Source organism: Arvicola amphibius, chromosome 3 (genome assembly GCF_903992535.2).
Source record: "Arvicola amphibius chromosome 3, mArvAmp1.2, whole genome shotgun sequence".
NCBI lineage: Eukaryota > Metazoa > Chordata > Mammalia > Rodentia > Cricetidae > Arvicola > Arvicola amphibius.
Genome location: NC_052049.1, coordinates 108,106,982 through 108,179,070, shown reverse-complemented (window position 1 = coordinate 108,179,070; position 72,089 = coordinate 108,106,982). Strand labels below are relative to the sequence as shown.

Sequence of the window (72,089 nt, the reverse complement as noted above, 5' to 3'; positions counted from 1 at the left end):
GAGTGGAGCCACAGAACAGGTAAATATTTTGATAATTACATCAAGGTTGATTATTTGGAGCAAGAATAATGTCTCATGAAAATCCATGGCAGCAATAATGCTTGAGATGGAGAGACTAGATCAAGTGTAAAGGCTTAGAGCATAGGCATCACTGAAGAAGAGGGGAAGGACCATTCCTATTTTTAAGAATAGGAATCAGGGGTATGTACTGTGACGTCTAGGGTAACCACTAGAACAGTGTTTTGAAACTATAATTGACAAGCTAATAAAGGGAAAATGATGAAGCAGTGAAACTTTTAACACAGGCGTGAGCAGCGTAAGGCTTGGCCTCCATGGCTGTCTCCCTGGTACATGTCGTCTTCTTTCTGCAGGACTAGGGACTCTGATCCTGGTTCCAAGGCACTCTCAGTTTTAGGAATCTTCTCATTCTTTAAGGGTGGCTACATGTTAGGTGGCATCTGAAAACACCAAGTGTGCCAGGCAGGCAGTGGTTTGGGTTCCTTCATTTCTTTGTTACCTTTTGAAACTTTTTATCCATTTTCTCCCTTTTTACTGTATTTCTAGCACTGTTTAACTTATTTGTATTATTATTCTTATCTTTATCTAGCTTTACTTAGATGATTTTCTTTATTGTATAATCACATTTTAATCTCTTGTTTCTTTTCTCTCTCACGTTTTCCTTTCTTTGTATTTTTATTTAATTCCTTCCCTCTTTCCCTGAAGCATTCCTCTATTTACTTCACATATTATTACTACTCTCATGATAGGGAGTTTTAAATGTCAGAGCTTATGATACACTCTTCTGCATTTTCTTCTGTGGATGCTGAATTGACTTTGACTGATCTTAATTATATGTCTATATCTGTCTTGGGTTATTATTATAGTTTGTTTGGGTGACGAAGTTCAGAGGACAACTCATAGAAGTCAGTTCTCTGCTTTCATCATGTGGGCCTTGGGAATTGAACTCAGGTCATCAGGTTGGTGGTAGGTGCCTTTAACCACTGAACCATCTTAATGCTCCACCTTCATTACCCTTTATTTTGGCTTTTCCATATTCCAAAAAATATAGGTAAATAGAAGGAGCTAGAAACAATCATTCTGATTGAGAAAACTTAGACAAAAAGACAATGTATTTTCTCTCATTTGTTAATGTTAGCTTTGAATCTTCAGAGATGTATATCTCATGTTGAGTATCCATAGAAGTCAGGAAATTAGTAAGGCTGTAAAGAGGTGTGTAGATAGAAGTTTCTGTCCTGCCAAGTCCTGCAGTCATTCAGTCCCAAATAAATACACAAAGGCTTATATTAATTATACACTATTTGGCCTGTTTGCTCAGGCTTATTACTAACTAGCTCTTATGACTTAAATTCACCCATAATTCTTGTTTATGTTTAGCAATATGGCTTGATACCTTTTCTCAGTAAGGCATTCTCTTCTTGCTTCCTCTGTGTCTGGCTGGTGACTGACTCACTGTTTTCCTCTTTTCCCAGAATTCTTAGTCTAGTTTCCCTGCCTATACTTCCTGCCTAACTATTAGCAATCAGTGTTTTATTAAACCAATACAAGTGAGAAATCTTTACAATGTACAAGAACATTAATGCCACAGCATTTCCCCCCTTTTTCTTTTTAAAACAAGAATTCTGAACCTAATCTCCTTTGCTTAGCTTTTTTTTCCTGACCATTATCCATAACAACTTGCAACTAACACTCTAAACAAAAACAAACATCCATACTCCATTTTTTGGGACTATGGGTGTACTTTTCTAGGCTACTTCCTGTTGATTGGGGGCACTGATAATCTTATAGGGACACAAAGAAAATTTATTATATTTTCAAGACCTATCTGGAGTATTCTGTGAGGCTGATCATCTCAACCAGCAGTCTTGAGGCTGTTCTCGATGTAGAACTCAGAGGAAACTGTAACAGAAGTTCTCTGACACATTGGACTACCTGGGCCATCCATTCTCACTGGAGATTTTTCAGGGGTCTTCCTGGATCAAACCTTATTTTTCTTAACCCGGAATGAATCCACAGCCTCTCATTTCCTGTAGAAACAAAAGCAAAGCCTCTTCTCCAAAGTAACATATATTTTGATTTAAATTTGGAAGTCAAGGCATTTTCAAAATATATAGGTTGTATTAATCCAGCAGCATTTATAGTCAAATATCTTTTCAGCAGTTGTTGCTCCTTTTTCGGCAAACAATTCAAAGACAACACAATACCATGATATCCAGATTCTCTGTGTATTTTCCATCTTTACACGACTTTCTTTTTACTCTATTTCTTTTATTTTTATTATTATTTTTTTGAGACATGGTTTCTCTGTATATTTTTAACAGTCCTGGATCTCACTCTGTAGACCAGGTTGGCCTTGAACTCACAGAGATCTGCCTGCTTTTGCCTCCCAAGTGCTGGGATTAAAGGCGTGCACCACCATGTCTGGCTACTCTATTTTTTAAAAAGTATTTTATCTTTTTTCTTTTCTCCCCCAAGCCTTCACATATTTTACACACTATAAACTGTTTAGAGTTTTTTCTATCTGAATCTATTTTTTGTATATATCTACCCTTTTTTCTTTTTTTCTCATTTTTTTTAATTAAAGATTTCCATCTCCTCCCCTCCTCCTCCCCCTTCCCTCCCCTCCCTTCCACCCATACCCCCACTCCACCCCTCTCCAAAGACAAAGAGCCATCAGGGTTCCCTTCACTATGTTAAGTCCAAGGTCCTCCCAGCTCCCCCTAAGTCCAGGAAGGTGAGCAACCAAACTGACAAGGCTCACAGTGAGCCCGTCCATGCTGTAGAGTTCATGTTCATTGCCGTTGTCCTTGGTTTCTCAGTCCTCCTCCACTGTCAGCCACATTCAGAGAGTCCGGTTTGGTCCCCTGTTCCATCAGTCCCATTCCAACTGGACTTTGTGGTCTCCCGTTAGATCTGTCCCACCGTCTCAATGGGTAAATGCGCTCCTCACGGTCCTGGCTTCCTTGCTCATGATCTCCCTCCTTTTGCTCCTCATCAGGACCTTGAGAGCTCAGTCCGGTGCTCCTGTGTGGGGCTCTGTCATTTTCTCCATCCAATGCCAGGTGAAGGTTCTATGGTGATATGCAAGATATTCATAAGTATGACAATAGGATCTGGACATTTCTGGCACCCTCTCCTCAGCTGCCCAAGGAACTAGCTGGGGGCGTCTTCCTGGACACCTGGGAACCCCTCTAGAGTCAAGTCTCTGCCAACGCTAGAATGGCTCCCTTAACTAAGATATATAATTCCTTGTTCCCATATCCACCCTTCCTATATCCCAACCATCCTATTCCCCCAAGCTCTTCCTATCCTCCACTTCACACTTTTCTCTCCCCATGCCCCCATCCCCCATCCCACCCCACCCCCATGATCCCATTTTTTGTCCGGCAATCTTGTCTACTTCCAATATCCAGGAGGATAACTATATGTTTTTCTTTGGGTTCACCTTCTTATATAGCTTCTCTAGGATTTTTTACGAATTATAGGCTCGATGTCCTTTATTTATGGCTAGAAACCGATTATGAGTGAGTATATCCCATGTTCATCTTTTTGGGCCTGGGTTACCTCACTCAGGATGGTGTTTTCTATTTCCATCCATTTGCATGCAAAATTCAAGATGTCATTGTTTTTTACCACCGAGTAGTACTCTAATATGTATATATTCCACACTTTCTTCATCCATTCTTCCACTGAAGGGCATCTAGGTTGTTTCCAGGATCTGGTTATTACAAATAATGCTGCTATAAACATAGTTGAACAAATGCTTTTGTAATTTGATTGGGCATCTCTTGGGTAAATTCCCAAGAGTGGAATTACTGGGTCCTGGGGTAGGTTGATCCCGAATTTCCTGAGAAACCTCCACACTGCTTTCCAAAGCGGTTGCACAAGTTTGCATTCCCACCAGCAATGGATGAGTGTACCCCTTACTCCACATCCTCTCCAGCAAAGGCTATCATTGGTGTTTTTGATTTTAGCCATTCTGACAGGCGTAAGATGGTATCTCAGCGTTGTTTTGATTTGCATTTCCCTGATTGCTAAGGAGGTTGAGCATGCCCTTAAGTGTCTTTTGGCCATTCTAACTTCTTCTGTTGAGAATTCTCTGTTCAGTTCAGTGCCCCATTTTTTAATTGGGTTAATTAGCATTTTAAAGTCTAGTCTCTTGAGTTCCTTATATATTTTGGAGATCAGGCCTTTGTCTGTTGCGGGGTTGGTGAAGATCTTTTCCCAGTCAGTAGGCTGCCTTTTTGTCTTAGTGACAGTGTCCTTTGCTTTACAGAAGCTGCTCAGCTTCAGGAGGTCCCATTTATTCAATGTTGCCCTTAATGTCTGTGCTGCTTGGGCTATACGTAGGAAGCAGTCTCCTGTGCCCAAATGTTGTAGAGTACTTCCCACTTTCTCCTCTAACAGGTTCAGTGTATTCAGATTGATATTGAGGTCTTTAATCCATTTGGACTTGAGTTTTGTGCATGGTGATAGACACAGATCTACTTTCATTCTTCTACAGGTTGACATCCAGTTATGCCAGCACCATTTGTTGAAGATGCTTTCTTTCTTCCATTGTGTGCTTTTAGCTCCTTTATCAAAAATCAGGTGTTCATAGATTTGTGGGTTAAGATCTGGGTCTTCTATTCGATTCCATTGGTTGACTTCTCTATTTTTATGCCAATACCAAGCTGTTTTCAATACTGTAGCTTTGTAATAGAGTTTGAAGTCAGGGATGGTAATGCCTCCAGAAGTTCCTTTGTTGTATAAGATTGTTTTGGCTATCCTGGGTTTCTTGTTCTTCCATATAAAGTTGATTATTGTCCTCTCAAGATCTGTAAAGAATTTTGATGGGATCTTTAAGGGGATTGCATTAAATCTATAGATTGCCTTTGGTAGTATTGCCATTTTTACAATGTTGATCCTCCCAATCCAAGAGCAAGGGAGATCCTTCCATTTTCTGGTGTCCTCTTCAATTTCTTTCTTTAAAGACTTAAAGTTCTTGTCAAATAGGTCTTTCACTTCCTTGGTTAGAGTTACCCCAAGATATTTTATGCTATTTGTGGCTATCGTGAATGGTGACGCTTCTCTGATTTTTTTCTCTGCTTCCTTATCCTTTGTGTATAGGAGGGCAACTGATTTTTTGGAGTTGATCTTGTATCCTGCCACTCTACTAAAGGAGTTTATCAGCTGTAGGAGTTCTTTGGTGGAGTTTTTCGGGTCGCTTATGTACACTATCATATCATCAGCAAATAATGAAAGTTTAACTTCTTCCTTTCCAATTCGAATCCCCTTGATCCCCTTGTTTTGTCTTATTGCTATTGCTAGAACTTCAAGTACTATATTGAAGAGATAAGGAGAGAGTGGACAGCCTTGTCGCATTCCTGAATTTAGTGGGATGGCCTTGAGTTTCTCTCCATTTAATTTGATGTTAGCTGTCAGCTTGCTGTAAATAGCCTTTATACTTAGGAATGACCCCTGTATCTCTAATCTCTCCAAGAACTTTATCATAAAGGGGTGCTGAATTTTGTCAAATGCTTTTTCTGCATCTAATGAGATGATCATATAGTTTTTATCCTTCAGTTTATTTATATGATGGATTACATTGATAGATTTTTGTATGTTGAACCAGCCCTGCATCTCTGGGATGAAGCCTACTTGATCATAGTGGATAATTTTTCTAATGTGTTCTTGGATTCTGTTTGCCAGTATTTTATTGAGAATTTTTGCATCGATGTTCATAAGTGAGATTGGCCCGTAATTCTCTTTCTTGGTTGGGTCTTTGTGTGGTTTAGGTATCAGGGTAATTGTAGCTTCATAAAAGGAATTTGGCAATGACTGTTCTGTTTCTATATTATGAAATACCTTAAGGAGTATAGGTATTAGGTCTTCTTGGAAGTTCTGGTAGAATTCTGCATTGAACCCATCAGGTCCTGGGCTCTTTTTGGTAGGGAGGTTTCTGATAACAGTTTCTAATTCTTCGCGACTAACAGGACTATTTAGAGCATTTTTCTGGTCCTGGTTTAACTTTGGTATATGGTACTTATCTAAAAAAGTGTCCATTTCTTTTACATTTTCTAATTTGTGGCATACAGGCTTTTGTAGTAAGATCTAATGATTCTCTGAATTTCCTCTGTGTCTGTGGTTATGTCCCCTTTTTCATTTCTGATCTTATTAATTTGTGTGGTCTCTCTCTGCCGTTTGATTAGTTTGGCTAAGGGTTTGTCAATCTTGTTGATTTTCTCCAAGAACCAGCTTTTTGTTTCATTGATTCTTTGGATTGTTTTCTGTGTTTCTATTTTGTTGATTTCTGCCCTCAGTTTGATTATTTCCATTCTTCTACTCCTCCTACGTGAGTCTGCTTCTTTCTTTTCTAGAGCTTTCAGGTGTGCTGTTAAATCTCCAATGTGTGCTTTCTCCGTTTTTTTAAAGTGGGCACTTAGTGCTATGAATTTTCCTCTTAGCATTGCTTTCATAGTGTCCCATAAGTTTGAGTATGTTGTGTCTTTATTTTCATTAAATTCAAGAAAGACTTTAATTTCTTTCTTTATTTCTTCCTTGACCAAGGTGTGGTTCAGTAGTTGACTGTTCAGTTTCTATGAGTTTGTAGGGTTTCTGGGGGTAGTATTGTTGTTGAATTCTAATTTTAATCCATGGTGATCCGATAAGATGCAGGTGGTTACTAATATGTTTTTGTAACTGTGGAAGTTTGCTTTGTTACCGAGTATGTGGTCAATTTTCGAAAAGGTTCCATGAGCCGCAGAGAAGAAGGTATATTCTTTCCTGTTTGGGTGGAATGTTCTATAGATGTCTGTTAAATCCATTTGGTTCATTACCTCTATTAAGTCTCTTAATTCTCTGTTAGGTTTCTGTCGAATTGCCCTGTCCATTGGTGAAAGAGGAGTGTTGAAGTCTCCCACTATCAGTGTGTTTGGTTTGATGGCTGCCTTGAGTTCTAGTAATGTTTCTTTTATATAAGTGGGTGCTTTTGTATTAGGGGCATAGACATTCAGGATTGAGACTTCATTCTGAAGGATTTTTCCTGTTATGAGTATAAAGTGTCCCTTTCCATCTCTTATGATTGATTTTAGTTTGAAGTCAACTTTGTTAGAAATTAGTATGGCCACACCCGCTTGTTTCTTAGGTCCATTTGCTTGATAAACCTTTTCTCAACCCTTTACTCTGAGTAGATGTCTGTCTTTGTGGTTGAGGTGTGTTTCTTGTACACAGCAGAATATTGGATCCTGTTTTCGTATCCAATCTCTTAGCCTGTGCCTTTTTATAGGTGAATTGAGTCCATTGATATTAAGTGATATTAATGACCAGTGGATGTTAACTCCGGTTCTCATTTTTTATTTGGTAGTAGAGATTGTGTGTTTCCTTTCTTGAGATGTGCTGGTGAAGGGTCACTAGATGTCTGATTTATTTTGGGCAATGCTGGACTCCTTTGTTTGTGAATTTCCTTCTATTACTTTCTGTAAGGCTGGATTTGTGGCTATGTATTGTTTAAATTTGTTTTTATCCTGGAATATTTTGTTTTCTCCATTTATAGTGAATGAAAGCTTGGCTGGGTATAGTAATCTGGGCTTGCATCCATGGTCTCTTAGTTTCTGCAAAACATCTATCCAGGACCTTCTGGCTTTCATGGTTTCCATAGAGAAGTCAGGTGTTAATCTGATAGGTTTTCCTTTATATGTTACTTGACCTTTTTCCTTTGCAGCTCTTAATATTCTTTCTTTATTCTGTATGTTTTGTTTTTTGATTATAATATGGCGAGGGGATTTTTTTTTTTGATCCAGTCTATTTGGTGTTCTGTAAGCTTCTTGAACCTTAATAGGAATATCTTTCTTTAGGTTTGGGAAGTCTTCTTCTATAATTTTATTAAATATATTTTCTGGGCCATTGAGCTGTAATTCTTCTCCTTCTTCTATGCCTATTATTCTTAGGTTTGGTCTTTTTATTGTGTCCCAGATTTCCTGAATGTTTTGTGATGAGAATTTGTTGGATTTGCTGTTTTCCTTGATCAGTGCGTTTATTTTCTCTATGGTATCTTCAGAATCTGAGATTCTTTCTTCTATCTCTTGTATTCTGTTGGTTATGCTTGTTTCTGTAGTCTCTGTTTGTTTACATAGATTTTCCATATCCGGCTGGCCCTCGGGTTGTGTTTTCTTCCTTGCCTCTATTTCAGTTTTCAAGTCTTGCACTGTTTCCATTATCTGTTTGTTTTTTCTTGGTTTCCTAGGATATCATTTACGGATTTACTCAATTCTTTAAACTTTTTGTTATTCTTCTCGTCCATTTCCTTAAGGGAGTTTTTCACCTCCTGTTTAAGGGACTCTATTACTTTCATAAACTCAATTTTTTCTACTTCTTCTTGATTAGTGTGTTCAAGTCCTCCTGTTATAAGTTTGCTGGGTTCTGGTGCTTTCATGTTGTTGTTCAAATTGTTGGAGGAATTCTTGCATTGGCGCCTGCCCATTTCTTCTTCTGAATAATCCCCTTTGGGTCTTCTTTAGAAGTTCAATTCCCCCCAATGAATTCAATTCACTCACCCCAGTGAATGATGGATCCTCTGGCAGACTGTCAGGTCTCCTTGCAGGCCAAGCAGCTCCCTGACAAAGGGCCTGCCTTGCTGCAGGCAGACTAATGAAGGAGGGGACCTCCCACCGGCCTGGGTGCACTCAATTCCAGGTCCCCAGCGCCCAAACAGGCTGAGCTGTGGGATTTTGTGGCCCCAAAGACGGGAGGATGAGGCGGGGTAGGGGGTTCTGGGTGCAAGCTGGGAAGGGACAGGAAGAGAGAGGCAGTATCCGGGGAGAATAACCCCTGCAGGAAGAGCAGGAAGTGTGCGGGTGGCGGGTGTGGGGGGGGGAGTTGTGGAATGTCGGTGGTCCTTCTCTGGGCAGCTGCCGTGGTTCAGGCACTCACTCCTCACTCACCCCAATGAATGATGGATTCTCTGGCAGACTGTCAGGTCTCCTTGCAGGCCAAGCACTCGCTGACAAAGGGCCTGCCTTGCTGCAGGCAGGGTAATGAAGGAGGGGACCTCCCACCGGCCTGGGTGCACTCAATTTCAGGTCCCGGGCTCCCAAACAGGCTGAGCTGTGGGATTTTGTGGCCCCAAAGACGGGAGGATGAGGCGGGGTGGGGGGTTCTGGATGCAAGCTGGGAAGGGACAGTATCTACCTTTTTTTCTGAGTACATAAGTCTTTAATCTGCTAAATAGCATGGCAAGGATTAGCGTTGCGTCTTTGGCAACTGTCTCTGCCCCATTTCTTCGCTTTCTGAGAATTTACCTTCAAGGTACAGACCGGAGTCATGTTTATTGCCACAACTCTGTGGAGTTTCTAGATCCATGCCACCACCAAGATGCATGCTACTGGCTATTCATAAACACTGGAAGGTAGAATGCTTGGCAGGAAAGCTTGACCTAGGGAAGGTGGAGGTAGGGAAATGAAGGAAGGAGGTGGACAGGGAATATAGATCAAACACAACAATGTGTGAAAAGATAATGAGGAAATCTGATACTTGATAGGTATACAGAAATATATACAAAAACTCAAGGGAGTTTGAATATGGATAAAGTTGCTTCTAGAAGCCATAGGATATTATTCAGTGTGTATTAGTGTTTTACCTCCATGCATATCTGTATACTACAGGTGTGTCTGGTGCCCACTGAGGCCAGAAAAAGAACACTAGATGCCCTGGAACTGGAGTTACAGATGCTTATTTCCCGTCATGTTGTCATAACCTGGAATTCAAACCTGGGTTCTCTGTAACAGCAGTCAGTGCTCTTAAGGGTTGGGCCAACCCTCAAGATCCAAGCCATAGGTATTACATAAAAATTTATCAGGTGTAAGGTACCTTACTATGTGTTGTTGATCAGGAAGACCCCTATATTCCACAAAGCAATATAGGCAATTACTACTTCTGCTGGTTAAACACTAGGCTGGAAAAGTTCTTCCTTCTGGCCAAACTCATAGTGCCATTAGATGCTATGCAGGCTACTGGGGGAGAATTGCCATTAACAGTCTTACTCATCTGTGGACTACTGTGAGCCATACACATTATACAGTCAAAGTGCAGCTGACAGATCACTAGATAAACTCACGGGAGTAGTGAGGAGCCTGACTTGCAAAACTTTGGAAACACCTGTCTTTAAATAGTCACTGTCAGTTCTGTAGAAATCTTGTTACATCATGACTTTCTCCCTTCCATAATGGGATTCATCCCAACATATCCCAGCAGTGAATAAACCATTCTTTAAAACTGACTTTTCCTGTACTGGCAACTGTATACCTTTTTTCACACTGTGGGGCCCTGGTGTGAAAGCATTTACTCAACCAAACCTTTGTTCTCATAGTCAAATCTACATAATCTCCTCCCACACAATTATCCTTTTTGATAGGACTTATTGATGAGAAAGGAGCCCTAAGCAGAAGGCACTGAACAGAGAGACAGCATGTCTGCTCTTACTAATAAACAGATCTGGGTGGCCATGAATTCTCTAGCAGTTGACTGAGGAGGGTGTAATCTACTTCCCTTTGGTCTATCCTAATAAGCTATTAATATTCTGCACTTACCTTCACCTTTCATTTGACACAAAGTTTTAGTCTAGGAAATTAACTGTTTGTACCTTTACCCCTAAAATATACAGGAAAAAAGCTTGGGTCATTAAACCAGTCCCAGGGAAGGAAATTCCTTCTTACCTGGCTGCCAGTGGATACAGCACCCCATGGTTAGCCCCGGAGCCAAGCTCCATCCTAATCCTCCCAATATCTGCCAGGGAGCTTCAGTCCTGCCACATCTGAGACACAAGGCACCTACTTTGCCAGTCTTTTATCCATCCTGTTAGCCATAAGAAATACATGCTTGGTATCATTGTTATTTACCAGAAAATTGGTACCTATGTCTGTGTGGGTATATAAACTGGAAACCTTGTGACATGGGAAGAACAGTGAGGAACATCAATGAAGGAAACATCCAGAGAACATTGGGGAGAGCATAGGAAGAATAAATGGGACATATAAAAAGACTTGTGTGAGCTAATTTATTTCATTTACCCTCAGAGCTTATTTTCACCTGCTACAGTGATCCTTCTGAATCCTGAGAGGTTTAGTGGGGCTTAAGCTCAACATAAACCTCAATGGTGTACAATAATCACTGGACAGGATGAGCCTACTGGTGCAGTAGTGGCAAATCTGTTATAGGAATAACCGTCCCCTTTCTGATTGGATTCGATGTCTATTCCACAGGAAGGAATTCAAGTCTGGTACTGTAAACACAACAAAAGCTTGTGTCTGATGAGGCCATAGGGCATACTGGGGAAGCTTCTGCTTTCTTTTTCTAAATGTATATGATGTGCCTGTCAAATTGTTTCCTAATGAAATTTTATGTTCATATGTTAATGTTTTTGTCAGTTTTGATCAGAGAAGCTTCTTTTTGGAGTGGCCAGAAGTTATTACAAACTCGTATCTGATCAAGTATGGAGAATTAAATGACCGTTGAATGCCATTTATAAATGTTACCTTACTTCCATGGCTCAGTACATCACAAAGGGGGCATATTAAATAAATTATATACTAAAGACTGGCAGTAATGGTTTGGGAAACTGACCTCCTGGCACAAATACCCATTGCACTCTTAAATGCACAGCATGTTATCACTTTCACAAGCTTGGTTATACAAACTGTCAATACTTTGTTATGCAATGAGGAGGGAATCGTGGGCTCCCACTCTTTCCTACCTATTTACCTATAGTTAATGGTTGATGGGGCAGAGATACTTCCTTCAGTGGTATAGCCACTGGCAAGGCAGTCATGTTCCTATAAACCACACTGATTAAACTCATTGGGTAGCCCCTCTATCACATGAAAATAAGACAGGGCTGAGAAGATACGGGGATTAGCAAGAGTGGGAGGGAACAAGAAAAGGTACCACACATCAATATGATCAAAGTACACCATGTTCATGAATGACAAGGTCATATTAAAGTTGTTTAAAGTGTTTATATGCTAATAAAATATAAAGGACTGGTACGGAAGGCTGCAGGATTATTACCCTGCAAGGCAGACCATCAGATGCTATTTCTGCCTTGCTTTTGTTCAACAAAGCCATCATGGGGCTCCGTTAACTCCCATTTGGATTGTCATTTCCGGAAGCCTGGTTAATGAAAATGCTCTCTAACTGCACCCAATGCATATCCTGCTTTCACATGCAGTGGGGTAATCTAGGGGCTGCTCTCTTCTAGCTGATCATCTGCAGCAGATGGCCTCTGTCAGATTCACAAGAATCATAGGCATATTTTCTGTTTTATTTTAAGATAGTGAAAGTAATATGCATTTTCTTACATCTATCATCTGAGTTGGAGTCTGGAGGCAGCAAGACTTTGTGAAGGTTTGGCTCTAATGACTTGATGCTAATACAATTTTCAAGAATTTCCATGGAGTTCTCATGAGTTCATCAGCTTCTAATTTGGAGCATATTTTCTTTGCTCTCTTGGTACTTTGTGGTGGTTATGTTGAATGATTCTTGGTTACTCCTAATATAATCATTCTTTACATCATTCCCCAGCTTCAACAAGATGGGCATTCTGTTTAGTTTATTGGACTATACCTTTCTCCATATAATGTTAAAACCTGTCCTTTTAGCCTTACAAAAGACAGTAGGACTTCACTAATTCCAGAAGTGGGCCCTTGGGAAGGAGCATCCTGTGCTTGGCCCTAGGGTCAGTGGAAATGCTGTTTCCCCACCTGAGGTTCCATCACTGGTCCTGATGCTCCTCCACTGTGATTGTGTTCAGACTCGGGAGCTTGAGTGTCTCTCCAATTAGAATTAGGAGTCTTAGAAAACACAGGGGTTTATAAATGGGACCAGAGATCCACTGTCAGCATAGGAAACTGAGAGCCAATAACAATAGAGATGCTGTTTCACCTAACCACGTCAGTTTCACATTTTCCTTCTGGAGTCTTGGCAGATTTTTTTACTTACCGAAATCAAGCAGGCAAATTAGAGAAAAGCCAATTTATTTTCCAGTGTATTCTATGTCCCTTAAGAGATTAGTTTGAAAGCACTGGTATAAAAGTATTAGACTATCTTTTGAGTGGCATTTCTCGTAGGACAAATTCTGCTTACACTTTAGATGCATGTTTGACAAATGCCAGAATATTAGTCTCTTGTGCAAACCTCAAACTTGACCCTCTGTGCACACACTGTACCCAGAGTTATGCTAACTACTCCAAGCCCTCACTATTGTGGAAAGCAACTCTGTCCTTTAAATCTAGTTAAAGCAGAAACAGACTTCAGAGGCATCAGACAGCTGAAGCTCTAGGAGGTGATTAGGCAAAATGTAAACTGGGGCACTTGGCTATAAGTATCACTTTGTTTGACATCAATTGACTGATATTCATCTCAACTAGGGCATCACAAGAGAATTTCCTTACTGGGATGTCTGGCTGGGAAGCTCTGTTGCGAACCCACCACATTCCTGACTGTGAAATGAGCAGAAGAAAGCAGGCACACATCCATCTACCTTCTCATGCTTTAATTCCACACCTGGTGCTCCATTTCTGGAGCGCCTCTCCCCGGCCCTTTCCAGATAGCCAGACACACAAGGGTCATAGTTTTTCAGCCTCCAGGGAACCTCAAACAGGCAAGAGACCCTTGGGCTTTTAGTTCACAGTTACATGAAAATGAAAATATATGTATAGAAAACCCAAATAACAGACACATAAAAATCTATTTACGTCTGGTCAATTCTCAGGGTTCAAACTATTAGGGTTCATTATCTTCCCTGCATGATAGAACTGAGGCATGAACACTAACGACAAGGTGGCAGGATTGTCCTAATAGTCTTGGCCAGTGGCAACAGCTGTTTCCTATCTTCCAAAGTGGTTTCAGATCGTCTCTAGTTTCCTTACGTAAATGCAGTGAGCCAGTCAGTTGTGACTGTGCACTGGTTATGCGCCTTTCCAGGCTGACAGGGCTTCAGATTCTCTCTCACAACCCAGATCAAGGATTGGCTGAAACACTATGTGGGGAAGGGATGGATTTCTCCAGGCCTTAATCATGCTTTACGGAATTCTCCAGCACTCCAGTCTACATCGTTCTTGCAATAGGCATGGAAGGTACAAAGCTGACAGTAGCTGGATCGCAGGAAAGCTAAGACAAGCATATCCAGACAGGGGGTGGTGCACCCCAGGAGGCTTTTGATCAGGCCCGCTTTTGTAGCAGTGCATGGCACTTGGTATCATTCTGAGAACAGGGAAGGGAGCCGCTTGCCAAAATCCTTGTGCAGTAGCCTCAAGGATTTGTCCTTTATCACTCTCCCCCTTGTCTCCAGCATCTTAGTGAAGAGGTGAGTTAGTGGGAACCTGTAGCTGGCCCATCAGTGTGCGGCAAATCTCTCAGGACACAGAATTCCTGTCTTAAGATTAGGGCTGTGTGCTTTACGGTTCGAGCCCAGGGAGGACAGACCTCTATAGGTCGGTCCCTTATCAGACCCAAGAACTTATCCTTGGTCACAAAGAAGTTGAGGCTGGTAAGTAGTCTTCAGGATATAGAACAGCTTTCGCAAAACATAATAGCAAAAATTTCTTAAGAGTCACAAATCTCCTACTTCACCCCATGATGTAGAGGTAGGAGCATGCTTGTGAAAGAGAAGCCTTGACTGAGGAGAGCTTACAAGTTCTGGAGAGGGATTTTGTTTGGTTGTTGGAAGAGGTGACATACGGCATGGGCAGGTCAAAGAGATGCCTCAAAACAGGTCTCCTAGGGTTGACCAGAGTCCATCCCATCCCAGCTGAGGGCTGAACAACGTTCTCCACACACGGCACAAAGCTAGGTCTTTCTTGTATGGGTTCTCTGGTGCCGGATTAGGTGATACCCTCTACCGAAGCTCTTCCCACAGGTAGTACAAGTGAAAGGCTTTTCTCCAGTGTGTGTTCGTTGATGTCTGACGAGATGATCCCTCCTGCTAAAGCTTTTACCACATTCATCACACCGGCAGTTCCTCACCGAAGCATGGCCTTTCAGGTGCTTGGCAAATGCTGCACCATGGTTGAAGGAGCGCCCACATTCATTGCAGAGAAAGAGCTCCTCAGTTACGTGTGTCTTTCGATGTGTCAGAAACTGTCTCTGGTCACTGAAGTCCTCTCCACAGTCTGCACATGAGTAGGGCTTGCCTGTAGCATGGATTCTTTGGTGTGTGGTTAACACAGATTTCTGACTGAAGCTTTTGCCACAAATAGTACAGAAGAAAGGTTTTTCTCCCGTGTGTGTCCTCTGGTGCCTGACCAGGTCTGAAGTCCAACGGAAATGTTTTCCACAATTATCACAGCTGTATGGTTTTTCTACACGGGCATTTCCCTCAGACTGGGTCAGAGGGGCATCTATATTCTTTCGGTTTGGAGGATGTTTATGAGGAGGGTTCGTCTTATGGACTTTCTGGTGCCTGGCAAGATGTGAGCTCCGTGTATAACTTTTCCCACACTCCATACATTTATAGGGCTTTTCTCCTGTGTGAGTTCTCAGGTGCCTAATAAGATGAGAATTGCATGTGAAGCTCTTTCCACACAGAGGGCAGTGGTGCTGCCTCCCTGCCTGGGAGTGACCAGGAGTAGTTTCCTTCGTTTTTGTGGAATTATTAACTTGAGAAATATTTGTACCAAATCTCCTTTCATTAAGTCTACTTGTATTACCCTCAAAGACTATCTCCCAATCTGGAGTCTGGTGAGTTTCTGGGTCTGCCAAAATAGACCTGTGTGTATCTTCTTGCTCAACACTTCCTTCCCCATCTTCACTCAGGTCTCCTAGAGAAGGGGCAAGAACAGAAAGGTGAAGCTATAATAACAAAACCTTTTATACCATGAGAGAATTTTTAATGGTTTTTCTAATAAATAACAGGGAAAGGGAGGGTGTAGAAGAGGCTAATGACAGAAGGGTCTGTCTTTCACAGAAAGGCATTAGTGGTGGGTGGCGCATTAGAAGAGTCAGTGAGTGGGTATAGGGTACAGCCATTGCAGTGGATGAGGCAGGATTGAGAGTTCAATCCCCAGGCTAAAAAGTGAGACCATCACAAAAAAGTGGAGGATAAAATAACGAAAGGGAACCAATGAGAAAGGGCCTGGAGGAAAGAGGCGTGCTGACTAGAGGGGACTGTCCAGTGCGGTGTCAGAGCTGCCTGCTGCTCCTTACCTGTATAGGTAAAACTCAGGATTTCTGTTTCTGCAGGCTCCTGAGATTCGTGGACATCTGGGCCCTGAGGCTCTTCTTCTCTAATCTGGGAGGTATCATCCAGTCTGGGAATTGGAAATGCTGCTCAAAAGATAAAAAAATAGGACATCATGATTGGTTCAATACTTCCCCAAGTTAAAAGCAGACTTTTATGGACTGGTAGGTGGTAGTAAATTAACTGGCCAGCTCTTACTAGTCTTCTGCTTGGCACCTCTGTGTGCTGCCCACCTTCTACATTTCTTGTGCCTTCACCCGAGTCTCAGTGACTATTTACTGCGAGCCTTGCTCTTGTTGAGGAACACAGATTATCTTCGCTGTCACTGCTTCAAAACTCATGTTTACTTCAAAAGTTAAACATTAAAGCTCAAAAAACTAACTGTATTCTCCCATTAATGTGTTCCATTAATTTTACCAAGCATCTTTATTTCTTCCTTTCAATTGGAAGGATATCATCTTCTTCAGCTAACTGATCTTTAATCTCATTGTGTGGTAAGCATGTATAAGTGAAAGTTTAGTTCATGTGGTCCACGGTCTTTGCTTCCCCATACTCCAATATAAAAAGGTGTTTGTGGCTAGAATGCCCTGAAATACATGCAGCTCCTTACACAGAGAGACTACAATTCCACAATCTTCTTCCAAGACATATTCTCCATAGAATTCTTTTTGTGTTGGATCCAGATCACTCCATTGATCCTGTGAGAAGCACAGAGCCACATCCTTGAATGTGACCAGTCCCTGAAATGACACAAGGATCTCATCAGGATGTGATGCTTCAGACAGCCTACTGTGTTTTGAGGTAGAGTCCATCCAAAGATAAAGGGAATGCTAGCAGGCAGAAGGGTTTCCTCTGGGGAGCCTGCTTCCCACTGCTGCTGCTTTTGAACCTACAGCACTCGAGGAAAGCATCGACCCTGTTTCTGCTCTCCAACCCACAGTGTTTCCTCAGGCCAGACTTCATTCTTCCTCAGGGTATTGTTTAAAATCCAACACAGATCATAAATCATTCAACTCCCTTTCTGGTGTTTCAATTGGGAGGTCTCTGTGAAAATCATCTTTTCTAGGAATCTATTTTCATCTACAGTCAGAACAAGGAAGACATGAGAGAATTCTATCCCCTTTTCTCAGCCACGTAATTTCAGATCAAGAAAGGCTCTGAAGCTATCAAGGGGGATAGCTCCTAAATATCACAGCAGTCATGCCAGCCATTCTTATAAATGATAAACAATAATCCCACTTAGTACCTTTCAGTAGTACCTTTAGCACATAAAGTGACTATGAAGACTGGAGTTGAAAACAACTCTTTAATTTGACACAGTTTCTTTCCCTATCCCGCGTACCCACAGAACAGATGACTTAGTACAATCTAAGTGTGCACATTTGTATCCCCAATTTGTTCAGCATATGGCTAATACCCAAAAAATCTTCAAATATGTATTTTGAACTGGGGTTTACCTGAGAGAGAGCAGTGAGAAGAGCAACCATCCCTGGGTCTCCAGAGCCTTGTTCTGCAGGAAGGTCTGGATCCTGGGACACTGGAACCTCTAAGGGAAAAAAAAAGGAGACAGAGGTCAGCAGCATACTACAGTGAAGTTATAAAGTGGCCTTTGGTCTTAATTTCTCTGTTAAGAGAATCAAGAAACTGGTCTAAGGTCAGTTATCCTATCCATCATCACCTATAACCTCATCAGATAGCTAGGAGCACTCAAGAATATCACTATTTAAACGTGGTCCCCTATTGAGACAGGTTCTAGCTGGTTCTTTCTATTCTCAGCATCAAGATTCTGGGCTTTATTTCCATTAGAATTTTCCAGCTTGTGTGATACAGGAGAACCCCCATCCCTCCATTTCCACTTCACTTTGCCTAGATCTCTATTTCCTGCTGAGGTCTCTTCCTACCACTTTCCTGCAGAGGCTGGTGCTCCCCGTCATGCTGCAAGCTCTCTTGTGCCGGTGTCCCCAGATCTGTGCTCCTGAGGGCTTCCTCATGGGGCTGCTCAGGGGTCAAGGTCTGTGTTGGATCTTGTTGCTCACTGGAGGACTCTGGCTCCACTTCTAGGGGTAGTGTCTCCTCTGACAGGACTTCTTGGCCCTGAACATGGACGGTTACCTGGGAAAAATTTTAACTTCCAGTCACCATGGAGTCAGGAGTAAATTGTCATCAGGGATTATTTTAGGAGGAACACTCCCAGAGGGAACCAGATGAGGAATGGAAACTCAAGTTGCATAGGCATGTGAACAACTGGTTATCTTTGCAAAGACAAGACAGGCCACACTGGAACTATTCTATTTTTCTACTCTTAAACTTTATTTCAGCCATCTGGGGTCCCGAGGTTTCCATCCTTCCTTATTTCAGGTCTTCTTTTATTGTTTGTTTCCCCAGATTACCATCCTAGCAAAGGGGTTTTTGGATTAAGAGTCTAGGTGAACTTCAAGGAAGTCAAAGAGTTGTTTTCTGAGGACCCCAAGGTTCTACATACAAAGAAATAAAAAAAAAAATCCACCTTCAGGTGGCACAGGCAGGTGATCCAAACCCTAGAAACCACACTCACACACACACATACATCCCTGCCTTGATGGGGCTCATGCATCTAGACATAACCCAGACAGAACCAGGAAAATTTAAAAGATAATTTACAGGGTCCTCATACTCTCCCTACATCTAGTCTTTCAGGAAACAGGCCCCCTCCACATCACACAGATCAGGACTCCCCCTCCTCACCCACCGCCTTGGTCTCCTGGGTTGTTTCTGCAAACCCTCCACCAGTGTCACGGCCTCCTCGCCACTCTCTGGCCGTTGGCCGCGCACCCAGCTCTGCAGTTCTCCTGGCAGGACGGTGAGGAACTGCTCCAGCACAAGTAGCTCAAGGATCTGCTCCTTTGTCCTCCTCTCTGGCCTCAGCCATTGATGACAAAGCTCTCGAAGTCTGATGAGGGCTTCTCTAGGGCTAGAGGCTTCCTGGTAGCGAAAGCGTCGGAAGTTCTGGTGAGAGGTCTCCAGCACAGGGTCATCCCCCTGCAAGGCAGACTCTGGCCCGCAGGTGAAATCATCCTCCAGTTTTACCATCATGACTCCTTCTTCTTCCCAAAGGTCTTGGTCCTCTGGTTCCAAGGCAGTAGCCATTTCCTGGCTCTTGAGTGTTATTACACCATTTAGGCCTCACATTGGCATTAATGCATTTTAGTCTGGGTACGTCAAGGGATTCCTCCCAAGGGATCTAGGATAGAGAAGTAGAGATGAAAGGGGATAGATGCCTGCAGTTATGCAGAGACAACAGTTCTGACTTTGTGATTCTCTGCACACTTCTTAAATAATTCCCCTCTCCAGTCTCTATAACTGTATTTTGCAATGAAATCCACTTAGCCTAGAAAGACCACCCTCTTAGGCAAGGCTCCTAGACCTGAGGATAGGGGGTACACTGCTATATACTTAACACTGTAGTTCTACCTCCTAATGTCTTTCTTCCACTTCCTTCCTGCTGACTTCTTTAGTCTGACTTCATCACTTCCTGTCGGACTATACCCAGCACATTCTAAGATTCCCCATTGTTGTGGACTATTATTTTAACTAGGCAAAGATGTGTTACATTTGTTTATGCTTCAAAAATGTTACTTTAACTGTGTAAAAGTGGCTTTCTTTTGTTTATGCTGCATTTGCTTAATGATGTAAGGATGTGTGTTTAATTATGTAGAGATGTGTTGCATCTGCTTCACTTTGCTTACCTAAGGTACCTGATTGGTCTGATAAAAAGCAGAACAGCCTATAGCTAGGCAGGAAAAAGGATAGGCGTGGCTGGCAGGGAGAGAGAATAAATAGGAGGAGAAATCTACACTGGATTTCTTCAGAGGGAAGGAGAGAAGAGAGACAAGAAAGAGAGAGACATGCCTGGTACAAGAATCCAGGCAGCCATCAGCCATAAGTAATGAAAGGAAGATATATAGAAACAAGGTAAAAAGGTAAGATAAAGGGCAAAAGGTAGATAAAGAGAAATAGGTTAATTTAGTTAAAAGAGCTAGCCAGAAATGAGCCTAGGCTAGGTCAAGCAAAACAAACAAACAAACAAACAAACAACCCCCCAAAAAACTAACAGTAAATCTCTGTGTCCTGATTTGGAGCTGGTTGGTTGGTAACCTAAAAGAAAAAGCCTGGTGCACCTCACAGTTCTTAAATGGCTGGGAGAAAGGATGCTCATAATGCCCACTAACCAAAGCCCCAGTGGCCATGGTTTGTCTCACAGCACATAGCATGTGTGTCATGAGACACCAACAGGGTAGGTGCAGCTTATGCAAGACTGCATCACACATAATATTAGCCTCTGTAAAATTAAAAAAAAAAGTTTTAAGAACTCCAAGAAAGAGCAGTGAGGAAAGACACTAACATGAGTAGCACTCTAAAAGCCTGCCTTTATATTGCTAAAACATCTTTAACTGATTAACTTATTGATACTCAAGTTCACTAAGGACACTCATTTACTCTAGTCTTGCTTGCAGACTTACCTTCTAACTACCTTGACAGGGACCAATTGTTAAGAAAATACTCAATTTAGTAATCCTTGGATTCAACTTTGATTCTTTCTCATTGTTTAAAATTTATTAAACCAACCCTACCTCTTAAACTTCTAAATGCTTACTCGTCTTCTTCCTGCTGCTTCTGTGTGGTCCTTACCACCTTGCCTGAACTACAGCCATGATTTCCTATGTGTTTTCCCTGCAGTACTCAGCCATGAGTAAAATACAGCAACATAAAATAAAATACAGTAAAATACAGAAAATGTCTATTTTCCAAAAGACATTCTGATTCAGTGTATCTAGACAGTTATGCCTTTAGAAATGCTACCTGCCATCCTATTGCGATCCCTGGTTGGGTAATATCAAGGGAAGTAAGGGAAGTTAAGAGTGACTAAATTTGCCTGCTATCATTTAGTAGGTACGGGACAGGAGTGTGGACCAGTGGGAAGTTTTCTCTGCAAATGACTTTTCTCATCAATAGAATGGAAATGATAATATTTTCTATTAGTGTAAATTTGAGATTAAATGTCTTACTGTTCGCTATATTCAGAAGGGAGATGGAACTTCAATGTTAACTATTAACTTTCTAAAGTATACTTCCAATACGACTCAGTACTGTTCAAAATGTTAGTAAGATCACCTTAAACCCTGTGCAGGGCATGAAAAGTTCTTTACAGTGTGTCTTACCCACTCTCTGTACCACCTGCTGTGGTGACTGCACCGATGGCCAACAGCATGATCTTTTAAGCCTCCCTGCACTTTGAAGACTGTACCCATTGCACACACTCTCCACTTTGTCCTCTTTACTGCTACAAGGTGTGTGGCTATTTCTAACAGGTTTTCCCTTTCTCATTTCCTTGCTTTGATGATGTTCTAACTGGTCCTCACCTTGATAATCCAACCTGCCTCTGGAGTTGCTATCTTCAAGGCACCATTCTTTAGCAGGAATGTCTATTTGCAGCCCGTGGGCCACACGTTTCCCAGGATAGCTGTGAATACAGTCAATACATTTGTAGATGACATTATTTTGCATCATCAAACCCTGATCTACAATGTTACCAATGGTAGCTGCCACAGTGAATCTGGTGAAGTTCTTCCCCTAGTAAAGATCCTCAATCATTCCTGCTTTTTTCCTTATGTGAACAAGCTTCTTTAAGCACATCACACTGTATCTGGTCTTAATCTTGTTATTCCCTTTGCTATCCTGTACAGCCATTCCCACCATTCCTCAAGTGGGTGCACACAATATTTACAAGTGTCCCATGCACTTTAGCATTTTAATATGCGTTGTTAAAATTCCTTCCCAGGAGAAACATAACCAATAGCTACCCCCTTGTCCTAAGTTCCTAACAAGAAACAGAGGCATGGTTTCACCAACCTTCACTCTGGGGAATGAGTGTTTATTATGGAGAACAGGTGAGGGGTTACGTACAGAGGTGTAGTCATTGTTGCACCAGAGACACACTTAGAGAACTTGCCCTAGCAAGGATGTAAGGCTTTCCTAATAGCTGCATAGATGAAGGCCCTGCTCTAGTCTTCTCCAGTGTTTGTATTCTGACCCCTCCACCAGGGAATGTGCAGAGTTGCCAGCTGGTAGGGAGTGGTTGGATTGGTGGGGGAAGAACTATAAACAAGCTGGAATCATTTGTAAGCAGGCACAGCTGAATGCTCCAAGATGGCAGTTGGTTGGCTTGGAGGAAAATCACACATTCTTCCTACCTGCAACTTATCTTTTAAGACATAGCTTAGGTCTTGTGTCTTCTGAGATGTTTCCCTGGGTCCTCTTCTCTCTACCCTTACACATGGTTAGAAATCACCTAAGCGGGTCAAAAGCAATGTGCTCCGTCACTGTCATTACCTATTCTTACATAACAACTGTTCATTTTCTCTATGTTAGGATCTGTGAATTTTACTCTCTGAAGCCTCTTACAAGGAACACACAAACGCACTTACAAGGAACCTCCACTCTCATGTCTTCCTCCTACACAGCAGCCAACATCACCTTTCTGTATCTGTACTCACACTTTCCTAATTCACACAAAATGTCTGTCAAAGTCACCATGTCTCCATCTGCATTAAATTCTCTAGTTGAGCATGACAACCTACCATATCTGAATGGCTAGTCTCAATGCTGGAAAAGCACTGGCCTGTGTCAAGTACTGTGTGCTGAGTGAACCACTTGAGTTCAAGCTTTACAACTGTTTTTAGCTCTCTCCTTCTCCAGATAAGAATGTTATCCATCCAAGAGACTCTTTGTCAACTGTTTTGTTTTGCACTGCAGTTACCTGCAACCAACCCTCAAAGTTATCACCTGATCCTCACCAATTGCTCCTGGCCTGCTGCTGTACTTAAAGGACCTATGGCCAGAGATTACATAATTCCCATAGTTCTTTTAATACAAGTTACTTCATTAAATTGTCCTTGATCATTTGCAATATCGTTTCTATGTTTTTGATAGTTCTATAATGTTGGGGAATATTATTTTAAGGTGTGTTACTTTTTTATGCTGTGGAACATCTGCTTAATGGTGTGAAGATGTATTGCTCGTGTTTATGCTGCATGTTTAGCTCTGGGAAGCTGGGAATTTTTTGCCTGTCTAAATCACCTGATAGTCCTCATAAAGAGCTGGATGGCCAATAGGACAGGAGCAAGGATAAGCGGGGCTGGTAGGCAGAAAGTATAAACAGAAGGATAACCGAGGAGGAGGAGCAAGAGAACAAGGAGAGGAAGACATCAGGGGCCAGCCGCCCATGGAGTAAGAGTGAGTAAGACACAGAAGGAAAGGAAAAATCCCAGAGGCTAAGGATAGATGGGATAATTTAAATTAAGAAAAGCTGGCAAGGAACAAGCCAAGGCTCGGCATTCATAACTAAGAATAAACCTCCGTGTGTGATTTATCTGGGAGCTGGGTGATGGGCCCTAAAGAGCCAAAGAGTAAAGAGTAAAAACAACACTATAATAATCCTTTTAAAACCCGTGTGTCAATGCGGCCATGCCACAGTGTGCGTGTGGAGGTCAGAGGACAACCTGCAGAAGAACTGTGTCTACCAAGTGGCTTCATGGATCAGGTCACTAAGCTTGGCAGCAAGCCCCTTTACCCTTTAAGCCATCTTGCCCAGTTCTATCATTCCTATGTCATCTTGTCCTAAGTTTTTCTACTTCTTGGTAGTTTGCATTTTTGTTTTTAATTTTATGCCCATCTTTAGTAAAGTATTTTTTTGGTAGAATTAAAAATAGGCAGAATTTCATTTGTTTCTAGCTCATCACTAATAGTTTTAGAAATTTTGAATTGGTTTTAACATTAACTTTTCATGGTATTCCTGAAAAGTAGTTTTAGTGTGTTATCTGAACCTCAAGTGGTTTATTAAAAAAAAATAAAGATTTTGACCGGGAGGTGTTGGTGCACACCTTTAATCCCATCTGGCTCAGATCTTTCTTGAGGATTAGCAGGAACTGAAAAACAGCAGAGGAAGCATTACTGGAGGAACTGGTCATGTGATAAGTGGTGGCTGCTACCCAGCTCACTGGACTAGAAAAGGCTGCCCGAGGAAAGTTAAGATGCTGACTCAGGAGGGATCTTGGAACTCATAAGGGGTTTGAGTCGCTTTGCTAAGTCCACGGTAGGGCATGATCTTTATTGGGCAGAAGAGGTTCTGGTGGATCTGAATACTCACAACAAAATGTATACTGGGTGTTTAAAATGCTAAAGTAACCGAAGTGAGATCAGAAAAGCATATAAGGGAGTCACTGAGAGGCAAGTGTGGCGAGACTTAGGATGAGCTGGAGTTCTCAGGAGGGGACTGGTAAAAGACTAAATGTGTTTTGAGATTTTCAAAAGTTTCAAAGCCGGAACAGCTCCATAAACTGGTGAAACAAGAGCAGGATGAGAAGACATTACAAGAGAGAAGACTGAGGTTGCCCCAGGAGGCAGCTGTGCTCTGGAGTGTGCTCTGAATGTTGCTCTGTAAAAGGGCAGCTGGGGTTATATACATAGACTACTGCTACCATCAGCCACGAACATGCAAGGTATACTGAGGTCACTCAGCCCAGGCCCTTTTAACAGCCATGTGTGGCTGATGGAGAGGGATGACAATGACAATAACCAAAAGCTTGTTAGAATCAGAGATGGCTCTAGAGGCAAGTGCAGTATGAAAGATAAGGGCCCGCTTGCCCTTGGCCAAACTAGCCTATCAGTACAAGCTGGTCACATAGAACCCAGTGAGGGAATGCAAAGCGAGCCTTCAGCATGGAGCTATGGGTCGTCAGTCTAGGGGGATGGCTAAGATTAGAGAAAGTGGAAGAAGGTAGTGACTCCCATCTATACAAGTATACCTAACATTGCTCTTTTAATAAAGCCAAATGGTTCAAACGTTAAGATCTTTCTATGCTGTACTGGGTCTCAATAACAGCTTTCTCTTAGCTGTCTAAGACCAACTGGGATTTACTTGGAATGGATGGTAAGCCTTCAGAGACCTTGCCTTCATTGTAAAAAGGTCTCATCCTATGTTAACCTACTGTCTTTGCAGACTTAGAAGAGAATCTGGGCAGACCCTGGGGCAACCTGCCCCGGAAGAGAGCACAGACCCCCTCCTCCCAGCTCCCTCTGCAGGCTTGTCTTTGTTTCTCATGTCCCTGCCTCTCCCAAGCCTTCCCTAGTGTTTTCAGGTGTCCTGCTCCTGTACTAAGGCCATCCACCCAAAGGGGTCAGACTCTGGCCTCCAGGCAGGTCTGAGGATTCCTGCAAGGGAGTGTGGGCTCCTTCAGATTGTGCTGCCAGGTTTGCTGTGTGATATTCCATCCCACCCTGCCCCCACCTTGGCCCTTTTGTCTGGGCAGCGTCCCTGGGCTGCCTGGAATCCCTGATCCTGTGCCCTGAACTTCCATCTGGACTGGTGAGTGAGTGCAGACCCTGGAGTAACCTGCCCTGGAAGAGAGCACAGACCCCCCTCCTCCCAGCTCCCTCTGCAGGCTTGTCTTTGTTTCTCATGTCCCTGCCTCTCCCAAGCCTTCCCTAGTGTTTTCAGGTGTCCTGCTCCTGTACTAAGGCCATCCACCCAAAGGGGTCAGACTCTGGCCTCCAGGCAGGTCTGAGGATTCCTGCAAGGGAGTGTGGGCTTCTTTAGATTGTGACGCAAGGAATAGGTCCTGCTCTGGCACTGGGGAGATCCAGCCAGTTTCAGTCACAGCAAAGATTGGTCTAGGACACCAAGAGCCTCCAGGCTCCTTTTGAAGGAAGAGATGGGCAGGCGCCAATGCAGGAGCTCCTCCAACGACATGAAAGGCAACATGCCATCACCACAATCCAGACATCCTGAAACAAACAGAATTGAACACCCTACCCCAGAAGATATAGAAGAAACCGACCTTAAACAGTACTTTATGAAAATAATAGAGGACCTTAAACAGGAGGTAAAAAACTGCCATAAAGAAATGGAGATGACAATCAAAAAGGTAGACGAAATAAATAAATCTCTCAAAGATACCCAAGAAAAACAAGAAAAACAAGAAAAAGCAATCAAACAGGTAAGGGAAAGAGTACAAGACCTGATAAATGAAATGGAGGTAATGAAGAAAACACAAGCTGAGGGAAGACTGGAAATGGAAACTCTGAGTAAACGAACAGAAACTTCAGAGAAAAGTATTTCCAACCGAATACAAGAGATGGAAGAAAGAATCTCGGATTCTGAAGATACTATAGAGGAAATAAATTCACAGATTAAAGAACTAAACATATATAACAAATTCTTAACACAAAACATCCAGGAAATCTGGGACACCATGAAAAGACCAAACCTAAGAATAATTGGGGTAGAAGAAGGAGAAGAATTACAACTCAAAGGCCCAGAAAATATATTCAACAAAATTATAGAAGAAAACTTCCCCAACCTAAAGAAGGATGTTCCTATGAAGGTACAAGAAGCCTACAGAACACCAAATAGACTGGATCTTTCAAAAGAAAGCATCCCCACGCCATATAATAATCAAAACACAAAACATACAGAATAAAGAACAGATATTAAGAGCTGCAAAGGAAAAAGGTCAAGTAACATACAAAGGGAAACCTATCAGAATTACACCTGATCTCTCAATGGAAACCATGAAAGCCAGAAGAGCTTGGATAGATGTGCTACAGACACTAAGGGAACATGCACCCATGTTCCCTTACTATACCTAGACTACTATACCCAGCAAAGCTTGCATTCACCATTGATGGAGAAAACAAGATATTCCAGAACAAAAACAGATTTAAACAATACGTAGCCACAAATCCAGCCTTGCAGAAAGTAATAGAAGGAAAATCACAAACCAAGGAGTCCAACAACGCCCACAATAACTCAGGCATCTAGCGACCCTTCACCAGCACAACTAGAAGAAGGGAAACACACAAACTCTACTACAAAAAAAAAAAAAATAACCAGAGTTAACAACCACTGGTCATTAATATCACTTAATATCAATGGACTCAATTCACCTATAAAAAGGCACAGGCTAAGAGACTGGATACAAAAACAGGATCCAACATTCTGCTGTTTACAAGAAACACACCTCAACCACAAAGACAGACACCTACCCAGAGTAAAGGGTTGGGAAAAGGTTTATCAAGCAAATGGACCTAAGAAACAAGCGGGTGTGGCCATACTAATTTCGAACAAAGTTGACTTCAAACTAAAATCAATCAAAAGAGATGGAAAGAACACTTTATACTCATAACAGGAAAAATCCTTCAGAATGAAGTCTCAATCCTGAATATCTATGCCCCTAATATAAAAGCTCCCACTTATGTAAAAGAAACACTTCTAGAACTCAAGGCAGCCATCAAACCACACACATTAATAGTTGGAGACTTCAACACTCCTCTCTCACCAATGGACAGGTCAGTCAGACAGAAACCTAACAGAGAATTGAAAGACTTATTGGAGGTAATGAACCAAATGGATTTAACAGACATCTATAGAACACTCCACCCAAAGAGGAAAGAATATACCTTCTTCTCTGCGGCTCATGGAACCTTTTAAAATTGACCATATACTTGGTAACAAAGCAAACTTCCACAGTTACAAAAAATATTAGTAACCACCTGTGTCTTAACGGATCACCATGGATTAAAATTAGAAATCAACAACAATGCTACCCCCAGAAAGCCCACAAACTCATGGAAACTGAACAGTCAACTACTGAACCACACCTGGGTCAAGGAAGAAATAAATAAAGAAATTAAAGTCTTTCTTGAATTTAATGAAAACAAAGACACAACATACTCAAACCTATGGGACACAATGAAAGCAGTACTAAGAGGAAAGTTCATAGCACTAAGTGCCCACTTAAAGAAAACGGAGAAAGCACTCATTGGTGACTTAACAGCACACCTGAAAGCTCTGGAAAAAAAAGAAGCAGACTCACCTAGGAGAAGTAGAAGACTAGAAATAATCAAACTGAGGGCAGAAATCAACAAAATAGAAACACAGAAAACAATCCAAAGAATCAATGAAACAAAAAGCTGGTTCTTGGAGAAAATCAACAAGATTGACAAACCCCTAGCCAAACTAATCTAACGGCAGAGAGAGAACAGGCAAATTAATAAGATTAGAAATGAAAAGGGGGACATAACCACAGACACAGAGGAAATTCAGAGAATCATTAGATCTTACCACAAAGCCTGTATGCCACAAAATTGGAAAATGTAAAAGAAATGGACATTTTTTTAGATAAGTACCATATACCAAAGTTAAACCAGGACCAGGTGAACATTCTAAATAGTCCTGCTAGTCGTGAAGATTTAGAAACTGTTATCAGAAACCTCCCTGCCAAAAAGAGCCCAGGACCAGATGGTTTCAATGCAGAATTCTACCAGAACTTCCAAGAAGACCTAATACCTATACTCCTTAAGGTATTTCATAATATAGAAACACAAGAGTCACTGCCAAATTCCTTCTATGAAGCTACAGTTACCCTGATACCTAAACCACACAAAGACTCAACCAAGAAAGAGAATTACAGACCAATCTCACTCATGAACATTGACGCAAAAATTCTCAATAAAATACTGGCAAACAGAATCCAAGAACACATTAGAAAAATTATCCACTATGATCAAGTAGGCTTCATCTCAGAGATCCAGGGCTGGTTCAACATATGAAAATCTATCAATGTAATCCATCATATAAATAAACTGAAAGAAAAAAAACCATATGATCATCTCATTAGATGCTGAAAATGCATTTGACAAAATTCAGCACCCCTTTATGATAAAGGTCTTGGAGAGATTAGGGATACAAGGGTCATTCCTAAATATAATAAAAGCTATTTACAACAAGCCGACAGCTAACATCAAATTAAACGGAGAGAAACTCAAGGCTATCCCACTAAATTCAGGAACACGACAAGGCTGTCCACTCTCTCCTTATCTCTTCAATATAGTACTTGAAGTTTTAGCAATAGCAATAAGACAACATAAGGGAATCAAGGGGATTTGATTTGGAAAGGAAGAAGTTAAACTTTCGTTATTTGCAGATGATATGATAGTGTACATAAGCGACCCCAAAAACTCCACCAAAGAACTCCTACAGCTGATAAACTCCTTCAGGAACGTGGCAGGCTACAAGATCAACTCCAAAAAATCAGTCGCCCTCCTATACACGAAGGATAAGGAAGCAGAGAGGGAAATCAGAGAAGTATCACCTTTCACAATAGCCACAAATAGCATAAGATATCTGGTAGTAACTCTAACCAAGGAAGTGAAGGACTTATTTGACAAGAACTTTAAGTCTTTGAAGAAAGAACTTGAAGAGGATACCAGAAAATGGAAGGATCTCCCCTGCTTGTGGATGGGGAGGATCAACATAGTAAAAATGGCAATTCTATAAAAAGCAATCTATAGATTCAATGCAATCCCAATCAAGGTCCCATCAAAATTCTTCACAGAGATTGAGAGAACAATAATAAACTTTATATGGAAAAACAAGAAACCCAGGATAGCCAAAAAAATCTTATACAATAAAGGTACTTCTGGATGCATTATCATCCCTGACTTCAAACTCTATTACAGAGCTACAGTATTGAAAACAGCTTGTTATTGGCATAAAAACAGAGAAGTTGACCAATGGAATCGTATAGAAGACACGGATCTTTTTTTTTTTTTTTTTTTTTTTTTGGTTTTTCGAGACAGGGTTTCCCTGTAGTTTTTAGAGCCTGTCCTGGAACTAGCTCTTGTAGACCAGGCTGGCCTCGAACTCAGAGATCCGCCTGCCTCTGCCTCCCGAGTGCTGGGATTAAAGGCGTGCGCCACCACCGCCCGGCTTAGAAGACACGGATCTTAAACCACAAACCTATGAACACCTGATTTTTGATAAAGGAGCCAAAAGTACACAATGGAAGAAAGAGGGCATCTTCAACAAATGGTGCTGGCATAACTGGATGTTAACCTGTAGAAGAATGAAAGTAGATCCATATCACCATGCACAAAACTCAAGTCCAAATGGATTAAAGACCTCAATATTAATCTGAACACACTGAGCTTGATAGAGGAGAAAGTGGGAAGTACTCTCCAAGAAATGGGCACAGGGGACCGCTTCCTACGCATAACCCCAGCTGCACAGACATTAAGGGCAACATTGAATAAATGGGACCTCCTGAAGCTGAGCAGCTTCTGTAAAGCAAAGGACATTGTCACTAAGACACAAAGGCAGCCTACTGACTGGGAAAAGATCTTCACCAACCCTGCAACTGACAAAGGTCTGATCTCTAAAATATATAAGGAACTCAAGAGACTAGACTGTAAAATGCTAATTAACCCAATTAAAAAATGGGGCGCTGAACTGAACAGAGAATTCTCAATAGAAGAAGTTCAAATGGCCAAAAGACACTTAAGGTCATGCTCAACCTCCCTAGCTATCAGGGAAATGCAAATCAAAACACCTTTGAGATATCATCTTACACCTGTCAGATTGGCTAAAATCCAAAACACCAATAATAACCTTTGCTGGAGAGGTTGTTGGGTAAGGGGTACACTCATCCATTGCTGGTGGGAATGCATACTTGTGCAACCACTTTGGAAAGCAGTGTGGAGGTTTCTCAGGAAATTCGGGATCAACCTACCCCAGGACCCAGCAATTCCACTATTGGGAATCTACCCAAGAGATGCCCAATCATACTACAAAAGCATTTGCTCATCTATGGTCATAGCAGCATTATTTGTAATAGCCAGATCCTGGAAACAACCTAGATGCCCTTCAGTGGAAGAATGGATGAAGAAACTGTGGAATATATACATGCTAGAATACTACTCAGCGGTAAAAAACAATGACATCTTGAATTTTGCATGCAAATGGATGGAAATAGAAAACACTATTCTGAGTGAGGTAACCCAGACCCAAAAAGATGAACATGGGATGTACTCACTCATAATCGGTTTCTAGCCATAATTAAAGGACATCGAGCCTATAATTTGGGATCCTTGAGAAGATAATAAGAAGGTGAACCCCCCCAAAAAGATATAGTTATCCTCCTGGATATTGGAAGTAGACACGATCGCCAGGCAAAAATTGGGAACTTGAGGGTTGGGCGAGAGGCGGCCAAGGGAAGATGGGGAGGGAAAAGCGTGAAGGGGAGAATGGGGGGAGCTCGGAGGAATGGGATGCTTGGGATACAGGAAGGGTGGATATGGGAGCAGGGAAGCATATATCTTAATTTAGGGAGCCACCTGAGGGTTGTCAAGAGACTTGACCCTAGAGGGGTTCCCAGGTTTCCAGGGAGACGCCCCCAGTTAGTTCCTTGGGCAGGTGAGGAGAGGGAGCATGAAAAAGCCAGTTCCTATAGCCATACTGATGAATTTCTTGCATATCACCATAGAACCTCCACCTGGCGATAGATGAAGAAAATGACAGAGCCCCACATTGGAGCACCGGACTGAGCTCCCAAGGTCCTGATGAGGAGCAGAAGGAGAGAGAACATGAGAAAGAAAGTCAGGACCGTGAGGGGTGCGTTCACCCATGGAGACGGTGGGACAGAACTAACGGGAGATCACCAACTCCAGTTGGATTGGGACAGATGGAACATGAGACCAAACCAGACTCTCTGAATGTGGCCGACGGTGGAGGCTGAAGGAGAAGCCAAGGACAAAGGCGCTGATCTTTGACTATTCTGCAAGGACAGGCTCTTTTGGAGCCTTCTCTGCTTGGTTGATCACCTTCCTGGACCAGGGGGGAGTTGGGAGGACCTTGGTCTTAACATAGAGTAGGGAACCCCGATGGCTCCTTGGCCTGAAAAGGGAGGGAGGGAGGGTATGGGGGGAGGAGAGGGGAGGGAAGGGGGAGGAAGAGGGGAGGAGATGGAAATTTTTTAAATAAAAAAAAAAAGAATAAAGACTGAAACTTGGTGCTAGTATTTGAGAAACACACACACACAAAAAAGAAGAGAATCTGCAAGGGCAGTACAAACAGCAATTAAAGTGTCTGCAGGAAGTCATCCTGAGTGGGCACTCCCAGGAGTCATAAGGTTGCTGAGTGTTTAGAGTTGGTTACCTCTGAGCCAGGCCAAGGAGACCTGAATCCCCCCTCACCTCCTACCCCTGCCATACAAGCTCTTGTCATTGCTGTTGTTTTCATATGAAAACTAAACGGTAAGACTCTATTACTCAAGACACTGCATGCTTTGATTATGGGACATGAGAAATCAATCTGGGACTGGGCTGGAAGCTTCTTACCTACTGGACGGTTTTCATAGTGCCAGAAAGTGATGTGCAGTCTATTGTGGGAGAAATATCACCAGCGGTCCTTTCCAGTTATGAATTCTATGTACTACACTATGAACATGTTAGGAATGACATGCCAGCTGTCACAATAATGGCACAACTGCTACATGTGCAATCAGCTGCTTTCAGCTTAGATTTAAAGCCTGCTCTACAGGACTGACATCTGCTTTTGTTAAGCCAAAGCAAATACTTGCGGCTAGGGAGGTCAGGAGGGCCAGGGTGAAGAAACTACCACTGCTTCTGTTTTAACATGTGATGTGAAGTACCTAACTGCCTTTGAGACAGCTGTTTACACTCACAGATTATTGTTGTCAGCAGCCTCTGATATGGAAGGAAAGGCTGCTCCCCCAGCAGAGGCTGATGCCATCTGTCAAGCTGCTGAGAATATGTGACTGGTATTAGGGTACAATGGCCCCCACGCTCAGGCAGAAAAGAAAGAAAATAATCATTCATCTCTTACCTCTTCAAAAGCTTAGGAAACATTTTGGAAGACAGAATGGAAAGAACATCAAGTGTCCCAGGAAGAGGTGAATGCGGTGCAACTATTTCCTCCTAAATGAAATATCCCCTTTTGGAGAGGCGGCGGGGTGTGGTTCATAAACCTCACGAAGCTAATGCAACTTAGGCTCTGGAAGCTCATTGATTCAGGAAGCTCATTCAGTTACAAGATTCATGAGGCCCCTCTCCAAGATGATACAAACAGGAAGCAACTGCTGGTGAAGACTCTGATGGAGCCACTTTCAGACTGGGCAGGAAACTACCGGAGTTGTCCATTCTGGGGTGAACTTTTTGGTGATACAGGTACCTCTGTGCCTACAAGTAAGCCCTTACTCAACTTGTTACTAATGAACTTACTAGTTGACCAAACTATATGGGTAGAAGACTTTCTTTGATCTGTCATTCTATCTTATCTGGAGTGGGTAATGTTCACACCTCTCCAGGAAAAGTCGCATAAATGACAAATGGAGAGCCATAATCCAGGACTGTGAATACAACTGCTTACTAGAGCTAACTAGGGCCTTTGGCTGTTTCAGAGTTAAAACAATTAATTTAAACTTTTAACTGCTCTCTTCTAATGCTCCTGCTCTACAAAATTAAAGAACTTAACAATACGGTTCTTCCACTCACCAAATTCTCACTCTTGTTTCAACTGTTCTATATACAGATGCACTTCCCATGCAATGGTAACATGACTTTGGAAGCTTGGGTATGTATCTCTATTCTCTTAAGCCACATGACACTATTTCTCTAACTTTCAGGCTTATCCTTGAAATGTGGTTAACACTGCCTATCTCCCATGCTTATTTTATGGAGCAAATGAGGTAATTAAAAAAAAAATATCTTGGCATAGAATTCAGTACAGGGTAGGTGCTCAATATAGCTCATTACTTTGTGCTTCAAGCTCTTTTAAATCCTTTTTGAGAAGTCAAGATTTAAATAATAAGCAAGTGTTCCATTTTATTTCCTCATAATTATAAAAGAAAAATTAGATCACACAGGGAAAGGGTTGGTCTGTTTACTCTCTTACCACAAGTGAAGTGCTCAACTAAACCCCCAAAACAAACAGTCCTTGATCTGGAGGCACCATAAACTGTTGAACACAGATGGGATAGACCCTTGATGATAGGGTCTTTAGCTGAAGGTGGAACCAGCAAGACTTCTACTTACCGGAAGCAAAGACCCTTCCCTTTCCGCAGTTGGCAGGAGGCAATCTGAGTCAGTAAGCACAGCTCAAGTCCTGTGAAAGCTCCACCCAGAGCAAAGAAAATGAAAGTAATATACTCCCTGGCTTCTGGTCTTCAAACACGCCATGATCAGTGTGCTTTGAACCATGCAGAAAAACTGGTTTGATTTTGGAGGTGTTGGGATGGAATCCAGAACTATGCATATTAGGCAAGTCTACCACTGAGCAACAGCTCTATTTTGAAAACTGTGGGTTTTTTTTTTTTTGTTTGTTTTGGTTCTTTTCCTTCATAAAAGTCATATTTAAGTACCAAGAAAATATTAGCTTAAAGTTTATTACAATAGACTTTAAGAAACAGAATGAGGAATAGAAAAGGAGAAGACAGGAAAAAACGAGAAGAAAGGTCAATTAAGTAATGGTTGGTACAGAAAGGTCAGTATGAGTAGAGGTTTAATTATCTTCTACCCTGAAATTTGACTGCCTTTATAGTCATCAATAAGGTTTAAGCTGGATGTAAAAATGTCATTGAGAATAAGGTAAACTGAAAATATAAAAACCATAGCAATTAAGTCTCTAATAAAATGTTGCTCTGCCATCACACATACATATGTTGGCAGCAATGATAAAACAGTTCTTGATTGAGGGACAGAAGACTTAATTCTTCACCCTGCTTTTCCTTGTAAAGTTATGGCACCCTGGACCAGTTATGTCAGCCCACTTTGGAGGAGATGATTTTTCTGTCTCAAGGCAAAGTGGAGCATCCTTTGAGAAGTTAACCAGATTTTATAATAATCAAGAGGGGCTTCAAAGGAACAAAGGCAAGTGCTTTGTTCATTGCTTGGTTCACAATGGAGCAGGGAGGGATAAAGAAAGAGGTTTACTCAAGAAGTAAGATAGGCTGGATTTAAATACATATTTTAAGAGACCAGAATTGTGTATCTGGCCACTATGAGCACATTCGTTAACTTTAACATGACGTGAAGCTTCCTACATTTAATGAACAGCACCAAGAATTAGTTATTTACTTAAATAATGTGGGTCAATCATTACATAAAAATTGAAGATAAAATACCACAAATTAATCTGAAGCTGAAAGAGTAAGGGACATCAAACTTGACACCCACCCAGAAGAAAACATCATTTATTATTTGGCAGCCAAAGTTAAGCAGACACAATAAATTCCCACAACAAACACAGTCAATGACAATCTCATATTGGGAAACTATCACCTAATGGAACAGGATAACTAACAAGAATGCAGCCCAGCTCCCTTCTTCCTCCCGCTTCGGGTTCATAACATCTCCAGTTCAGCCTGATCGGATAGGGAGTGCAACCAGCGGTCAGAGTTGGTTTGTTTCATTAGCCTCCCTGCAGCAAGGTAGGCCCTTTGTCTGCAAGCTCCTTGGCAAGCAAGGACACCTGATCTCAGCACCAGAAGATACATCCGGGAGGTGAGTGAGACAGAGCAAAGCCTCTCCTCAACCCCCTACACTTACTGGTCTTCCGGCTGGGGCTATGCTCTCTGGCTACTGCCTCTCTCTTCCTACCCCACCCAGCTTGCATCCAGAAAAACCCTCCCTTTTTCCTCCCCTCTTCGGGTTCATAATGTCTCCAGCTTAGCTTGATCAGTGTAGTGAGGAGCAGACGGGCTGCGTTCTTGCCGCCCTGGCTCCTGCACGGCTAGCTTAAAACCCAAAATAACAACACACAAATTGTATTCTTTTAAACACTGCCTGGCACATTAATTCCAGCCTCTTACTCACGTCTTGACTAACCCATATCTAATAATCTGTGTAGCACCACAAAGTGGTGCCTTACCAGGAAGTTTCTAGCGTACATCCATCTTGGGCTGGAGCTTCATTGCGTCTGGCTTCTCTCTCTGAGGAGAGGCACAGTGGTCTGTCTAACTTAGGAGAGGCGTAGCATCTGACTGAGCCATCTACCTCACTTCCTTCTTCCTGTTCTGTCTACTCCGCCCACCTAAAGGCTGGCCAATCAAATGGGCCAGGCAGTTTCTTTATTAGCCAATGAAATCAACTCAAACAGAAGACTCTCCCACATCAGATCAGGGCGCTGGGACCGGATAGGGAGTGCAACCGGCAGGCAGGAGTTTCTTTGTTTCATTAGCCTCCCTGCAGCTACCTTGCTTTGTCTGAGAGCTTCTAGGCAAGCAAGGACACCTGATCACAACACCAAAAGATATATCCAGGAGGCAAGCAAGGACACCTGACCCTGTAAACGAAGATCCATAGAGGAACATTCGGAAGAAGAGATGGGCAGACGCCAATGCAAGAATTCCTCCAACAATTTGAAAAACAACATGAAATCACCAGAACCCAGCAATCTTACAACTGGAGGATTTGACCACCTCAATCAAGAAGAAGTAGAAAACCTTGACTCTTTGAAAGTGATAGAGGCCCTTAAGCAGTATGTGAAAAACTCCCTTGAAGAAATGGATGAGAAGAATAACAAAAAGTTTGAAGAATTGAGTAAATCCGTAAATGATATCCTAGGAAACCAAGAAAAAACAATCAAACAGATAATGGAAACAGTGCAAGACTTGAAAACTGAAATGGAGGCAAGGAAGAAAACACAAACTGAGGGCCAGCTGGATATGGAAAATCTAGGTAAACGAATAGAGACTACAGTAACAAGCATAACCAACAGAATACAAGAGAAAGAAGAAAGAATCTATGATTCTGAAGATACCATAGAGAAAATAAATGCACTGATCAAAGAAATCAGCAAATCCAACAAATTCTCATCACAAAACATTCAGGAAATCTGGGACACAATAAAAAGACCAAACCTAAGAATAATTGGGGTAGAAGAAGGAGAAGAAGTACAGCTCAACGGTCCAGAAAACATATTTAATAAAATTATAGAAGAAAACTTTCCCAATCTAAATAAGATATTTCTATGAAGGTTCAGAACACCAAATAGACTGGATAAAAAAAAAAAAAACCCACATACCCTAGCCATATAATAATAAAAACACAAAACATACAGAATAAAGAAAGAATATTAAGAGCTGCAAAGGAAAAAGGTCAAGTAACATATAAAGGTAAACCTATCAGACTAACACCTGACTTCTCTATGGAAACCATGAAAGCCAGAAGGTCCTGGATAGATGTTTTGCAGAAACTAAGAGACCATGAATGCAAGCCCAGATTACTATACCCAGCCAAGCCTTCATTCACTATAAATGGAGAAAACAAAATTTTCCAAGACAAAAACAAATTTAAACAATATGTAGCCACAAATCCAGCCTTACAGAAATAGAAGGAAAATCACAAACCAAGGAGTCCAACAATGCCCACAATAACTCAGACATCTAGCGACCCGTCACCAGCACATCTCAAAGAAGGGAGACATGCAATCTCTTCTACCAAAAAACAAAACAAAACAAAACAAAACAAAACAAAAATGATGACCGGAGTTAACAACCACTGGTCATTAATATCACTTAATATCAATGGACTCAATTCACCTATAAAAAGGCACAGGCTAAGAGATTGGATACGAAAACAGGATCCAACATTCTGCTGTTTACAAGAAACACACCTCAACCACAAAGACAGACATCTACTCAGAGTAAAGGGTTGGGAAAAGGTTTATCAAGCACATGGACCTAAGAAACAAGCGGGTGTGGCTATATTAATTTCTAACAAAGTTGACTTCAAACTAAAATCAATTAGAAGAGATGGAAAGGGACACTTTATACTCATAACAGGAAAAATCCTTCAGAATGAAGTCTCAATCCTGAATATCTATGCCCCTAATATAAAAGCACTCACGTATGTAAAAGAAACATTACTAGAACTCAAGGCAGCCATCAAACCACACACATTAATAGTAGGAGACTTCAACACTCCTCCCTCACCAATGGACAGGTCAATCAGACAGAAACCTAACAGAGAATTAAAAGACTTAATGGAGGTAATGAACCAAATGGATTTAACAGACATCTATAGAACATTTCACCCAAAGAGGAAAGAATATACCTTCTTCTCTGTTGCTTATGGAACCTTTTTGAAAATTGACCATATACTCGGTAACAAAACAAACTTCCACAGTTACAAAAAAGTAATAGTAACCACCTGTGTCTTATTGGATCACCATGGATTAAAAATAGTATTCAACAACAATGCTAACCCCAGAAAGCCTACAAACTCATGGAAACTGAACAGTCAACTACTGAACCACACCTGGGTCAAGGAAGAAATAAAGAAAGAAATTAAAGTCTTTCTTGAATTTAATGAAAACAAAGACACAACATACTCAAACCTATGGGACTCAATGAAAGCAGTGCTAAGAGGAAAGTTCATAGCACTAAGTGCCCACTTTAAAACAACGGAGAAAGCACTCATTGGAGACTTAACAGCACACCTGAGCTCTAGAAAAAAATGAAGCAGATTCACCTAGGAGGAGTAGAAGACTGGAAATAATCAAACTGAGGGCAGAAATCAACAAAATAGAAACACAGAAAACAATCCAAAGAATCAATGAAACAAAAAGCTGGTTCTTGGAGAAAATCAACAAGATTGACAAACCCCTAGCCAAACTAATCAAACGGCAGAGAGAGAACACGCAAATTAAGATCAGAAATGAAAAGGGGGACATAACCACAGACACAGAGGAAATTCAGAGAATCATTAGATCTTACCACAAAAGCCTGTATGCCACAAAATTGGAAAATGTAAAAGAAATGGACATTTTTTTAGATAAGTACTATATACCAAAGTTAAACCAGGACCAGGTGAACATTCTAAATAGTCCTGCTAGTCGTGAAGATTTAGAAACTGTTATCAGAAACCTCCCTGCCAAAAAGAGCCCAGGACCAGATGGTTTCAATGCAGAATTCTACCAGAACTTCCAAGAAGACCTAATACCTATACTCCTTAAGGTATTTCATAATATAGAAACACAAGAGTCATTGCCAAATTCCTTTTATGAAGCTACAGTTACCCACACAAAGACTCAACCAAGAAAGAGAATTACAGACCAATCTCACTCATGAACATTGACGCAAACATTCTCAATAAAATACTGGCAAACAGAATCCAAGAACACATTAGAAAAATTATCCACTATGATCAAGTAGGCTTCATCCCAGAGATGCAGGGCTGGTTCAACATATGAAAATCTAACAATGTAATCCATCATATAAATAAACTGAAAGAAAAAAAAACATATGATCATCTCATTAGATGCTGAAAAAGCATATGACAAAATTCAGCACCCCTTTATGATAAAGGTCTTGCAGAGATTAGGGATACAAGGTTCATTCCTAAGTATAATAAAGGCTATTTACAGCAAGCTGACAGCTAACATCAAATTAAACGGAGAGAAACTCAAGGCTATCCCACTAAATTCAGGAACACAAGGCTCTCCCCATATCTCCTCAATATAGTGCTTGAAGTTCTAGCAATAGCAATAAGACAACATAAGGGAATCAAGGGGATTCAATTTGGAAAGGAAGAAGTTAAACTTTCGTTATTTGCAGATGATATGATAGTGTACATAAGCGACCCCAAAACTCCACCAAAGAACTTCTACAGCTGATAAACTCTTTTAGTAACGTGGCAGGATACAAGATCAACTCCAAAAAATAAGTTGCCCTCCTATACACAAAGGATAAGGAAGCAGAGAGGGAAATCAGAGAAGTATCACCTTTCACGATAGCCACAAATAGCATAAAATATCTTGGGGTAACTCTAACCAAGGAAGTGAAGGATCTATTTGACAAGAACTTTAATTCTTTGAAGAAAGAACTTGAAGAGGATACCAGAAAATGGAAGGATCTCCCTTGCCATTGGATTGGGAGGATCAACATAGTAAAAATGGCAATTCTATAAAAAGCAATCTATAGATTCAATGCAATCCCCATCAAGGTCCCAACAAATTTCTTCACAGATCTTGAGAGGACAATAATCAACTTTATATGGAAAAACAAGAAACCCAGGATAGCCAAAACAATCTTATACAACAAAGGAACTTCTGGAGGCATTACCATTCCTGACTTCAAACTCTATTACAGAGCTACAGTATTGAAAACAGCTTGTTATTGGCATAAAAACAAAGAAGTCGACCAATGGAATTGAATAGAAGACACGGATCTTAACCCACAAACCTATGAACACCTGATTTTTGATAAAGGAGCCAAAAGTACACAATGGAAGAAAGAGGGCACCATTTGGTGCTGGCATAACTGGATGTCAACCTGTAGAAGAATGAAAGTAGATCCATATCTATCACCATGCACAAAACTCAAGTACAAATGGATTAAAGACCTCAATATTAATCGGATCACACTCAGCCTGATAGAGGAGAAAGTGGGAAGTACTCTACAACATACAGACACAGCAGACTGTTTCCTACGTATAACCCCAGCAGCACAGACATTAAGGGCAACATTGAATAAATGGGACCTCCTGAAACTGAGCAGCTTCTGTAAAGCAAAGAACACTGTCACTAAGACAAAAAGGCAACCTACTGACTGGGAAAAGATCTTCACCAACCTTGCAACTGACAAAGGTCTGATCTCTAAAATATATAAGGAACTCAAGAGACTAGACTTTAAAATGCTAATTAACCCAATTAAAAAATGGGGCACTGAACTGAACAGAGAATTCTCAACAGAAGAAGTTCAAATGGCCAAAAGACACTTAAGGGCATGCTCAACCTCCTTAGCAATCAGGGAAATGCAAATCAAAACAACGCTGAGATACCATCTTACACCTGTCAGAATGGCTAAAATCAAAAACACCAATGATAGCCTTTGCTGGAGAGTTTGTGGAGTAAGGGGTACACACATCCATTGCTGGTGGGAATGCACACTTGTGCAACCACTTTGGAAAGCAGTGTGGCGGTTTCTCAGGAAATTCGGGATCAACCTACCCCAGGACCCAGTAATTCCACTCTTGGGAATTTACCCAAGAGATGCCCAATCATATTACAAAAGCATTTGTTCAACTATGTTTATAGCAGCATTATTTGTAATAGCCAGATCCTGGAAACAACCTAGATGCCCTTCAGTGGAATAATGGATGAAGAAACTGTGGAATATATACATATTAGAATACTACTCGGCGGTAAAAAACAATGACATCTTGAATTTTGCATGCAAACGGATGGAAATAGAAAATACTATTCTAAGTGAGGTAACCCAGACCCAAAAAGATGAACATGGGATGTACTCAATCATAATCGGTTTCTAGTCATAATTAAAGGACATCGAGCCTATAATTCGTGATCCTTGAGAAGATAATAAGAAGGTTAACCCAAAGAAAAACATATAGTTATCCTCCTGAATATTGGAAGTAGCCAAAATTGCCGGGCAAAAATTGGGAACTTGGGGGTGGGGTGTGTGGGGGCAAGGGGAGATGGGGAGAGAAAAGCTTGAAGGGGAGGATGGGGAGAGCTTGGGGAAATGGGATGCTTGGGATATAGGAAGGGTGGATATGGGAGCAGGGAAGCATATATCTTAATTAAGGGAGCCATCTTAGGGTTGTCAAGAGACTTGATTCTAGAGGGGTTCCCAGGTATCCAGGGAAATGCCCCCAGTTAGTTCCTTGGGCAGCTGAGGAGAGGGAGCCGGAAAAGGCCAGATCCTATGGCCATACTGATGAATATCTTGCATATCACCATAGAACCTTCACCTGGAGATGTATGGAGATAGAGACGGAGCACCACATTGGAGCAGCAGACTGAGCTCCCAAGGTCCTGATGAGGAGCAGAAGGAGGGAGAACATGAGAAAGAAAGTCAGGACCGTGAGGGGTGCGTTCACCCACTGAGACGATGGAACAGAACTAACAGGAGATCACTAAGTCCAGTTGGAATGGGACATATGGACCATGCGACCAAATCGGACTCTGAATGTGGCTGACAGTGGAGGCTGACTGAGAAGCCAAGGACAATGGCGATGGGCATGGACGGGCTCACTGTGAGCCTTGTCAGTTTGGTTGCTCACCTTCCGGGACCTGGGGGAGTTGGGAGGACCTTGGACTTAACATAGTGTAGGGAACCCTGATGGCTCTTTGGCCTGGAGAGGGAGGGAGTGGGGGTATGGGTGGAGGGGAGGGGAGGGAATGAGGAGAAGGAGGGGAGGAGATGGAAATTTTTAATAAAAAAACGAGGAAAAAAAAATAAAAAATATGGGCCTCTCTCTTCCTGTCCCTTTCCAGCTTGCACCCAGGACCCCCTACCCCGCATCATCCTCCCATCTTTGGGGCCACAAAATCCCACAGCTCAGCCTGTTTGGGCGCCGGGGTCCTGGAATTGAGTGCACCCAGGCCGGTGGGAGGTCCCCTCCTTCATTAGCCTGCTTCCAGCAAGGTAGGCCCTTTTGCAGCTAGCTGCTTGGCCTGCAAGGAGACCTGACAGTCTGCCAGAGGATCCATTATTCATTGGGGTGAGTGAATTGAATTCATTGGGGGGAATTGAACTTCTAAAAGAAGACCCAAAGGGGATTATTCAGAGGAAGAAATGGGCAGGTGCCAATGCAAGAATTCCTCCAACAATTTGAAAAACAACATGAAAGCACCAGAACCCACGAACTTGTAACAGGAGGACTTGAACACACTAATCAAGAAGAAGTAGAAAAAATTGACTTTATGAAAGTAATAGAGTCCCTTAAACAGGAGGTGAAAAACTCCCTTAAGGAAATGGACGAGAAGAATAACAAAAAGTTTGAAGAATTGAGTAAATCCGTAAATGATATCCTAGGAAACCAAGAAAAAACAATCAAACAGATAATGGAAACAGTGCAAGACTTGAAAACTGAAATGGAGGCAAGGAAGAAAACACAACCCAAGGGCCAGCCGGATATGGAAAATCTATGTAAACGAACAGAGACTACAGAAACAAGCATAACCAACAGAATACAAGAGATAGAAGAAAGAATCTCAGATTCTGAAGATACCATAGAGAAAATAAACGCACTGATCAAGGAAAACAGCAAATCCAACAAATTCTCATCACAAAACATTCAGGAAATCTGGGACACAATAAAAAGACCAAACCTAAGAATAATAGGCATAGAAGAAGGAGAAGAATTACAGCTCAATGGCCCAGAAAATATATTTAATAAAATTATAGAAGAAAACTTCCCAAACCTAAAGAAAGATATTCCTATTAAGGTTCAAGAAGCTTACAGAACACCAAATAGACTGGATCAAAAAAAAACATCCCCCCGCCACATTATAATCAAAACACAAAACATACAGAATAAAGAAAGAATATTAAGAGCTGCAAAGGAAAAAGGTCAAGTAACATATAAAGGAAAACCTATCAGACTAACACCTGACTTCTCTATGGAAACCATGAAAGCCAGAAGGCCCTGGATAGATGTTTTGCAGAAACTAAGAGACCATGGATGCAAGCCCAGATTACTATACCCAGCCAAGCTTTCATTCACTATAAATGGAGAAAACAAAATATTCCAGGATAAAAACAAATTTAAACAATACATAGCCACAAATCCAGCCTTACAGAAAGTAATAGAAGGAAATTCACAAACAAAGGAGTCCAGCATTGCCCAAAATAACTCAAATATCTAGTGACCCTTCACCAGCACATCTCAAAGAAAGGAAACACACAATCTCTACTACGAAATAAAAAATGAAAACCGGAGTTAACATCCACTGGTCATTAATATCACTTAATATCAATGGACTCAATTCACCTATAAAAAGGCACAGGCTAAGAGATTGGATACAAAAACAGGATCCAACATTCTGCTGTTTACAAGAAACACACCTCAACCACAAAGACAGACATCTACTCAGAGTAAAGGGTTGGGAAAAGGTCTATCAAGCAAATGGACCTAAGAAACAAGCGGGTGTGGCCATACTAATTTCTAACAAAGTTGACTTCAAACTAAAATCAATCATAAGAGATGGAAAAGGGACACTTTATACTCATTACAGGAAAAATCTATCAGAATGAAGTCTCAATCCTGAATATCTATGCCCCTAATACTAAAGCACCCACTTATATAAAAGAAACATTACTAAAATTCAAGGCAGCCATCAAACCAAACACACTGATAGTGGGAGACTTCAACACTCCTCTTTCACCAATGGACAGGTCAATTCGACAGAAACCTAACAGAGAATTAAGAGACTTAATAGAGGTAATGAACCAAATGGACTTAACAGACATCTATAGAACATTCCACCCAAACAGGAAAGAATATACGTTCTTCTCTGCGGCTCATGGAACCTTTTCGAAAATTGACCACATACTCGGTAACAAAGCAAACTTCCACAGTTACAAAAACATATTAGTAACCACCTGCATCTTACCGAATCACCATGGATTAAAATTAGAATTCAACAACAATGCTACCCCCAGAAAGCCTACAAACTCATGGAAACTGAACAGTTAACTACTGAACCACACCTGGGTCAAGGAAGAAATAAAGAAAGAAATTAAAGTCTTTCTTGAATTTAATGAAAATAAAGACACAACATACTCAAACTTATGGGACACTATGAAAGCAGTGCTAAGAGGAAAATTCATAGCACTAAGTGCCCACTTAAAAAAAACGGAGAAAGCACACATTGGAGACTTAACAGCATACCTGAAAGCTTTAGAAAAGAAAGAAGCAGACTTACCTAGGAGGAGTAGAAGACTGGAAATTATCAAACTGAGGGCAGAAATCAACAAAATAGAAACAGAGAAAACAATCCAAAGAATCAATGAAACAAAAAGCTGGTTCTTGGAGAAAATCAACAAGATTGACAAACCCCTAGCCAAACTAATCAAACGGCAGAGTGAGAACACACAAATTAATAAGATCAGAAATGCAAAAGGGGACATAACCACAGACACAGAGGAAATTCAGAGAATGATTAGATCTTACCACAAAAGCCTGTATGCCACAAAATTGGAAAATGTAAAAGAAATGGACACTTTTTTAGATAAGTACCATATACCAAAGTTAAACCAGGACCAGGTAAATGCTCTAAATAGTCCTGTTAGTCGCGAAGAATTGGAAACTGTTATCAGAAACCTCCCTACCAAAAAGAGCCCAGGACCTGATGCGTTCAATGCAAAATTCTACCAGAACTTCCAAGGAGACCTAATACCTATACTCCTTAAGGTATTTCATAATATAGAAACAGAACAGTCATTGCCAAATTCCTTTTATGAAGCTACAATTACCCTGATACCTAAACCACACAAAGACCCAACCAAGAAAGAGAATTACAGGCCAATCTCACTTATGAACATCGATGCAAAAATTCTCAATAAAATACTGGCAAACAGAATCCAAGAACACATTAGAAAAATTATCCACTATGATCAAGTAGGCTTCATCCCAGAGATGCAGGGCTGGTTCAACATACGAAAATCTATCAATGTAATCCATCATATAAATAAACTGAAGGATAAAAACCATATGATCATCTCATTAGATGCAGAAAAAGCATTTGACAAAATTCAGCACCCCTTTATGATAAAGTTCTTGGAGAGATTAGAGATACAGGGGTCATTCCTATGTATAATAAAGGCTATTTACAGCAAGCCGACAGCTAACATCAAATTAAATGGAGAGAAACTCAAGGCCATCCCACTAAATTCAGGAACGCGACAAGGCTGTCCACTCTCTCCTTATCTCTTCAATATAGTACTTGAAGTTCTAGCAATAGCAATAAGACAAAACAAGGGGATCAAGGGGATTCGAATTGGAAAGGAAGAAGTTAAACTTTCATTATTTGCTGATGATATGATAGTGTACATAAGCGACCCGAAAAACTCCACCAAAGTACTCCTACAGCCGATAAACTCCTTTAGTAGAGTGGCAGGCTACAAGATCAACTCCAAAAAATCAGTCGCCCTCCTATATACAAAGGATAAGGAAGCAGAGAAAGAAATCAGAGAAGCGACACCTTTCACGATAGCCACAAATAGCATAAAATATCTTGGGGTAACTCTAACCAAGGAAGTGAAAGACCTATTTGACAAGAACTTTAAGTCTTTGAAGAAAGAAATTGAAGAGGATACCAGAAAATGGAAGGATCTCCCTTGCTCTTGGATTGGGAGGATCAACATAGTAAAAATGGCAATACTACGAAAGGCAATCTATAGATTTAATGCAATCCCCTTAAAGATCCCATCAAAATTCTTTACAGATCTTGAGAGGACAATAATCAACTTTATATGGAAGAACAAGAAACCCAGGATAGCCAAAACAATCTTATACAACAAAGGAACTTCTGGAGGCATTACCATCCCTGACTTCAAACTCTATTACAAAGCTACAGTATTGAAAACAGCTTGGTATTGGCATAAAAATAGAGAAGTCGACCAATGGAATTGAATAGAAGACCCAGATCTTAACCCACAAACCTATGAACACCTGATTTTTGATAAAGGAGCTAAAAGCACACAATGGAAGAAAGAAAGCATCTTCAACAAATGGTGCTGGCATAACTGGATGTCAACCTGTAGAAGAATGAAAGTAGATCCGTGTCTATCACCATGCACAAAACTCAAGTCCAAATGGATTAAAGACCACAATATCAATCTGAACACACTGAACCTGTTAGAGGAGAAAGTGGGAAGTACTCTACAACATTTGGGCACAGGAGACCGCTTCCTACGTATAGCCCCAGCAGCACAGACATTAAGGGCAACATTGAATAAATGGGACCTCCTGAAGCTGAGCAGCTTCTGTAAAGCAAAGGACACTGTCACTAAGACAAAAAGGCAGCCTACTGACTGGGAAAAGATCTTCACCAACCCCGCAACAGACAAAGGCCTGATCTCCAAAATATATAAGGAACTCAAGAGACTAGACTTTAAAATGCTAATTAACCCAATTAAAAAATGGGGCACTGAACTGAACAGAGAATTCTCAACAGAAGAAGTTCGAATGGCCAAAAGACACTTAAGGGCATGCTCAACCTCCTTAGCAATCAGGGAAATGCAAATCAAAACAACGCTGAGATACCATCTTACACCTGTCAAAATGGCTAAAATCAAAAACACCAATGATAGCCTTTGCTGGAGAGGATGTGGAGTAAGGGGTACACTCATCCATTGCTGGTGGGAATGCAAACTTGTGCAACCGCTTTGGAATGCAGTGTGGCGGTTTCTCAGGAAATTCGGGATCAACCTACCCCAGGACCCAGTAATCCCACTCTTGGGAATTTACCCAAGAGATGCCCAATCATATTACAAAAGCATTTGTTCAACTATGTTTATAGCAGCATTATTTGTAATAGCCAGAACCTGGAAACAACCTAGATGCCCTTCAGTGGAAGAATGGATGAAGAAACTGTGGAATATATACATATTAGAGTACTACTCGGCGGTAAAAAACAATACATCTTGAATTTTGCATGCAAATGGATGGAAATAGAAAACACCATCCTGAGCGAGGTTACCCAGGCCCAAAAAGATGAACATGGGATGTACTCACTCATAATTGGTTTCTAGCCAGAAACAAAGGACATCGAGCCTATAATTCGTAAAAAAATCCTAGAGAAGTTATATAAGAAGGTGAACCCAAAGAAAAACATATAGTTATCCTCCTGGATATTGGAAGTAGACAAGATTGCCGGACAAAAAATGGGAACATGGGGGTGGGGTGGGATGGGGGGATGGGGGGATGGGGAGAGAAAAGGGTGAAGTGGAGGATGGGAAGAGCTTGGGGGAATAGGATGGTTGGGATATAGGAAGGGTGGATATGGGAACAAGGAATTATATATCTTAGTTAAGGGAGCCATTCTAGGGTTGGCAGAGACTTGACTCTAGAGGGGTTCCCAGGTGTCCAGGAAGACGCCCCCAGCTAGTTCCTTGGGCAGCTGAGGAGAGGGTGCCAGAAATGTCCAGATCCTATTGTCATACTCATGAATATCTTGCATATCACCATAGAACCTTCACCTGGCATTGGATGGAGAAAATGACAGAGCCCCACATAGGAGCACCAGACTGAGCACTCAAGGTCCTGATGAGGAGCAAAAGGAGGGAGATCATGAGCAAGGAAGCCAGGACCGCGAGGAGTGCTTTTACCCATTGAGACGGTGGGACAGATCTAATGGGAGACCACCAAGTCCAGTCGGAATGGGACTGATGGAACAGGGGACCAAACCGGACTCTCTGAATGTGGCTGACGGTGGAGGAGGACTGAGAAACCAAGGACAATGGCAATGAACATGAACTCTACAGCATGGACAGGCTCACTGTGAGCCTTGTCAGATTGGTTGCTCACCTTCCTGGACTTAGGGGGAGCTGGGAGGACCTTGGACTTAACATAGTGAAGGGAACCCTGATGGCTCTTTGTCTTTGGAGAGGGGTGGAGTGGGAGTATGGGTGGAAGGGAGGGGCGGGAAGGGGGAGGAGGAGGGGAGGAGATGGAAATCTTGAAAAATTAAAATTAATAAAAGAAAAATAAAATAAAAAAAATAAAAAATATGTCACAATGTTAAAAAAAAAGAATTCAGCCCAATCCCAGGGGTGGATGTAGGTAACTCAAGACAAGTCACTTTCTATGTCTGTTAAATTCATACATCCTGGCTACCTGCTACTCTATGCTAGGTCATTTCCTTCTGGCTTTATCTGAAGCTTTCTTGCATATATGTGATGATAAAGGTTGTAAGCTCTATGGTTTCGCCAACAGCAGTCTGAGACGGCTGAAGAAAACCTAGCAGTCATTCTTGGGTTTTCCTTGGTGAGCTGGGTCCTCTAAGCAAGGATATGTTCCTGGGCCTCTCCCCTTTTCAGGTAGTTTACAGAAAAGGAGCTCAAAAAGTACATGCTCCAACTGTTACGAGTGGGTGCCAGGGTTTCTTGGTAATAAATCCTTCGTGGGGGACAGCTGTAGGATTTGGTATTAAGTATTCCAAAGTCTTAAAATCTATTCTGTTTACTTTTCAATAGAGACATACTGTATTAATATCAATAAAAAGAAACTTTGAGGGGAGAAATGCAGAGTTGATTCTATCCATGAACATACACCAAGCTTCGATTTCATATCCCATACCATTCCAGGTGCTAAAAAGAAAGGGGAGAAACCAAAGGCTCTGACCTTGTACTCAAAAGGCAAACAGGGACTTCAGCAATATTAGGAATTCACAGCAAAAACCTGGAATATGTATGTGATCTGAGTGGGAAGCTCTTTATCAAGGGAATTAAGCTGGGCCTAAGCCTTTACTTCCAGCACTTGGAGGCAGATGCAGGCAGACCTCTGATTCCAGGCCAGCCTAGATTATATAGTGAGTTCCAGGACAGGGATACAAAGAGACACCTTGTCTCAAAAACCCCAAACCAAAACCAAAACCAAAACAGTATTAGGAAGCGAAAAACAAAACAACAAACAAAACCCTCATCAGTACTTCATTTTAACTTGCTATAATAGATGATTAGCATTTGGCTTTCTGTCTTAAAGTCATTTGACTTCACAAATAACTTAGATGTGAATGGTAAGATCTTCCACCAAAGATGAGTCAACACTATTGGTATCTGTCCTCAAACATCTTTGTCCTCAAACCTCTGTAAGGTGGATGCCATGAGGTCTGGAAAATCACAGTGGCTCTTAAAGAGATTAATCCAGACCACACAGCACCACTTTGACCTCAGGTGCAGATTCTGGGCTTGAAGGCCCAGCGTTTTGTGTTTAATAAGCATTTCATGTGTGCTAAACTCGATACCCACTACATGGCCAAAGGAAGTAAGTTTGAGGTTCTATGCAGAAAGGAACAAACTTATCCAGTGATGTCCATATTCAGGCAAGAAGAGAAGCAGAGAGTCTGGAAGTGTTTTACGCCTGTGTCAAGTTGCATAGTCACCTGTATATTCTGTAATGACAAGACTCCCTCAACGTGATACAAATCTTGTGGTGCCCTTGAAATGACTGTCTCCTGCAATTATACAGAGTGCAAAAGGGCATGCACATGGAGGTGAGAGGAGGAACCATCAGTGTCTGGTGGTCCCTGGAAGAAAAGTGTACCACTTCCCTCCAACTCCGTCCTCCTGTCTAAGTTAGGCAGCAATGGCAGAAAGTTACTCAAGACAGATGGCACAAAGGAACTACTCCACTGTCGCTTGCTTCTCTTAACCAGCCTTCCATGGTCACCATGACACCTCTTTGAAGTGTTTTCTGGATCAAGGTCCATGGGGCTGTTTGGAAGAAAAGCTTCCAAGAGAAGCTTTGTGACTGCAGTGTAGCGTGCACCCCTGGCTTTCACCTACACAGCGTGGGCAGAGAACAAACAGTATTTCTAAAGGTAGCCTCTCAGCAAACCCTGATGCGGTACCAGGTCCAGGGCAGTTAGTTCAAGATCAGTTGAGCCCATGCGCCTTCCTCTGGGGAGTTCAGCACGGAAAACAGACAGCCTCGGCTCAGGGGGAAGAAAATGTGTGCGGGGACCAATACAGCCATGGTATATAAACTAGCAAACTTTTCAGTCGACAAAGACAAGTCCCGCAGCTGGTGCCGGTGGAGAAGTCCCCGCCACTCCCCTGCCCGAACTGGCTGGAAGAGGAAAGCTGCGACGCAGACGGTAGCCTCAAGCTACAGGGAAGTTATGAGTCTGTCATTAAGACAGGTGAGAGCCACAAGCTAGACAAACTCCGTTGCCTGGCAGGAACACAGGTGGTAAGATCGCCTGTGAAGGGGGCGGGGTTCGCCGGGAAGGAGGGAAGGGAAAGCCTGCGGAGAGGGTTCTTGAGCAATGGGAGAGGCAGGGTGAAAAGACCGATGAGGGGGTGTCAAGGGGCTCCGACCACTCCCCACTGAGTTCTGGGGCACCGGGAGCAGTTGTCATGGATGCAATCCGAGGGGCACAGTGCGTGTCCGCAGGCCCCAGGAAGGAGAGGAAAGGGGTGGCTGGGCAGAGGAGCAGCCCGGATCGCCACCCGTCTACGGAGGTCCCGGCTCCGGCCGCGGGGAGGTGACAGGGACACAACGCCCAGGTCACGGGGATCCCGCCGCCGCCCCTTCCCTAGGCAGCCGCTATCCCCGGGCGCGGGGGGGCGGGGTCTCCAGCCCCTCCCCACGCTCCCGCCCCGCCCGGCCCTCACTCCCCGCCCGCTACGGTGCCTGTTCGCCGGCCAGGTCCCCGACACTCACGTCTTCCGCGGCTCCAGCAGCTCCTCCCCTGCCCGGTGCTCCCCCACCCACTCCCGGCCGAAAGAGCGGAGCGGGATCCGAGTCGCGCGGGGTCCAGCGGGTCGGAACACGTGGGGCTTCCGCGCCCGGAACCGGAAGCGACCGCTCGCCCCGCCTCCGGGCCGTGCTGGAGCCAGTCTAGGCTGTGGGAGGTTTGGCCGGCTCCTTGTGGGGGGCACGCTGTGTTCCGTGGGTTGACTCCCACGCGGGAAAAGCCTGCCCTGGACCGCTGCCCCCAGTCCCAGTCCCTTTTGCCACAAATCAGTCAACTCCCTGGGTCTGGGATTCATTGCCTACTTGGTACAGGGTTTTGTTTTCATCTTTCATGTTGGTTTTGGTGTCTACACCTCCACGAGAGACTCCCCCTCCTTCCCACGCAGTTGTCTTTTCTCGCAAGCGTAAAGAATAGAAAAGAAAGGGCTTGAATGCTGGCTTTTGCATGGACAGACAGCTGTTGCAGCCCCGCTGACACATCCGCTTGTCAACGCTGTCCATCTCGTGAAAAAGGCAGGCTAACACCGTTGGTCTTAGAACTAAAAACTGGAATGTAGTTGGAAGCTCAGCGAGAAGATAGTGTGGTGGTGTTCTCTGTTTGCCTTAGTGTGTTATTTTGGTGCCTCTTTGTTTTATGAGTTGTTCACAGTACACAATATCACTGACTTTTTTGCTTGTAAACATTGTGGCAAAACCTTGACTCTTAAAAATTTTTTAAACATTTTTTTTTCATTTTACATACAACCACTATTCCCCTTCCATCCCCTTCTCCCGCTCCTCCCTCCCCAACTTCTCCTCCACCCCCCCCCCATCCACTCTATAGAAAGGAAAAGGCCTCCTATAGGGAGTCAACAAAGCCTGGCACCTTAAGTTGAGGAAGGATCAGCCTTCCCCTGCCCCTGTACATCAAGGCTGAACAAGGCATCCTCACCATAGGGAATGGGCTCTAAAAAGCCAGCTTATGTACCAGGGATAGATACTGGTCCCACATGGCCAGGGGCCCCTCAAACAGACCAAGCTATACAATTGTCGTCCACATGCAGAGGGCCTAACTCAGTCCATGCAGGCTTCCCAGCTGTTGTTCTAGAGTCTTGAGTACCCACAAGCTCAGGCCTGCTGTCTCTGGATTTCCCTGTCATGATCTTGACTTCCCTTTGCTTATGTAATCCCTCTTTGCTCTCTTCGACTGGATTCTCAGACCTTGGCCTGGTGTTTAGCTGTAGATCTCTGCATCTGCTTCTATCAGTTACGGTATGGAGGTTCTGTGGTGACAATTAGGGTATTCACTATGATTATAGGGGAAGGCCAGTTCAGAAACCCTCTCCACTATTGCTAAGGGTCTTAGCTGAAATCATCCTGTGGGTTTCTGTGAGTTTCCCCAGCACCAGGCATCTCCATAACCCCATAATGTCTCCCTCTATCAAGATATTTCTTTCATTGCTCTCCCACTCCATCCCTTCTTCAACTAGACCATCCTGTTCTCTCATGTTCTCATTTCCTATCCCCTTTCCTCTACTCCCTCCTCAGTTTACCCAGGTGATCTCATCTATTTCCCCTTCCCAGGACAATCCATGTGTACTTCTTAGGCTCTCCTTGTTACCTAGTTTCTCTGGAGCTGTGGATGATAGTCTGGTTATCCTTTGAATTGCTTTACGTCTATATCTATGTGAGTCTTTCTTAGTGTCCTTATTGTTGTCTAAGTTCTCTGGGATTGTGGTTTGTAGGCTGGCTTTCTTTGCTTTATGTTTAAAAACCACCTATAAGTGAGTACATGTGATAATTGTCTTTTTGGGTCTGGGTTACCTCACTCAAAATGATGTTTTCTGCCTTCATCCATTTGCCTGCAAGATTCAAGCTGTCGTTATTTTTTTCTGCTGTGTAGGACTCCATTGTGTAAATGTACCACATTTTTCTTATCCATTCTTCGTCGAGGGGCATTTAGGTTGTTTCCAGGTTCTGGCTATGACACACAAAGCTGCTATGAACATAGTTGAGCACATGTCCTTGTGGTACGATTGAGCATCCTTTGAATATATACCCCAAAGTGGTATTACTGGGTCTTGAAGAAGGTTGTTTCCTAATTTTCTGAGAAATCACCACACTGACATCCAAATGGGTTGTATCAGCTTGTATTCCCACCAGCAATGCAGAAGTGTTCCCTTTCCCCAACAACCTCTCCAGCATAACTTGTCATTAGTGTTTTTGATCTTGGCCATTCTTATAGGTGTAAGATGGAATCTCAGAGTTGTTTTGATTTGCATTTCCCTAATGGCTAAGGATGTTGAGCATTTTCTTAAGTGCCTTTCAGCCATTTTAGATTCCTCTGTTGAGAGTTCTCTGTTTAGGTCTGTACTCCATTTTTTTAATTGGATAATTTGTTCTTTTGATGACCAATTTCTTGAGTTCTTTGTATATTTTGGAGATCAGTCCTCTGTCTGATGTGGAAATGGTGAAGATCTTTACCCATTCTGTAGGCTGTCATTTTGTCTTGTTGACCATGTCCTTTGCTTTACAGAAGCTTTTCAGTTTCAGGAGGTCGCATTTATTAATTGTTTCTCTCAGTGTCTGTGCTAATGGGGTTATATTTAGGAAGTGGTCTCCTGTGCCAATGCGTTCAAGTGTATTTCCCAATTTCTCTTCTATAAGGTTCAGTGTGGCTGGCTTTATGTTGAGGTCTTTGATCCATTTGGACTTGAGTTTTGTGCATGGTGATAGATATGGGTCTATTTTCATTTTTCTACATGTTGATATTCAGTTATGTCGGCACCACTTGTTAAATATGCTTTCTCTTTTCCATTTGATATCTTTTGCTTCTTTGTCAAAAATCAGGTGTTCGAAGATGTGTGGATTAATATCCAGGTCTTCTATTCAGTTTCATTGGTCCTCGTGTCTGTTCTTATGCCAGTACCAGGTTGTTTTCAGTATTGTAGCTCTGTAGTAGAGTTTGAAGTCTTTATTGTATAGGATTGTTCCAGCTAGCCAGGGTTTTTTTCTTTTCCATATGAAGTTGAGTACTGTTCTTTTGAGGTCTTTGAAGAATTTTGCTGGGGCATTGTGTTGAATCTGTTTGATCTGAAATTCTTAATACCTATATAACTTAAAGACTAAGACTTCATATTAGAATATTATACAATAAACAAATGTGCAACAAGTGAGGGCAATGACCTCAAAATGTAAACAATGTATAAGTATCTTGATCAGAGGTAGAAATGTACATTGCATTATGATAAATATATATCAATATATAAAAATGTTTTTAGCAGAGGTAGAAACATGCATACAATAGTTAATATAATTTAACTTTGTATCAATATACAAGAATCTATACCAATGTAATTGCCTATAAATAATAACTCACAAGTATTCACTCTATTACTCAACATTATTATTAGTGTGATTAAGCTCATACTAATCTATTATCCCATCCAGTTTTCCCTTTTCTTCAAAGATATCCCTGAGCCTATAAAATTTTCTCCCAACCCCCAACCCTATACCAATTATAATCAACCCCTAAATTATGTCCCTAACTCTTAGGACAAACTTTGTTGGGAGAGGGGATGTTGTCTTCTAGAATTACTTCCAGCTGTCATGGGTGTGAGGTTCTTTCTATGGGATCCTGTGAAAGTAAAATGATGGTTAAGTTTCAAGATTACTGTCTGGTATAATTACAAATAGTCTCTGAGTATTTGGTAGGGTTTTTCTGAGCTTCCTACTTGGAGGTCTGGCCAGAACATTGTAAAAAAAAAAGTGCACCATTTCAGCTAACCAAGTTGGAACCATCTTGAGCAGCTCCTACCCAAAACAGCTCTTGTAGTAGCGTTATCAGCATTATGACATCATATCAACCAGGTGGAGCCCCATCTTCTTCCTGGAAACTTCAAAGATTACTGCAGGAAAATTCATTGTTCATTGTGGAAAACTTGAACATTATTTATATGGACATATACAGACATATATATTCAATGAAAGGTACAATAGAGAAAACATAGATATGAAGAAAAGTAAAATTTTTGTTTAAATTCTTTTTTCTTTCTGTCCCATATCATGACTCCTGACATGAGACAGAAACTCTGGATTTTTATTTTAACAACATGCTTGGATTTAGAGAGGGGCAGAGCCAGTGTCCAACTCCAAAACCAGCTCTATATATTCATATATATTTAAATATATGTGTATCAATTACCTGATCTCAAAAATTGGATTCCTTTTTCTCGATGATCCTTAGTGGATAGTTAATGTCAGCATCCAAACATCCAGGGTCTCTTGAATTTTTGAAGATGAGTATTTTCCTGCAAAGAACAGAACCCTGCCCCAACCTGTTGGGGCAGCTGGCCCAATCCCTGCGTTCAGGGGCGTGGCTGCTCCAGCGGGGTAGCCATTCCCCTTAAATAGGATTGGGGAGCCGGAAGGTGCCCCGTTCGTTTGCCCCGCGCTCACCTTCGGCTCCGCTGGACCCTTGGTTCTGTAAGTTCCCTTATCTCCCTTTGTATTAAAATTGAATAATTATAAAAGGACTATTTTTGGTTATTTCCAATCTTCGCCGCATCACCAACCCTATATGTTTTTCTTATCACCTGTATGATTGTCACTGTTGTGGATGAGCTGTCATTTCTCCTTTTCAAAAGGTTTCTCCTTTTCAAACCAAATCTTTATTAATTTTTATGGTATCCATAGTTTTTCATCTGTGGAAACAAGAGCAAAACCCCTTTCCTAATGTAGCACATCTCCTGGCTTCCATTGTGAGGTCACCACATTCTTAAAATAAACTGATTTAATTCAGAAGACTTTCCTATTATCCAATGTCTCTCTGATGCTGTTGTCCCTTTTTCATTAGCGTTAAGAAAATTCAAGGTTAATAAAGCATTATGTAATCTATTTCTGGGGGCATTTTCCAACCTTTTCTGTTTATTTAACATATCCTTTATATTTCAATTTGATCCTTCTATAACTGCCTGACCTGTAGGATTGTGTGGTATACCTGTAATATGCTTAATATTATAATAAGCAAAAAAACTGTTTCATTTTCCTAGAGACATATGCTGGACCATTATCTGTCTTTATTTGTGCAGGTATACCCATGATGACAATAACTTCTAATAAACATGTGATTACTGAATCAGCCTTTTCTGAGCTTAAAGCAGTTGCCCACCGAAAACCTGAATAAGTGTCAATGTGTGGTGTACATATTTTAATCTTCCAAATTCTTCAAAGTGGAACACATCCATCTGCTGGCTTCTCAGTTAACCATTGGTACCTCTAATGGTTTGCTAGTTGATTTATGTTCTTGTACAGCTTGAATGGCTGGTGACCTTTGTGTATAGTACCTTATAATGTCCTTCCTAGAATTATGAGTTCCTGGGACTGCAGGAATGTTAGTCTGGGTATTTCATTGCTGCAGCAGATCATGACCCCATAAATTTACTGCAATGTTAATTACATATGGCCTCAGATTCCCTCTTTGACATTCTGGCCCAATACAGTCAACCCATCTCTTGCTTTGTTTGATTTGAGATATGGTTGCAAGTCCTAGAAAGTGAACATCTGCCTCTTGAAGAGTCTAATTTGGATGCCAAGATTCTGGAGTAATGATACTCACATCTGCATCTGTGTCTATCAAACCAACAATTACAATGCCATTTATACACACTCTTAGCTTTGGTCTTTGATCATTTATAAAAGTCTGCCAGAATATATGTTTCCTATTTCCTATTGGAATGTTTGACTTATCCTCCATGTTTATGCCATCATCTAGAGCAGTATTGTCTTTTACAGAAGGCTCTGGATTTTTTAATTTTCCTGGTGAGACATGTCCTCCACAGTTACTGGGAATGACTGGGCCACTTTTGGCTTGAGAGCCTGTGAGAGCCCCCTCAAGGAGTCTCCCGATGGTTTTGGGTTGCCTTGTCTGTCTCTTGTTGATCTGCATTCCTTAGTCCAATGTCGGCTTTTGCCACACCTGTTACATATACCTGAAGGCTGTGTCCTTCTATTTTTGCCATTCCCAGAGGAGATATTATTCCTAGGAATTCTTTGTCTACAATCCCTTCTCAGATATCCTATTCTACCACAATTAAAACATTTGGCATTTTGATGTCTCCTCATTCCTTTGGAAATTGCTTTTCGTACCCAAGATTTAGTATTATAGTCAAATTCAAACTATAAGTTACAAGAGCTTGTTTAATTTCTTTTAGATCATTCATTCCTATAGGTATCCATCTGCCTTCTTGGATCCTTTTGGGCCTTTAGAAGTTGATCCTTTGTCAGAGTAGATTACAGAGTAGGAAGCTAAAACCCTGGGTAAGTCATCTCTGATAGCTACGGGCAATATTGAATCCTGTCCTTGTTCCTTCTTTCCCTGTTAATCAGCTCCAATAATTTTCTCAATTATTTCAAATCTTTTTACTATTGTCTTTTGTAAAGCCTGAATCTCCTGGCCTGTATATATTTCTAGTGATTTCATTGAGGTACCTAGCCTCTGGTCCTCATTCCGCACATGTGATTCCAAGGTCTGGAGTTTTCTCTTTTAAAGATCACATCTCATCCTTGGACATTACTTGAATAGTGTGCGGATTGCCATCCTAGAGAGATAGTCTATTTGTTAAATTTCATAAATTATCATAATTTTTTAAACAAATTTTGATTGTCAAATTCAACAGTATGAATTCTTTCAGATAACTTCTTAGTACCCTTAGATATGAATTCACTTTTGTCTTTCAAATTAATGCTATCTTTTTTAATAGTATTATTTTTTTCAGGTTTCTTTTGATTTTCAATGGTATTAATCCTGTCAACTAGCTGTTCATTATTAGTCTGTAAAGATTGTATCATTCCTAAAAGTTCCATATTCTTTCCTAATGATGGAATGTGGAGAAGAAAACTGAGTCCCAATACCCAATAAATTGAAGTATTCACCATAACCATATTAGCCTCGCATAATACAATTCATAGTATTAGCACAAAAATTAATAAAAGTTTCAGTATTAATGTAGTCTGCCACATTGATTTATTAATTTTTTGTTATGTGATCTGGTAAACTATAATCTCTATTGTACAGCATATGTCATGGCTGCAGAGTTGAGGTTAGAAGCAATGCAACTGGTGGTAACAGGAATGGTCCTGGGCTGCTTTAGTTTCCGAGCTGCTTTAGTTTCCTGCCTTGGTACTGGTTAAATACTGAGAAATATGCTTTCCTTGACAAATTAAAAGCAATTAAATCAATTCCATACACGGAGCATGAAAACCAGAACTCATGGTTAGGGAGCAGAAACTGGAAGCTACACAAGTTGCCACGCGGCAAGGAACTGTGGCAGGGAATGTGGCAGTCATGTGTGCGCTTGGGAAGTTTCCAAGTTGCCACACACAGTAAATTCTGCTGTGGCGGGGGTTCTACAAAAAAACCGCTTAGGTAAAAGCAAGCCAAGTGGGCAGGGTTGGGAGACTGACTGGGCAATGGACCGTCTAGGCCGTTAGGCCGTCCACCTGGTAGGCGTGGAGTCCGAATCCACATGGGCATGCCAGATGTGGAAGGATGCTTAAAGAAATCCCATACTAGCTCAGAATTGAGAAATAGATGGTTATTTATTTAGGGGTAGACTCACAAATCAGAATCCTCTGCTTGAACATAGATCAGAAACCAAATCCCGCAGCGGGAAAAAGCCGTATGCGTGCTCTACATAGGCATATATAGTATAAGAGGCCACACCCCGGTGGGCTGGTAACCACTGGCTGTAAGACTTCCTACAGCAATTTATGGTTATTGTAAAGGGTGATGTTTCTCTGATTTCTTTCTCAGCTTCATTATCATTTGTATATAGGAGAGCTACTGATTTTCTTTTTGACTTAATCTTCTATCCTACCACATTACTGTTTCCTGAAGTTGTAGGAGTTCCCTGGTAGAATTTTGGGGGCTAATATTATATCATATGCAAATAGTGAAAATTTGACTTTTTCCTTTCCAATTTGAACCTTCTTCATCATCACTGACATTTCTATAGTTGGTTTTGTCCTGTATGTCATATGGTGGCATGTGCAGGCCTTTTCTTCTACACATTGCTGTAGACTGCTTAACATACTTTGAACTGGAGATGTTAATCACTTTTGCTGGAGAGGTGGTAAGGGTTCTGCAGAGGGGGAAAATTAATGTTACAGCACTCTTGACCAGGGCTCTTTTGAGGTCCCTTCTGATCAAAAGAATGGATTCTCCCCCTGGCCTGGGTGGAGACCAGCCATTTTGAGCTAACTTGAGAGTTATTCACCTGACTGGGAGAACGCCCTACCAGAATGCAGGCTCACTGATTGATACCAGGCTAAAACAGATGGAAGTGGGGGAAGTTATTCCTTTGATGAGATAATGTACATTTTCTTCTCAGAAACTTGATCTGTTCAGTTCAGGCAGAACCACTTCAAGGGCTCTGCTGGTCAGTCTGCCCTCTGAGTCCTGACTCAGGCTTAATTTTTCCTTTCTTATCTTTATCTCTTTCTTAGGACATTGGCCAGAGCCAAAGTATGCCTTTTATGTTACTTTGGACCCTTTCCATCTTTTTCTGAAGCACCCCTCCCTCCCTAGCACCATGTGGCTGCTTACAAATTTTCCAATAAGGCTCTCAGTTATGTTAGCTCTGAGACATCTTTCATTTGTGTCTGATCTACTGGGACTAAATTCTAGAAACTGGAATAATCCAAAAAATAGAAATTAGAACTTTTTAAAAGATGCCCTCAATTTTTTGTACTACCTGGGAATGAATGCCTTTAGGCTTACCTAAAATTGTGTATTATGTCAGGGTGGAAGGGGCCTTCTTAACATGTCATCAAACAGAAAGCAGCTTCATTTTAGCCATTTTTGAAAGACCATCAGCACTGATAAAGAGATTCCAGTGTATTTCTCTATGGTAAAGCAACAGGGCTGAGAAAATGAGGTGTGGGAGGCCTCGTGCTTGGGGCAACAAGATACAGTTATTGATAGAGTGCCTCCAAAGTAAACAGAATTTCTATGAGATCACAGATGACATTGATCAGATTTATGGGTCTGCGCAGAAAGAATTGTCTGCAGAGACGGTCTCCCAGGATAGCATCTCTCTTGGCCCAATACTTTCAGGAAGGAGAGACACGTAGCCACCTACAGCTGTGACAATTTCTTCATTCCCAAACCCCTATGACCTCATTACCCAGACCCTATAAAGAGTCGAGCCCAGCTTTTTTTTCTTGGCAGACCCCTCAAGTTTCCCAGGTGAGAGGTTGCCTCTCACTGTGTGCGCTAACACGCACAGCCCTGTCCCCTAAGTTCAGACCCCTGTCTCTTTCCTGCCTTCTGTCTCTAGGTTGTCTCAGAAATCCCAGTTATCAATAAATGAGGGAAACAGGATTCTTCACATACTTTTAAACTTACTGACATTTGTTTCTGAATTTGTTCTTTTCACTTTAGCTTGTAATTTAAGAAAGTCCTGAGTTCTGCCTCATGCATCTTAGGGAATCAAGACATACTTTTTGATGAAAATTTAGATGACTTTTCCCCTTTAAGGAGAAATCCCAGTTCATTTATATATAACAAATACAAATTCATTTTATAAAACTTAATGGAGATCCTAACTCTGTTAGGAGATTATATCTCTGTCTTTTTTCATATCTCTGTCTGGGGATAATTCTGCACTAAAGCTTCTGGTATATAGGGGGAGATTTTTGCTTTATTTTATTAATAACATTTTTTCATTTATTTTACATACTGACCACAGTTTCCCTTCCCTGCTCTCCTCCTCTCCCTCCTATTCCCACTTCCCATCTGCCACCTCCCCTTCCACTTCTCAGCCTCCATTCAGAAAGGGGCAGGCCTCCCATGGACTTGAACAAACATGACACATCAAGTTGAGGCAGGATTGAGAGCCCTTCCCTTGTGTCAAGGCTGGGCCAAGTAATCCAGCATGGGGAACAGATTCCCAAAGGCCAGCTAAGTGCCAGGGACAGAGACCAAGCTACACAACCGTCACGCACATGATAGGTCAGTGATAGGCAGAGATTTTGTCAAATTCTTCTATAAGTTTGCCTCACTATCAGTCCTTGCATTAATGTCTGCATTAGGCTCCATCTGATGTGTTACAGGTTTCACTTTGCAAGATGAGCTTTTGGACGAGTCATGGCTTTTCCTAGGGCCCCTTTCACCTCCTTGTTTCTAATGGTGTAAATAAAGGGATTAAGAAGGGGTGTAAGGATAGTATTTAGCACGGACACCACCTTATTAATCTTAAAGGAGGAGTGTGCTGTGGGTCTCAGGTACATGAACAAGACAGCTCCATAGAGCAGAGAGACAACTGTCAGGTGAGAGGCACAGGTAGAAAAAGCCTTTTGGCGGCCAGAGGCTGAAGGAATCCGTAGGATGGTGGATAAGATGGAGACGTAAGAAACGATGGTAAAGAGGAGTGATCCTGGGATCACTAGGATGGTTGCCAGGAGACCCAGTAGTTCCAAAATGCTGGTGTCCGCACAGGCAGCTTTCAGAATGGGACCCACATCACAGTAGAAATGGTTGATGACATTGTTGCCGCAGAATGGCAACTGGACAATCAGCATTGTCTGACAAAAGACGATGGTGAAGCCCGCTAGCCAGGAGCTGAGGGCCAACTGCATGCAGAGATTGCTGGTCATAATGGTGGGGTAACGGAGGGGCTTACAGATGGCCAGGTAGCGGTCAAAAGACATGGTGCCTAGGATCAAGAACTCAGTGGTACCCAGGAAGAAGTGGAAGAAAGCCTGCAGCAGGCAGCAGGTGGTGCAGATGACTGTTTTTGGTACCACAAAGGTTTCCAGAAGTTTGGGGATGACGGTGGTGGTATACCAGATCTCTAGGAAGGCTAGGTTGCAAAGGAAGAAGTACATTGGAGTTTGTAGCCTGGGCTCAACCCAGACAATGAAAATAATGAGTCCATTGCCCGACAGGGTTAATATGTAGATGACAAAGATCACCATGAAGAGAAGGGCTTCTAAGCCTTGGATGCCTGGGAAGCCGAGGAGGATGAACTCTGTGATTGCAGTGCCATTTCTCATGTCCTTTGATCTCCCAGGAAGACTGCAAGGATGGATCACAATCATCTACTACTACTACTACTACTAAATTTTAGTGAAGAGTTAGTGTTTTTTAACTGTTTACTTTTATAGCTTACATTTTAGATACATCTCTTATGAAGAACAGAAAATTGGGCTTTTAAAATAGTTTGCTATTTACTACTATTCATTCATTAATTTATTCGTTCATTCAGTGGTGCTGGTAATGTAATCCAGGGATTTGTGCATGCTAGACAAACCCTCTACCACTGAGCCACAGCTCCTGCCTGCTCCCTAGAACTGAGTACAGTCAAGGAGAGTTAGAATAACAACAATAAAAGGTTGTATCTATGCTCCTTCAGGATATAACTGTATTTCGGGTCCTTCCCGCTCCATATATACACACCCAGTAGGCACAACTTCCTTAATAGCTGATAATTTGACTGGTTCTTTGAGCACCTAAACCAACTTTGAATTCTTAAAATTACACACGTTTGTGTGTGAATGTATGTCCTTGCATGTCATAGGGCACACATAGAGGTCAGAAGACAAGTGGTAGGAATTGTTTTTCCTTTGATTGTGTGGGTTCTGCAGATTGAACCAGGCCACCAGGCTTGGTGGAACACCTCTATTTGCTGAGTCACCTAGCTGGCTCCAAACCAACTTTTAATAGAATTTAAAAATATTAAAAGTAAACTTGAAAGTACTGTTTTTACCATCATATGCTTATGAAAGTAAGAATTATACAAGCAATAGCTTGTCTGTCAACAAACCATATACTAACTTAGTGAATAGTGCATAATGTATACAATGAAATATATATATATATAAAACTGAGAAAGTAATTCTTATACCTGTATTACATTCTGAAAGAAAAGGTTTTTTTGTTTTTTTTTTTTTGTGCTGAGGTTTGAGTCCAGGGCCTGGTAAATGGTAGACAAGTGCTCTACCCTATGCTCTGTCCCCAGCACAGACTCTGTATAGAGTACAGCTATAGTGAAGGAATCCCATCTTATGTGTGTTTATGAAAATAACTAAAAACCATTGCTATTATATAGGTGAGTGGGATACAAATTAGAGAAGATGCCTTAAAATTTATTTTTATTCTAATTTTATTTTTGTTTATATTTTGTTGAGAGGAGGGAAAGGGATTGAGACACAGTCTCTTTGCCTTGACTGACTTGATCTTCACTATTTTGTCCAGCCTGGCCCTGCATATCCTCTTGCCTCTGTCTCTTGAGTATTAGTGATTATGATCTATATGCTTGGTTTTGGAACCAGTTTTTGTTAATGAGTCCACATTCTAATTAAGGTCTTTTCTTTTAAGGGGACTAAATAAACCATTACATACCAAGTAAACAAGATTGTTGAGGAAGTAGAAACGTGTCTAAATTAGAATTTCTAGGGCCAGTTATTTGATATAGTTATAATGCATGCATATTGGGTAAAGAACTGCAGACATTAACCTAAATGAAAGTGAAAAGATAAGCAAATGCTAATGATTTCAAACTAGAAATCCTGGAAAAGCACATTTTGTGATCAATTATCATTCACTGGTAAATAAAATATTCTCATTTGTGTGTGCAAATTCATAGACAAAAATTTTCCTTTGATTCCTACTGATGTTCACCAGGAAACAGTAAAATGACACCCTGTGTTAATGAGCATATTCTGCCTTATGGTAAATTACTATGAGATGAATTGTCCAGTTTTAAATCACCCAAAAACCAGCATGAAGGAGGAAGCTTCTGGTTCATTATTGGGTTGTCTAATTTTTCCCTAATATGGGTGAACATGGACAAGTTGAGGGAGAAAAAAAAATCTTCTATTTTGGTAAAATGCCAATTAACCCAATTAAAAAATGGGGCGCTGAACTGAACAGAGAATTCTCAACAGAAGAAGTTCGAATGGCCAAAAGACACTTAAGGTCATGCTCAACCTCCCTAGCTATCAGGGAAATGCAAATCAAAACAACTTTGAGATATCATCTTACACCTGTCAGATTGGCTAAAATCCAAAACACCAATAATAACCTTTGCTGGAGAGGTTGTGGGGTAAGGGGTACACTCATCCATTGCTGGTGGGAATGCACACTTGTGCAACCACTTTGGAAAGCAGTGTGGCGGTTTCTCAGGAAATTCGGGATCAACCTACCCCAGGACCCAGCAATTCCACTATTGGGAATCTACCCAAGAGATGCCAAATCATACACAAAAGCATATGCTCATCTATGTTCATAGCAGCATTATTTGTAATAGCCAGATCCTGGAAACAACCTAGATGCCCTTCAGTGGAAGAATGGATGAAGAAACTGTGAAATATATACATGCTAGAATACTACTCAGCGGTAAAAAACAATGACATCTTGAATTTTGCAGGCAAATGGATGGAAATAGAAAACACTATTCTGAGTGAGGTAACCCAGACCCAAAAAGATGAACATGGGATGTACTCACTCATAATCGGTTTCTAGCCATAATTAAAGGACATCGAGCCTATAAATTTGGGATCCTTGAGAAGATAATAAGAAGGTGAACTCCCAAACAAAGATATAGTAATCCTCCTGGATATTGGAAGTAGACACGATCGCCAGGCAAAATTGGGAACTTGAGGGTTGGGCGAGACTGGGCCAAGGGAAGATGGGGAGAGAAAAGTGTGAAGGGGAGAATGGGGGAAGCTCGGAGGAATGGGGTGCTTGGGATATAGGAAGGGTGGATATGGGAGCAGGGAAGCATATATCTTAATTTAAGGAGCTACCTGAGGGTTGTCAAGAGACTTGACCCTAGAGGGGTTCCCAGGTTTCCAGGGAGACGCCCCCAGTTAGTTCCTTGGGCAGCTGAGGAGAGGGAGCCTGAAAAGGCCAATTCCTATAGCCATACTGATGAATTTCTTGCATATCACCATAGAACCTCCACCTGACGATAGATGAAGAAAATGACAGAGCCCCACATTGGAGCATCGGACTGAGCTCCCAAGGTCCTGATGAGGAGCAGAAGGAGAGAGAACGTGAGAAAGAAAGTCAGGACCGTGAGGGAACCTCCAGGTGGCGACAGATGGGGAAGGTGACTGAGCCCCACATGGGAGCACTGGACTGAGCTCCCAAGGTCCTGATGAGGAGCAGAAGGAGCGAGAACATGAGGGAGAAAGTCAGGAACGAGAGGGGTGCGTTCACTCATGGAGACGGTGGGACAGAACTAATGGGAGATCACCAACTCCAGTTGGAATGGGACTGATGGATCATGCGACCAAACCCGTCTCTCTGAATGTGGCCAACAGCGGGGGCTGACTGAGAAGCAAAGGACAATGGCTCTGGGCTCTGATTCTTCTGCATGGACGGGCTCTGTGGGAGCCTTCTCAGCTTGGTCGATCACCTTCCTGGACCTGGGGGGAGTTGGGAGGACCTTGGTCTTAGCATAGAGTGGGGAACCCTGATGGCTCCTTGGCCTTGAGAGGGAGGGAGAAGGGAGGGGAGGTGTGGGTGGAGGGGAGGGGAGGGAAGGGGGAGAAGAAGGGGAGGGAAGGGGGAGGAGGAGGGGAGGGAGGGGGGAGGAGGAGGGGAGGGAGGGGGGAGGAGGAGGGAAGGAGATGGGAATTTTTAAATATAAAAAAAAATAAACCATGAGGAAAAAAAAAATAAAAAAATCTCCTTTTTAGACCAAGTCAAGGTTTTCTCTGTAATATCCAAAACTCCAGTATTTCCCATGAAATAGTAAGAAGAAAGGGAGAAATTTTCAACTTTGCATTAATAGCCACTTCAACTGGCTACCTGAGTGCTCTTTATTTTGTTATTTTTTTAATCTAGGGTTTACATGGAATTACCTTCATTTCCTACATAGGGGAGAGTGGCCACCTCTCCAGCTACAAAATGACCTAGTGCTAAATACTCCAGTATTTGGAGAATTAGATGGATGAATTCCACAAGTGCTTGTCAAAAGCTTATTATGTTTCGAGTCCTATAGGCCACTCAGGAACTTGTCCCTTAATCAGGACACACAGAGAGCCTGGACGACCGTTCCGACATGATCCCGAGACTGAACACACACAGTGGAGTCACACACAGGTTTCTTTGGCAATACTCAGAAATACCCTTTGCTAGAGACAGGTGGCCTGAGAGTTGAGGCTTCTCAGAGAAAAAGAAGCCTAAACTGAGCCTTGGAGTTATATAGAAGAATACAGAGAGGGAACAAAGATCCAATACATGTGAACTACAACTGGAGCAATGAATCCCATCTGCCCTGGAGCTGGGAGTCAAGCTTTTCCTGAAGACAGAGTCACGAGGCTTTTGTAGGGGAGGGTCTTGAGTCTTGCTCACATGGAAAGATGCAGAATAGGTGGTACAATGTCAGCCTTCACTCCTAACATGTGCAAGTGGGGTTAAACTTTATGGAGTAGGTTTATAGGTGATACCCGTGTGAGATCATAGCAGCACCATAGCATCCAACCAACCACACAGAGTGTGGACAAGAAAGAGCCATTTCTTCCTTCCTTTCATAAAGAACCTGACTTGGCCCAGGAATAATGAGGATCTTGGAATGGCAATGGAAAAGATACTAATGGAAGGACAGTACCTGCTGAGGGGAATGATCCTTAACAGGAGTGGCAGGTGCAGCAGTATTCAATGGAAGGAATGCTGAGATGGTAGAGGCACTAGGAAATAGGGGGTGGCTCTCCAGACTGCTGCACGGGCAAGGTTGAGTGCACCCTATGAACTGCTGTGATATTTCTGAAGAAAATTGGTTATCTCATATACACAAGCGACAACTACACTCAGATAGGAAAAGCAACTTTGGGAAGTTAAGGTTTCAGAGTTAAAGCACTGGATTAAACATTTGCCTCCTCATGCTAACCAAAATCCAGCCCTATGTTCTCTAGTCATTTTAGTTTTCCGTTAGAAGTGTTCTGATGTGTGCAGTCAAACGGCACTCCTCCACCTGTCCTGAGAGCAGCAAATGAGCTCCTTATTCTCCACGGTGGCCCCTTTGTTGTACCTCATGTTGGTTTTTTTGAGTCCATGTCTTAAGTCTTTAATCTGTGTACAAGTACAGCCCCTAACTTGGCTCCCTTTCACCTGATCGTCTACCCTCTTTCCTACTCACAGCTCAAACACTCACGTCCTTAAGGGTGACCCCCAAACTTCTTAGCATAACATTCAAGGCCATTGATGACCTTGCCTTAACCACTTTTCCAGCCTTACCTGCCTCTTTTCTTTTCCCAGTCTGTTTTCTACACTGAATCACTCAGTTTCAAAGTCCAGCAAATCAGTGCCATGCTTTGGTAAACAAACTGTTGTAGCACTGCCAGACTCATCTGCTTTTTATGCTGTAATAACAGACTTGGGCAGTTGCAACAGAGACCATGCACCTCTCCAGTGCACCTAAAACATTCTCTATAGCATTCCCTTAGCAGACAAAGTTTACTCACCTTGCTCTAGTTCCCAGAGAGAGCCATCCTCCCTTTATTTTCCACCAATTGCACAAGGGGCTTGCATTGGTTTAATACCCTTCTCCCACTATCTTCATTGTGGACTAAGTCCTACTAGACTTCTGGATCTCCACTTAGGAGCATGCTCCATGGAAAGTCTTCCTCAACTTTCTACATCCAGGCCAGCTAAGAGGCTGTATCCACATCCTTCCAAAAAGCCCTGGCCATGTCTGTATCTGAACACTTAAAGAATTGTATTATCTTTTTGGCTTTATGTGTAGATGCTAAGCGCTTAAGTCTCAATAGTATTTGCAGAACCAATGCACTGAACTGAGTGGGGAACAAACCCTTGAATGATATTTCCTAAATGATATATAAGTGCATAGCTTATTGTCAGTATGCCCCAGTTCTCTGTAAGTTTATGTATACTGATATATACATGCATTTATATGTAATATGTGCTTATATTTTAAACACCTGTGTTGTGTCATAACCAGAACAATGTACTACATAATCTGTTTCCAAGTCTATGCTTGCTCCTAGATTCTCCTTCTTCAGATTTTGCTGCATGTAAATCTCCCTGCTCCATCTTTCTCTAAACAGGAAACACAGTTTCTATGTTCTGTTTTTGCTACCAGCATTTCCAGATTTCCTGAGTACACATATCTTTCTTAACTCATTTAATGCTGACTGTCTTGAGATTGTGTTATTTTTTCTAGGTTCTGTTGTTGCAATAAAGAACCTTGTCCTTTTAAAATTTTTTCATAGTCTTAGAAGAAGAAGAAAAAAGAAAAAGTGTTAATAGATTTGTTTTCTTTTCTAGATTTGAGCTGAGGTTTAAAAGTGTTCTAAGCCTTGTTTATTTTAATTTTTTAATTGTTGATAAAGACAAATTCAAGTTTTCAAGATTTTGATCATGGAGCCAGTTTGAAGATTTTCAACACGACAGAGGCTTAAACCAAGGACACCATGTAGAATATATTCTATAAGGGGAAGCTAACAACAATCACTACTTGAGGCCACTAAGGTAGACCTTTAATAGACAGCCATTTGGAGTTCCATTCAAGGATAGGCATTCTGCTTCGGTACAGGAGATAAATGTCACGTACACTGAAGTAGGCTGAGGGCCTTATTGTGATTTTTCTGTACGAGACTGAAAGTTATTTGCTAGATACTACTTGAAGATATCCATGCACCAAAACTAACTATTTCTTTATTTTAAAGAAAACAAAACATTATCCTAAACAATCACCGTTTCCTCTCTGTAGCCAATAGATACTCACAGCACTGAAGATGCTCAAGAAAGCAGTTCTGGTCCAGAAGTGTGTCTCTGGTCACGGTTCTACTGAGAGAAAAGAGGTCTTGTTACAAAGACAGTATAATCCTAACAGAAAATGTTTATTCTACTTCCTGCAAAGGAAAATGAAACCTCTTTTAAAACTGAAAGCAAGTGCCTTTTTGCCTCATTAAACTTCCTTCGTAAATCGTGGGAAAAAGTGGGGAAATTTGACAGTGTTTAGAAGAAATACATTGAGTGTGAACCACGGATCACTTCATGCCAAACCAAGTTTTCTTCCCTGAAAACAATGATTTGTCAATGTGGTTCTTTCCTAGTTTCCTCTGAGACACCAGTCCCCATGGATGAGCTTCAGATAGTCCTGGGAGAAAAGGAAGTTCTCACTATGTTTATTCACGAGTCAAACTCAAAAAACTCAAAAGTTTTCTGAGTCCTAATTGGTATCCATCGTCCTTGTACTCTTAAGCTAATTAATCTAATCTGAGAACTCACACTATTACTAAATGTTCAGTTTCTTAACTTCACTAAGGTCGGAAATCAGGGAGATATGACTGGTTAAGTGAAGAACTTCATATGAATCATGGATAAGAAAAATTTTTAATGGTAATGCAACTCGTCAAGTACCGAGGAATTTGAGAGTGAATGGAACAGAGTTATATTTGAGCTTTGTATAAACTATCTGAAAGAGATAAATGAAAAGTCAGAGGCTGGCAACGCTATATAGAAAGCTGGTAGAGGGAACATAAATAACTCATCATTGGAAAAACTTTCTGAAAAATAAGAAAAAATTGCTCCCATCCCTAACCAAGAAGCTATCTCCAGTTGATATCTGTTTGCAAAAAACTATTGGTTTTCTGCAATGGAGTTTTACTGGGTATATTAACCACACTTTAGGGTAGGATCCATGCCCAGCAGTAGATAGTCAATACAATATGAACTCAATGGTATTTTTATAGATTTTTTGTCTCATCTTCCTTTGCTTAGTCATTATTTTGTATTACTAGTCTTTTGCTTGTATATTGTAGTTTCCAATTTTGTGTTTTATGAGTTTTGTTTTTGTGTGTCTGTGTTTCACTCTGTGTTTCTTCTTTCTTTTCTTTTAGTCTGGTTTGTTTTGCTTACTTGCTTATCTATTTATTTATTTTTTTAGAGAGGGGGAGAAAGAGAGGCATGAAATTGTATGGATGGGGAGGATCTTAGGAGCTGGGGAAGGGGAACCATGATCAGAATATATTATATGAAAAAATTATTTTCAATAAAATATATAAAACAACATTATTAAATATAAATTACATAAAATAAATTGCACTTTTTAAAATATAAAATTTATTCATTCTCTTTAGTTGTATATGTCTTTTGCTTTCTGTTTTTATTATTTCTTTGTTTTGTAATTGGTTAGCATAGTTTTGACTTTACATAGGCAGGATAGATCATATACACCATATTTCATCATAACAGATCAGGTTCCTTGATATCTTACAAACCATTGAATTTCTTCTTCATCATGTACATTAAAAGCTTCTTTCATTTTACTGCCTGAAGGCTCTCTGATGACAATTGGGGTAGTCACCAATCAGATTACAGGAGAAAACCAATTCAGCATCCACTCCACTATTGCTAGGAGTCTTAGCTGGGGTCATCCTTGTGGATTACTGGGAGCTTCCCTGGCACCAAGTTTCTCCTTAACCCTATAATGCTCCCCCATCAAGATATCTCTAAAAAGAATCTGAATAGCATTTTCTTCAAATAAAAACATGAAAATTCTTGACTTAATAAGAAAAGTGGAAGGCAATGTGGAGGTTGCTGGGATCTATGCTGAGTTATTGTTGGTCTCTTAGTGTGCCTAAGTTATAAATTCAACACTCATATTGTATATGTAAGGGGAAAGTGTCATATGCTTTGGTAGTTCAGGACTGGCGGTTTTCATGCACACCCGCACAGACCTCATTCCTTCCATTGCCCACATAGCACAGGTCTTTGTACACAGAGCACAAAGTTACTGTTGTTGGTTGTGCTGGTGAGTTGAGGTCAATTTGACACAAACTTGTAGCATCTTGGAAGAGGATGACTAACTTGAGGAATTCACTGTTTCAGAATGGCCTATAGGCAAGTCTCTGATGCATTTTCTTAATTAACGATTAATGTGAGAGAGCCCAGCCCCTGTGGATAGGTCACCAGACAGGTGTTCCTAAGTTGTATAAGAAAGCAGGCTGAGTGAGCAATGGGAGGGAAGCAAGCCAATAAGCAGCATTTTTCCAAGCTTGTGTTTCTGCTTGAGTTCATTTCCTGAATCCTCTCAAAGACAGACTGTAACGTGGACATGTAAGTCAAATATATCCTTTCCTCCCTCAAGTTGCTTTTGGTGAGTGTTTTAACACAGCAGTGGAAAAGCAAACTAGGACATTGACCAATTAAATTCATTTATATAATGATCAATACTATATTTTCCAAGGGATTTGAAACCAAAAGGAATCATTCAGCAAAAAATTAAAATTTGGTACTTTTGGGCAAAAGGGGATAAATATGTATTTATAAATACATATTTTATAAATAAATACATACTTATAAATAATACATATTTTCCATTTTGCAGTTATTTAAAAAATTTTACATTAGTTTTTTTATTTAGAAAAAAACACCGATAGGGGAAGAAAAGGCAAGTCTTACTTGAAACTTGGCTAAATATTAAAAGAGAGGAATTTGGAAATAGCAAGGACGGTTAGGGCAGCTGGTTTGAGAACAGCGTTCATGGGTGAAATCAGTGGCAGAGGATGTTTTGAGTGGATTTCTATTCTGGCAGGAAAGGAGTCACATCCTAAGAACTTGGCAGAAAGATGCCTCAGTGTTAGAAATGTCTGGAAATGACCATCCAACAGCTGCAGGCAGGCGTGCCTTGGCAACTGGCTCCCAGCTTCTCGTCCTGCACAGTGTGGGTTAGGATGTTCCTGGAGGCTGGTTTTTCCTCAAATCCAAATCTTAGAGTAGCTAGCTGCAGATCTTGTCTTAAGGAACAAAATGTTATTGATTAGAATTCCCCAGGAAGTAAGGCTG

At 41.6% G+C, this 72,089-nt stretch overlaps 2 protein-coding genes across 4 annotated transcripts; both read right to left on the bottom strand.

The window, feature by feature from the left end:
* Positions 1–13,522: 13,522 nt before the first annotated feature.
* On the bottom strand, positions 13,523–51,373 carry Znf202 (zinc finger protein 202). Of its 3 annotated transcripts, XM_038322861.1 has the most exons (8): positions 51,257–51,367; positions 21,628–21,728; positions 18,953–19,448; positions 18,130–18,340; positions 17,686–17,774; positions 16,839–16,968; positions 16,195–16,314; positions 13,523–15,809 (listed from the first exon to the last, which is right to left on the bottom strand). In XM_038322861.1, exons 3-8 carry the CDS (start codon positions 19,352–19,354, stop codon positions 14,839–14,841), a joined length of 1,923 nt encoding a protein of 640 aa, XP_038178789.1. In that variant the 5' UTR covers positions 19,355–19,448; positions 21,628–21,728; positions 51,257–51,367; the 3' UTR covers positions 13,523–14,838. The 3 variants fall into 3 exon arrangements, with proteins under 3 accessions (XP_038178789.1, XP_038178791.1, XP_041910710.1); XM_038322863.1 differs by lacking the exon at positions 21,628–21,728 and having other exon boundaries at positions 51,257–51,373; XM_042054776.1 differs by lacking the exon at positions 51,257–51,367 and having other exon boundaries at positions 21,628–21,953.
* A 10,011-nt stretch (positions 51,374–61,384) lies between these two features.
* On the bottom strand, positions 61,385–62,323 carry LOC119808789 (olfactory receptor 6X1). Its single transcript, XM_038321234.1, has one exon. The coding sequence runs from the start codon at positions 62,321–62,323 to the stop codon at positions 61,385–61,387; it is 939 nt and encodes a 312-aa protein (XP_038177162.1).
* Between the last annotated feature and the right edge of the window lie 9,766 nt (positions 62,324–72,089).

Bases quoted from the DNA above. Each gene is read 5' to 3' on its own strand.
- LOC119808789 (XM_038321234.1), bottom strand. From the start codon at position 62,323: ATGAGAAATGGCACTGCAATCACAGAGTTCATCCTCCTCGGCTTCCCA.
- Znf202 (XM_038322863.1), bottom strand. From the start codon at position 19,354: ATGGCTACTGCCTTGGAACCAGAGGACCAAGACCTTTGGGAAGAAGAA. The intron at 18,341-18,952 runs GTGAGGAGGGGG...AATTTTTCCCAG, and splicing joins CCAGGAGACCAAGGCGGTGG to GTAACCGTCCATGTTCAGGG. The intron at 16,315-16,838 runs GTAAGGAGCTGC...TCTTTTGAGCAG, and splicing joins TGGAATTGTAGTCTCTCTGT to CATTTCCAATTCCCAGACTG.